This window comes from Argentina silus, assembly GCF_951799395.1.
Source record: "Argentina silus genome assembly, chromosome: 17".
In the NCBI taxonomy this organism is placed as follows: domain Eukaryota; kingdom Metazoa; phylum Chordata; class Actinopteri; order Argentiniformes; family Argentinidae; genus Argentina; species Argentina silus.
In genome coordinates, this window is record NC_139671.1 from 12,426,481 (window position 1) to 12,498,139 (window position 71,659).

Consider the following 71,659-nt stretch of genomic DNA (forward strand, 5'->3'; position numbering starts at 1 on the left):
GATCCAGAAAATTCGATACTGATTTGACATTACACAATATGGGCGTATATGAGGCATAGGCCTATGTGAAAGATTTACAAAATAATTTTCAAAGATTTCATAAACCTTAAATGCTTAAAAAAAATGGATTCCTCATTTGGAAAATGTATGACTTGGAAATATCATAGTTTTCATGTCAGAGGCTAGGCTAATCCGTTATTACAGAGAACATGAACTTTATTACATAAGAACATGCCCTTTCAAATAGGCCTATAGCCTACACTGAATGTTGAACTTTGGGTAGGGTTAGCCTATTATGAAAAATCCACTTGACCGAAACGAAATTGCATGGGAAACTATGGCCATAACATTGTTGCTGAGAGCATTTAGTCTATGGCCTATACACTCAAAATGGTGTAGAACCTAAATAATTCTGCTGGCACGTAATCACAACAATTGGGCTTAACATTTAATGTCAGTGTTATGATTATTATCTTGAGAAATATAATGTCAACTTTCAAAATAACACCATGCAACTATCATCATTATTAGGCTACTACAACAACTCATTTTAGAATGATGTAACAATATGAAGGGGGAATTGGCCTAACAATTTTATATCACATATAGGCTATTTTAACGTCGAATTTTACGTAGCAAGAGTGTACTGTAAGTCACTTTAGATGAGCAGGGGCCCGGAACCCATTCCTGCTAGATTCCATTCCAAAGCTTTCGGTTTTAATTAAGCGCCACGCGGCACTGGAGGACATATGGGTCCGGCAGACGTTCCATTAATCCTCTCATCGCATTTGTGGATGTTAAACAATAAAGGGCTTCGCCCTTGGAGTTTTAAAGCCATGCCCTGGCCCTGGTCACTGCGGACCAGTTCTCGAGGGCCGCTCGGCATATCGGGGCTTTCCCAAGCGACACCACTTCAACGGGCGCCCAGGGAATTCCAAGCATTGCCACGAGCGAAAAACAGATACGATGCAAGCAAAAGCGCCTCGGGCCTTTTTTGCAAAGCCCTTATACTGTAAGTGAGAAGCATTTTAGGCTACGAGGAAATGTCAATATAAATCCGCCACCATCAAAACTAGCTTGGCGTTTTGGATTTTATAACTTTGTTTTAATCAACAGTGATACACTAAATAAGCATACAATACATCAAATAGCTTATGGTAATTGAGGTGAGATGAAGTTTACCATAAAATCAAACAGAATATATTTCAAATAGATATGCGTGATGGTCTAATCCTTTTAAAATGAATCATTTTCCTGAAATGTGATGCCAGCAATTTAAAACCCTTTTAGCATGGAATGAAGCAATTTCCTGTAACCTCACCACACAGTAGCCCACTTAGTTAAGATGTGTTTTGATGGGAAGTAGGAATGGCATATAGGCTTACACATATAAAACCAAAAGGACTGTGTTCATGTGAAATTTGATTAAGCCATTCCTTGATAAAATGTTGTTCATTGTTCTGATAAAAAGGCCTCATCCAGCCCTTAACCACCTCTCTAATGGCATTTATGGGCCTAAATTGCTAAAAAAAAAAAAAAAGAGCCAACAAATACACATGAATATGTGACATCATTCTCAATATTTCAAATGTTGCAGTTACCAGCAGATGCAGATGTCTAAGCGGGAAACGGTGTTGTTTATTTTATAAAAGAATAGAACCTCTGAAATAAACTGACAATTTCTTTGTGAGAACAAAACTAAAGACTATTGTTATGGAGAAGCATATGTGTCCTACATTCCCAGGCATTTACAGCAGTGTCTACATACAGTATATCAACACAGCAACACATACATAATTCATCTACAATAACAAACATGGAATCTCATTTGACTTCATGAAACAATAGTGTTTCTGTGTTCTACAAGGGCCACAGAATCTGGCGGTTGGGAAATATGTTAAATGGTTACACAGAGCCACACACTGCAGCACTCATCACAACACTCATGCATGTCCAAAACATATAATGTTTAGAGTTCATCCCCATGGATTACATGATTTTATGAGATTAAATGCAATTCATTAAATGCACACTCTAAATGACCTTGTGTGGTTTTAATGGGACGTAATGGAATGTAGGGAAATTGAGAAGAAAAAAGCAATTGCATTAAGTGAAGGAATTGATGGTGAGGGTTGTTCCTCTTGTGAGGTGGATAGCAATCAAAAAGTAATCTTTTAATATTGTCTGCTGACATATAGTGTAAACAACCTTATTCTGGAATTACAGTATATATTTAATTGAACAAAGATCATATTCAGCCGTGGACCTGCACATGAGCCCTATTACATATGAACTGTTGGTCAGTACTACTTCACAGAGGAGACACAAACGCTCATCAGTCAAGCAGTCTTCAATGTCAACATTTCCTTTATAGTTTCATATTTTCTTTTATGGTGGCACATCAACTGCTTGATTGTAGCTGTTAAAAAGCACATACTGCAGTAAACCCAGTGTAGACTGATACCAAACAGGAACAGCCGTTTGGGTTGGGTGGATGCCCCAACAGGGGCTGCCCTTAGTCACGTTCTCTCACCCTATGAGGGTGATTTGGGACTGTTCCATTGTTTTGATGAATATTGCGGCTCGTCCTATAAAGGTTCCAAACTTCTAATGAGGACCTCCTCAGTGTTCCTCCAATAATAGCTGCCTTCACCTTCTGTTGAGGCTATTTTTACATGACAACCTCGGGACACCTCAGGGTTTTTCCAATGACGTGTGTCACCTGATGATATTCATATGTCATATCTATCCAGTGGAGGCTGGTGGAGGTAGAAATTGGAGGATGGGCTCATTGTAATGCATGGAATGGAATGAGGAATGGTAATCAAACGTGTGTTTGGTACGATTTCACATTCCATTCCATGCATTACAATGAGCCCGTCCTCTGATTTCAACCTCCACCAGCCTCCCCTGTGTCTATCATGTTGTGAGGAAACACTGAAGTACCTCGGAATCCTGCAAAACAATTATCTACACTACAATGTTTGTTTCCTATATACTACAGGAAGTAGAGGAAGCCTTTACAAGCATTACAGTAAGATAATGTCTCCAACCTCTGTCCACCAGACCTAGGTCAAATACATATAGTATATCAAGTACTTGAAAGTATTTGAGGGGCACTTGATTTAGCACTGTTGGCACAACTCAATTTTACATAATGCATTTCAGCCAGGTAGAACTTCCCAGACAGGGGAGGCTTATCGACAAGGCCCACAAGGTTTCTTAACCTGCTCTACACAGTGACCTTTATTTCTTCATTTTGTCTATCCTTTTTGTTGTGTTTGCAAATCAAAAACAATAAATTATTATTTGGTCTGTAAAGATACTGGTAGCACTTTTTACATGAGAATGGGAATGATCTAACACTGCTGTTGCATGCTTTGACATGGAGATGCAGAACATTCATATACTCTTAATTCTTAGAAACCTACTGTACATGGTTTATATCAGAATCTCTACATTACTCTCCCCAATGAGTTATGAGTTATGAGTTATATAGAGAATTATGAAAGTAAATTGTAATGACTTTTGGTGGTGTGAGGATTTGGTCTGAGTCTTTATCCATATGGACAGGGTTACAAATGTGAGCCAACATAAATATATCGCATTATTCTGCAGAGAAAAAAAAGACAGTAAAAACACAAAGCATAAAGCTGATTACAGGTTTTTCAAAATTCCAACGTATGTAAAAAATAAAATGCCATTTAAGTATCAGGGCTTTTTGTGAGGTTAATGCCCAGTTATTTTTTCAAAGCATCCATTTAGCTTGGAGGCCTTTCAACCCTGGATTACACAGCCAGTGGATGGACAGCCAGCAAAACACTCCACTCTTTACGTGAACAGACCATTAGTATGAAAAAACACACAAATCTCCTTAAGAGCAAAAATGGAGATGATTTAATAGCGGATTACATGCATCTAATGGCCAAATTTGCATGCATAAGCTTGTTGTGGGGCTAAAGGCATGGCTGATAGACTGACGTCAACACTTCATCAGACATACCTAGAAGGGTCGCCCAAATATCCCACTATGGTGTCATGGGACACATAGTGGAAAGTCATTGACCCACAGTTCACTACACACACATTTGAGACCTTACTAGATCAGTGGAACGGCAGGACCACAAAGAGACACAAAGGGACATCCGAAACCGGATAGTGATAGTTATCATCAGTTGTGGAGTGTGATCAAAACACACATCCCTTTGTATGGTGCTGTGTCAAAAAAACCTCAAGTAGGGCCCGCACACTCAAATGCTCCAACACATACCTTTATCAACAGAATACGACAGACAATGTTTAAAGGAATCTTTGTCAGGTCATTAAAATCATCATCTAACCATTTCTCTTGAACAGCTCCAGCTTTCCCCAACCAACCCACGACAGATGACTTGTCCTCACAAGACAATGCCATCTCTGAAGTGTCTGGCTTGAGAATCTGCGTTTTAGGGTTTCTCATCTCTCTGTATCTCACCATATCCCCCCCCCCCCTTTCTATCATATGACAGATGGGAGAGGTAGTAGAGGAGGATGCAGAGTTTGTTGACAGATGCCCCTTTTCCCCACCCCACCCTCTCCTAGCCCACCTGTTAAGGGCAGCAGATAGCTCCTGGAAGCATGCATGACTGTGTGGATCCACGCAAGGAGGGGGGGTGTGGGGGTGACTATCAATTCTGGCACGTGTGTCTGTGGAAGCGTATCTATGTGTGTGTGTGTGTGTGTGTGTGTGTGTGTGTGTGTGTGTGTGTGTGTGTGTGTGTGTGTGAATGCCTGTGCGTGTGTTGTTCATGGCCAGCCCTACTCTCAGGGCATAGGGAGTAGGCAGAGTGTGTTTGTGTATGTGGGTGTGTGTGTGTGTGTGTGTGTGTGTGTGTGTGTGTGTGTGTGTGTGTGTTTATAGGAGCAGGAGGAGTGTGCCCTCGCTGCACCCCCGCAGTCGCCACACGCCTGGCCACCTGCTCTGGGATTAGAGAGCACGCGGATTACACGCGTCACAATGGAGATACACTAACACAAATATGCCCCTCTCTCAACAAAGAACACACAAAGCACAGCCTTCAACTTGACCTCCCAAATAATAGCTTTTAGCATTTTTTTTGGTATTTTTTGATATTTAAAAACATAATGCATTTCATCAAATAAGATTCCTGAGTCAAAGTCAAAAAGCTTCTTTGTGTTGACACAATGTCATTGTAGTACATAGAGTTGTACATGTGGGTTGTGTGTGAAATGTGTGTGTTTGTGAGGGAGAGCATATGTACCGGTATGCATTATCAAGCCACCGCTGCCTCTTTTATTTTGATCTACGTCAGATAAATATGATGTTGTTCTTACTATGAGTGGTTTGAGTGGTCATATCTCGGGATAGATTTGTTTATGTATGTGTATCATATGTTTGTACTGGCTGTCTGCATGTATGTGTTGTTCTCCGATCATCTCGGGTGTTTTCTGCAAGTTGCTGTTTTGGAGTGTTTGTGCTACAGGGAGGAGTTTCTCCAGTCTGTGTTGCACTCTGACCCACAACAGCTCGTCTGGCCTACTTTCATAAACAAAAACATTGTGACGTCAGCATCGAGGAACCAACAGGCAGACCGGCCCAAGAAAGAGGGTCAGGAGGGTTTCAGGAGATCAAAAAAAAACAATAACACAACAACAACAACAGAAGCATAAACAACAATCGTCATTCACAACAACAACACGTGATGAAACCATGGCTACTTCTGTGTTCTGTGGTGGTCTGTGATGGTCCGTTTGGGGTGAGGGTTCAAGATAAAGTATTCTCTCAGATCTGGTCCTGGGTCATCTGTTGTGTACTCTCTTGTAATGTTGAAGGATAAGATTGGGGCTTTGAAAACTGATCATAGACCAGCACTTGCATGGAACAAGTGTGTGTGTGTGTGTGTGTGTGTGTGTGAGTGGGGGGGGGGTAGGGTGGGTGGAATGATGTGTGTATGTGGAGGGGTAGTGCAGGGATGGGGGTTGGAAGGGGGGGGTTACTCGACTGCCCTCGCCCCCTCCTTTTTTTTCTCTATGGGGGTAGCAGGTTTGTTTTGCTAATGACCCTGTCCTGATATGACCTCATTAAGTTTGAGTTAGAGGAGGGTCTGAGGTGCTCATGCATAAAGGAATCTCCATATGGACAATCTTACTGAAGATGATGATGATGGTGATGATGACAATGACGATGACGATGATGATCTTCCTCCTTTTATCTTTTCCCTACTGTAGAGTGACATGTCTCTGTGTAAAAAGCTGAGAAGGATAATACTACACTTGGAAATGTGGAGAAAATGATCTTTATCTCTGCCTAGCTACCTTCCTCCTTCATTGTCCTCTTTCTCAGCCCCCCCCCCCCCAACACCGTCCTTCCACTCTAGGCCTCTTAGAAAGGTGGGCCGAAGGAGAATGAAATAAATGCTCTGAATAGAGGGAAGCTATACCACTTAATGTGGCTGAAAATTACCACCCTTAGGTGTCTGTGTGTGTGTGTGTGTGCGTGTGTGTGTGTGTGCGTGTGTGTGATTGTGTGTGCGTCTGTGTTTGTGTGCGCGTGTGTGTGTGTGGGGAGGGGAGGGGTGTGTGTGTGTGTGTGTGTGTTTATGTGTGTGTAGGGAGGGGAGGGGTGTGTGTGTGTGTGTGTGTGTGTGTGTGTGTGTGTGTGTGTGTTTGTGTGTGCTCTAGTGTGGAGAGGCTGTGAACCCCTGTGAGAAGTGCCTGTGGCCGTCCATGGAGATGCCTAATGTGTCTGTTTACACTCCATTATTCAAATGAATCCAGGCCGTGTGTGTGCGTGTGTGTGTGTGTGTGTGTGTGTGTGTGTGTAGTACTGCATCTGTGGCATTACAGTGAGGAAATGTGCCGTCCATGACATCAGAGAGAAGTCACGCTGTGGATATCGCCTCCAGAGAAGTGTGTGTGTGTATGTGTGTGTGTATGTGCGCACACGTGTGTGTGTGTGTGTGTGAAGCACTGCATGTGTTGTGTGCATTGAAAAGCCTTTTTGACACATTCCATGGACACTCTTGTGAAGATGATGCACATACAATGTGAGATACGATCACAGAAATAAATCTATCAGACTGTGTTGTGTGTGTGTGTATTACGACTAAGACTAATACATTCACTTCCACGGCCATAACATATGAAATATACTGCTGCACCATCTATCTTTAAGGAGATTTGATGAAAAGACTAACCAAAGTAGAGATTGAGATGGTTCCCATAGTAGCAGAGGAGAAGCATGACGAAGAGGAGTAAAAGGAGGAGGTGCAGGGAGGAGGTGCAGGGAGGAGGTGCAGGGAGGAGGGACAGGTGACTTGCTCCGTGAGCATTCTCTCTCTGGGTTTGAGAGTCTTGCCCTTGAGGTGAGAGTGACACAACCTCTTGAAGGTAGAGGAGGGCTTAAGACTCCATAATAAGCTAGCAGTCATCCTGCTCAGGAGTGTTGCATGTTTAAGCTAAACAGATGTCACCGCTGGTGTTACAAATGTGTCATGCAGGTGAGCACTGCGGGAACCTAGGAAAGGTAAGAGGATGTTTAAAATTAAGTAAGTTCTTGCCCCCTTCTGCTGACATATGCCAGGCCATCAAGAATACACACACACACACGCACGCACGCACGCACGCACGCACGCACGCACGCACGCACACGCAAGCACACACACACACACACACACGCACGCACACACATTCTTCCTTTTTGCACTCAGCGGGTGGCAACTAAAGTCATCCTTGCAGGCCCCCCCCCCCCCCTCGCTCCCTCATCCCTCCCTGCCTCCCTCCCTCCCTTCCTCCCTCTATCACATCGGACAGGGTCTACTTATAGCATCACGCCAGAGAGGAGAGAATGGGTAAAGAATGGGTATTATGACAGTGGGGAGAGAAAGAGAGGGAGAGAGAGAAAAGAAAGGCAGACAGGGTATTATGAGAGAGAGGGATGAGAGCAGTGAAGGCATTTGGAGTCTTTATTCCTCTTCCTAAGCCGCGGGCTCTGCTCCCAATCCGATTGGTCGATACGGCCAGGCATGTAAATTAAATGCAAAGCAGAGAGAGGCTGACTTTCCTTTGCCAATTTGTCGTCTCCTTTTTTCTTTCTCTCTCTCTGTCTATCGCTTCCGCTCTCTCCGTCTATCTCTCTATCTGTTGCCCCTTCTATTTCACTTTTTCCGCCCTCTGTATTCCTCTCCAGCTTCAGCTCCCTCTCTCTATTCTGCCATATTCTGCCACTCTCTCTCTCTCTCTCTCTCTCTCTCTCTCTCTCTCTCTCTCTCTCTCTCCCCCCTTTTGGAAAGATAATCATTTGCCTTTTTCTGAGGGAGCTGAACTGTGCACTTCTCTAATGTTCTGCTCGGTGGGCTTTTGTATTTCCTAGGAGACTCCACTCTCCACTAGTGATTAAGCATATGCACCACTGAGGGATGTGCGTGTGTGTGTGTGTGTGTGTGTGTGTGTGTGTATGTGTGTGTGTGTGTGTGTGTGTGTGTGTGTGTGTATGTATGTGTGTGTGTGTGTGTTCGTTGTTTTGACATTATGTCCTTCCGTAGCTGCAGTGTCTATCTGTACCAGTATGGTCTTGTTGGTCAGCTGTTATTATAGGAGAGCCTTGAGGCCTTCAATAGTGTCTCTATAAATGCTTGTAGAAATGTATGCCAATGTGGCCAACAGTGTTTGTGTGTGTGTGTGTGTGTGTGTGTGTGGTTATCTCCAATCATAATCAGAGATAGAGGTACTGTCAGAGATGGCCTCTGGTTCTGGCCATCACATAAGAGGGTTCCTGAACTCTTCCCAGGGGGTAGAGTGGTTCTAATGGGGTCTTTGGCCACCCTAAAGCCTGGAGAGGAGATTTGGTTCCAGTTAAAACAAGCCTAATCAGCTCCGGCAGCGTTTAGTGTTTTTAACAGGATGGGACAGGGTGGTGCACACAGCACAGACAGGGAGGACGGAGACTGTTTTAAAGTGCAGACACACTGCTACAGTCTGTCCCAGATTAAATATGCCCACCACTATAATCCCTGTAGCCCTGCCAAATTGGGCTTTCCCTCTGCAATCTCAGCAGAGTGGGGGGGGGGGGGGGGGTGGGGGAGAGAGAGAGAGAGAGGGTGGGTTGTGGGGGGCGGGGGAGGGGGGAGGGAGAGAGAGAGAGAGAGAGGGGGGGTGATAGGGGAAGGGGAAGAGGGGGAGAAATTGAGGTAGAGAGCAACAGAGAAAGAGTGAGGGAGTGAGAGAATACAGGGTGAGAGAACAAATAAAGGGGTAGAAGGAAAGAAATAGATGGAGAAAGCAGTGAGAAAATGGGGAAAAAGAGGTATGGAGAGAAAGATTGAGGACAGAGAGAGAGAGAGAGAGAGCTGTCCTCAACTTCACCTTCCAGCACCAAATTAAAAAAATTCCAACTCCATCTTCATTCTCAACCATTATCCATGAATAAATTAAATCCTCACACATATTCATCTCCCTGAATCAGCACCACTGTGAGCATCATACAGAGAGAGACTGAGAGACATTGTCGGTTGTCATCGGTCAGTGTGGTCCTCTTGTGACTGTTCTCCATGCAAACACTGCCATCTACAGGCCACTGGTATTTGACAGTGTTGGTCCAAGATCAGAAAAGAAAAAAAACACTTGCTGAGATGCATCCTACTGTACACAATGATGAAGTACCTCTGTGACCAGGCTGGCCGGTTGACATGTGAGGGTTTAACGCAACTTCAATCATACCTCATAACCTCAACGAGCAGAGTGGAGACTCTGTACAAGAGAATAGTGTTTATGCATAGTGTGTGTGCATGTGTGTTGCGTGCAGTGCATCCATGAGCCTGTGCCTCTGTGCAGTGTGTGTGCCGTAGCACAGCTTTCCCTCTATTGTGTGGTGAAGCTTAGATGGTCCTCAGCAGACTATCAGCTCACTGACAGGCAGGGAGAGGCCTGCTCTATTCATACACGCTTGATACACACACACACACACACACACACACACACACACACGCACGCACACACACACACACACACACACACACACACACACACACACACAGGCACGCAAACACGCACACACACACACACACATACACATACACACACACACACACACACACGCACACACGCACACACACACACACACACACATGCCCGATACACTATGAGCCAAAAGAACCTTGCTGCCAGCTCTCTCCCGACCCCAAAATCCACCACCAACCCCCCTCTTCTCTATCTCTCTCTCTCTCTCTCTCTCTCTCTCTCACCCACACACACCCACACACACACACACACCCACACACACGCACACCTCTTTCCTCCCATCCTCGCCTCTCATTCTCTCCTCCCTTCAACCCCCATCCTCCCCTTCTCCTCTCCACCTCTCCCCCTTTCCTTCCCTGCTCTTCTCCTCTCCTCACCCCCCACAGTCCCGCCAAGCTGACAGTTCCAAGCTCCGTGGCAAATGAGTCTCGCTCGCATTACAATCGCGCGGGACAGATTCCATTAGCGCTATCTGAAATTGAGCACGAGGAGCAGCGAGCGGCAGGCAGCGGCGTGCGCTGTTATCAGAGAGAGAGAGAGAGCTCAAGTCGTAGCATCAACGACGTCATTAATCTGGCGGGTGGGATAGAACGCACACACACACACACACACACACACACACACACACACACACACACACACACACACACACACACACACACACTGCACTCTCACCACTGTCTTGCTTTTCCAACTCTACCACAAAAGACCAACATTCATATGGAGAAAAAGTGGAAACCAAGGAGCCAAGTAAAGGGAAGAAAATCTGTAGGAAAAAAGGTAAGCCTACTCTCTCTATCTCTCTCTCTCTCTGTCTCTCTCTCTCTGTCTCTCTCACACACACACACACACACACACACACACACACACACACACACACACACACACACACACACACACACACACACACACACACACACACACACTGCACTTGAACCTCCCAATATCCTCATCCACATAGTCATTAACCCTTGACACATAAATCCAAGAGTATGTGGTATGTGATATTAGGTATGGGGGTGGGGGGGGGTAATCTTTATGTAGGGGATTCTCTCACATAAGATCACTCAATTTAAATAGACCACTACACTTTGATGTCCCCCCCCCCTCTCTCTCTCACACACGCACACTCTCTCTCATTCATCTAATTTCCTTCTTGTAACCCCCCGCCCCCCTGCGTGTTGCCATGATAGGGTGTAATGGGAAATATTTTCAAATGGCTCATACCTGTCAAAGATGCAAATGAAGCTCGTCTATGATGCCATTGCCTCACTAGACCCCATAGGTGAAAAAAAAAAGAAAAAAAAAGCCTTCGGGTGCCAAAAAAACCCATGTCCTTGACCCATTCAAGGGCAACTCAACAAGGATAGTATAAGAAGACAGACAGAAAGAACCAAAAAAAAGAAAGACAGAAAGATGAAACATGCAACAGAATAGTGTACAAAATGGCCGTGAGCAAGAGAGTACAATAAGCGATGCAGTACGTACCACACCACCACCACCACACCCACCCCCCCACCCCCCACCCCCCCAACACACACTAACTAATGGAGAGAATAACATCTTCATTAGGCGTCATTTACTGTGAATTATGGCTCCGACTCCTGAGGGCTGTATTGGTCACGCTGTAGAGGAGAGAAGGGAGAGGAAGACCCAACTGGGTGAACATGCGGATGTCTGGAACATGCGGATGTCTGGAACATGCGGATGTCTGGCCCACCAACATCATATTTTTGTATTATGTTACATTGATGGCATTAGCTTGAGAGCAATCAGATACTTACTTACTTATTTACTAGCCATTAGAACTGTAAGGTATACTTGTAGTGAGAAGTCCACAATGGTCATGTGTACGTGCCCTTTGACCTTTCCATGGCTTGTCATAAGAGTTGTAGGCCTACGTCCTAGGGAAAACCACACACACACATTCTGAACACAAACACCATAATCAAACCCACTGTATTGTGCGCAGGCAGGGGTTGTGGTATACTGTAAGAGACCACTCAGTGAGATGTGAGACACTCAGGATTACCAATCCACGGCCACAACACAACCTCCCTAACAGGATAACACAGCATAATAAACTCCATTAAATAATCAAACTTATTAAAACTGTTAACCCCATTTAATACATTCTTATTCGGCTTACACGTACACACGCTCACTGTGAGTCTACCCACAAAAGAGGATAGTATTATAAGACTATAACATAGGACAGCTTGTGAAGCCTTAATATTGACTTTAATTGGATTTGTAAATTATGTGGCTAAATTAGCGCATTCTGTGGCTCTCTGACTTAGTAAAATAAGTGTACGGGGAAGAAAAAGAAGTAAAGTCTTAAAGTTAATTAATCGTCTCAGACCCTTGCTTAATTAAAGTTTCCTAATGTTTGGAGTTAATGAGTGAATTGATTGAACAATGCAGAGAATGCCCTCCGCTGCTCTGAGAGTTATGGAGAGGAGAGGGTGATTATAAACCCAGTGATTACTACTGAGACTGACACACACACACACACACACACACACACACACACACACACACACACACACGCACACACACGCACGCACGCACACACACACACACACACACACACACGCACACACACGCACGCACACACACACACACGCACACACACACACACACACTCACACACACGTTGAGAAACAGAGTCCCCTTCAAACTTTCCCGTCACAAATACGCAATACTCCCAACGAGGGCTTCACGTTAATTAGCCGGGATCAAAACCTGCAAATCCCTCTACTGAGAATTAAACTGTACTACTAAGCCCTGCCTCAATCATCTACCCCTGGTCCCCTGATACGTACACACATGCTTATGCTACCACTGTATGTGGTACACACACACACACACACACACACACACACAGTCTCTGATATAAGCACACACTGTACACTGGTGAAGGCATTACAGCCGTGAAATCTTAATAAAAACACTGCAAGGAAAAGTAGAACGTGCGACTTGAATTTGTTTTGACATACACATGAACATACACACACATACACACACACACACACACACACACACACACACACACACACAGGAGTTATATATACATATTGACTGATAATATCTACTTTTTATTTGCACAATGCATCAATAATGAAAAGACAAGAATACATAGTGCCAATAAAAGCCTCCAGTGTGCAGGTGAGGTGAGAAACCCAAGAGGGCTTCTGTAAAAAAACAAAACATCGACAATTATACATTTCAAATGAATGAAAAAACATTCCACGAAATGTCCCTACTATTAGTAGCAGCATACCTCAGCTCTGGCATCAGCTTTCCAATATACTATTCTACATTTCACTAACCTACAATACAACTAAGCCGTCCCTGTAGAGGAACACTGAAGGGTTTAATCTCTTTCCTCAGTTCGGTGAGGAATGCTGACCAACTCTAAGTGACAAGGGAAGAGTGCACTCTTCTGGAGAGCAGAGGGAATGTTATGGTGATTGGTGAACCAGTTTCTGTTGGACAACGTAAGCGTAACACACTACATGGTAACACTCCCTATGCCTGTGTAATCACGCCGCAATTACTCTGCAAACATAAGGTGAAAAGCTGTAATAACAAAATTGTATTTAAATGTTGTTATATAGTATTTTTTGGTGCATGATTGATTGCACGATCTACAGTTGACCAATCTATGTTATTACACACGGGGAATAAGGAACAGACTTTATTTTACTGTCATAATAACTGCTCATCTCCATTATCATGGAATTGCAATTGCAAATCAATGACTCTTTTCTATTTACTTGTATGTATTCTGTATAATATTGTATATCATGAGCCCAGTATGGGTAACAAAGTCTACATATCAGGAAATGCATTAGAAACAGAATAGCAGTTACGTCTCTGTAAAGGTCTGTGCTGTGCATATCAATGTGTCTCTGAAATGTCAAGTATTCACTGAGGTAAAGTTCAGTAGCCAAGAGTCACTCTGCATTTGTGAGTGAACAGCCTTGTGTCAAAGGGCCAGCAAGCTCAAGACTATGGATGAGATAAAAAAAAAAAATCTTAGGACTTTCTGAGTAAATAATCGCTGGGTAATCATATGTTACTGTGTATTCAAGTGTGTGTGTGTGTGTGTGTGTGTGTGTGTGTGTGTGCGTGTGTGTGTTTGCGTGCGTGTGAGCAGTGAATGTATTGCCGTACTCACAACTCTTTGGTTGGTTTCTTCCATTTTCTACAGGACTTCTACAAACTCTAAAAAGCAGCAGCTTCTTGGGTGTTTGCTCCCTCTCCCTCTCTTTCTCTCTCCCTCTCTCTCTCTTTCTGGAGGAAGAGATTAAATACTCTGTGTCACTAAGATACCCATGAAATGGGCTTCATAATCTTTAAAAGAAAAAAAACTGCCTCTCTTCTTCAGTTCAAGTGTGAAATAATTTCAGAACAAACTTTTAAATAACCCCACAGTCAGCAGGTTTCCAAGGAGTCTTTTGACATCCAGGGTACTTTGCAAAGGAACTGTTGACTCTAAACTCTATTCCAAACTCTTATCTTTATCTTTGGATTCTATTATTATGCAAACAGTAGCACCGTCTTATCGGGTTCATGTTGCGTTCTTTCAAGGCAACCAAAATTAGTCATTAAAATCTGTTAGATGAGTTGAGGAGGTGATGCAAGTAACAGCAACCCACCCCCCTGCAGAGGTGCTGGTCTCGGCCTGTGTTAGTAGAGGCTGCCCTCTGGTGGGCAAATTAAATGTGACTTCAGGTGCACCATTTGTGTTTGTATCAGACACACATAACCAAACCCCCCCCCCCTTAAAAATCAGTTAACATTTTCAGGTAGGATACCTATTTACTATTTAACTACCTCCTTATTTCACCTTCATCATATCACTGACATTTCTTTCATTATCATAAACGGCATTGTCGTAAGAGTAAAAACTGCATACTCTTACGACTAAAGAAAAATAACCTGGATCCTTTAGTACTAAATAACTTCAGGCCAATTTCAAACCTTTCCTTTTCAAGTAAAATTCTCGAGAAACTAATATTCAGACAGCTAAATGATTACCTTCATTTCAGCGGTACACTTGAGAAATTTCAATCTGATTTTCGTCCCTACCATAGTACTGAGACAGCACTAGTTAAGGTCGTAAAAGAATTAATATGGACGACAATAAACTCACAATATTAGTACTCTTAGATTTAAGCGCTGCATTTGATACAATTGATCATGACATCCTTACTAACAGATTACAAAATTGTGTTGGCCTCTCTGGCTCCGTTTTAGACTGGTTTAGGACTTTTAGACTGGTTTAGGACTTTTAGACTTTTAGACTGGTTTAGCACAAAACACCAAGCCCTTCGCAACCTTGATTTGAATTTTGAATCACACATCTGCAATATCACTAAAAACGCTTTTTATCACCTCAGAAATATTGCCAAAGTGAAATCATTTCTCTCCCAGGCAGATACTGAGAGACTTATGCATGCATTTATCACTAACAGGTTAGATTACTACAATGCTCTCTTCTCTGGTCTACCTAAAAACAACTATAAACAAGCTACAGATCATTCAGAATGCAGCAGCACGTATACTGACCAAGGCCAGACGAAGAACACACAACCCTCCTGTCTTACAGTCTCTTCATTGGCTGCCTGTCAGTTTTAGAATTTATTTCAAGATCCTTTTACTGGTATTCAAATCACTAAATGGTCTAGCGCCTGAATACCTGTCAGATATGCTTTCAGTTTACAGTCCATCGAGACCTCTCAGGTCCTCTGACACTGGTCTTTTAGTCATACCCGGGGCGCGGACAAAGGAATACGGGGAGGCAGCTTTTAGTGTCTATGGTCATGAGTTTAGGGTGTCACAATCCAATAAACACTTTTAAAAGAAACCTCAAGACACACCTTTTTAGCTTAGCTTTCTCTTAACCCATTTGCACTTCTATTTTTGTTTTCTTTTCATTTACCATTATTTACTCTTAATCCATTATTATGATTATGAAAGGCGCTATATAAATAAAGCTTGATTGATTGATATGATCCCGTCCCCTCTCTTCCATCCACAAAACTCAAGAGACAGACATAAATCTTTTTAAACAGGTTTATTAACATGTGTTATGATTGTCTGAGCACCCTAGGATTACAGAGAGGTGTGAGACAAAACACTCCAGCGTAAAGAGTTTTGGTTGCTCGAGAGGAATGTCATAACTGTGAGGTCGCGACCTTTATAGGTCAGAGTCTGGATTAAAGGTTCCGACGTTCTGTGGATTCAACAAAGTATGATGAAGTTGCCCATTAATGCTAAAGGAGTGAAGGAGTGAATGCTAAATCCTCCAAGGACAGTTTTGCATTTTTTCTCCAAAATGGTTATGGTTAGGTCTGAGAGAGGGTAAACTGACCTGTGTCTATGGGCATCTCCAGAGTGGGTTCGACCATGGAATAAATGAGGGATTAATGAGGGATTAAAAAACAACAAATAAAAGTAACAGACATTCCATATAAAAAAAACTAAAAACAATCTCGCCATTCCTTTCACCTGCTAACCATAAAACATCAGAGTGAGCATATTCAAAGCATGACAGATAATGGAGAAACTGGGTTGATTTTGGCGTATTTGAGGGGTAACTGAAATGTTCCAAACCCTGTATGTGAACCTGAAGTGTTCCACCACAACACCTGGGATGTGGTTAGGTCCCCTACTACTACCCGTATATGGAGCTCCATGAGACTGATTCGAGACCTGCTCTAAGCTTCTGTACCCAGCAACGAGAGGGCCACGGTGGACTACTGAAAGGTGCAGTATCTGGGGCTAAATCAAGGGCTTGCAACATACCAAGATGTTGAAGATAGAAATATAGTTTGAACGATCTCGAATCACATCATGTTCCGAACAAAATATACAGTATTTCCAGCTGAACAATCTGTAATGTTGCAACCACCCGAACAAGCTCCTGAAATGAATGGCAATCAGTAAGTTTCTACCACCCTGGGCAGTCAGCAATCTCTGGGTAATACTCAACCTGAGCTAGTTGACAATCGGTTTGGCGAAAACATTGGCATAGTAGATAGGTGGAGCAGGAAATTAAGTCTTATTTATAAATGGCACGGAACATTTAGCAGGTGTCTAGAGCTGCATTCTTGGTCAGGTCTTGACCAGGACTTACTGGTTCAAAAATAAAGGATAGATCAAGGTAATTCTGTTGTTTTAACACCTGGGCGTTTGGAAGACATCCTAACCTGGCTATTTGACATACTGGTAATCATACGCATCAGAGGATGATGGTATGTAGAGGTCTAGTATCTGTAAACCTGAAACATGTAATAAATGCGTCTGGGGTAATTCAACATTGCAGATAGAAAAGTAACTCAAAGAGACGATTCCCATTTACATGTTACATTTTCATTTTTGTTGGACTACCCCTTTAAAAAGCAGTACTTTTTAGTGTTAACACTCTGTAATTACCATGAATGTACAGTTTTGGCAATCCACTGTACAAGGTGTGTGAGTGCATGTGTCTGGGTGTACATGCAAGAAGGACAAGATTTAGTGTGGGTGTGTACTATAACGTGTTTGTCTTCCATAATTAAGGTTTGTGAGTCAATCTGAAATTGTCAAGCTAGATAATGTATGTATAAAAAATAGTAGCATAATATAGAGCAGTTCAATATGAGCACCTGGGAAGGCTTAGACGTATAGCCTGAGTATTTGGCTACATTCATTGTCTGGGCAATTGTTATGGTCATGTGGAATATGTGACACAGTGTTGGCAATATTCTCTCACATACAAGCTCTCCTAGATTCACCAAACACACATACTAATATTCATCAAACATATATAAATTGCTTACATTGAGAAATCATCACAGGTAACTAAAAACAATACAATTAGTTAGAAAAATAGTTGCATCTTAACACTGAACATCTAAATGAAGCCCCCCGACCCCCCCACCCCACCCACTCCCTCCCCAATTTTAATAAAATAGTTTCATCTTCAGTGAAAAAATGCTGTCTCATGAGGTTATGTAATGTCTCGCCCTCTGACATCCCCAACTTATTGTCACATGGACCCTGTCTAAATCAGTCACCAACCAGAGGTGTGTTCAAGATTAAAATGGTGGTGAACTTTCAGGAACAATTATCCAGTTGAAACATTGCAGATGCCTCAAGTAACTGAATTGAAATTAAAAAGGCAATTGGTTATGAAATTCAACTTGAACAATCTAAGACTGTCAAAATACCATTGCTTTTAAGAAATAATAAATCAGTTTACCATGAAAGTCCAGTGACTTAAACACACCTCTGGTTTAGCCCTTGAGCTGGAGACAATATTCAGCCATGTTTGACACAAGCTATAATTCAACACATGGCTGAATAGCAAAACTAGCTTATCTCAGAGTGTATTGCTTAGGAGGTGTACATATTGCTTTTGTGAATTCTGAAAGTGAATTGAGCCCAGTTGAAAAACATTCCTTTGTTCCTGCACCTTCTGTGTATGCAGATCTGAAGTGACAGGATAGGAGCAGGTAATACGGTGACCGCTCCACCTCACCTAAAGTTCAGCGGAGCCTCCGTCATATTGCTTACACCTATCCCTGATCCTCTTAATCTGCCAACACTGAACGGGCAAGGAGCTAGGGGAACAGGGCCAAGGGGTCTTCCAGCGTGGGTATAATGCTGCTCGGTTGTTGTATAGTAGTGGATGAATCCCCCTGGCCCTGGCTAGTCCACGGGGCCCTGGAAGATGAGGCGTGTCCAGCCCGGGGTGCTGAGGGCAGACGAGCAGAAGGGGCAGGTGGGGCGGAAGGCGTGGGTCCCATGGGGCAGCGGGGTCTCAGCCCAGTACTTGGCAGTCCTCTCTGAGCAGACGTGGCCACAGGGCACAAACCCGTGTGTGGGGGCGCCCGCATCCACGTACACCGCCGGCTCACAGCCCAGCCAGAGGGGCACATAGGGACCCACACTCCTGCACAGGGGGCACTCTCTACGGACTGTGGAGCCACCACCGTCCCCCTCCCTCTCCTCCCGCCGCTCGGGGCGCTGACCCCAGTCATGGCGTCCATGTACGTGGCCGCAGGTGAGGTAGACCCAGGGCTGGCGCTCTTCCAGGCTGTAATAACAATAACATATATCATGTATAAACCATTGTTCATACCAGAAAGAATCTCAAAGTGGGAAACAAACTGCTGTGTGTTTTTCTCAAATCCCAAATCTCCTTAGTATGGGGGTAAAATGACCAAATATCAACCATCCATCCTGTCAATCAAACGATCAAGAAATAAATCAACCAGCTTGTATTACATACCTGTGGCTGCGAGGCAGGCTGGGGAAGGCGAGGGTGCTGAGACCCACGGGGCACTGGGGCCGGGCAGCATTCAGCTCCTGGCGTAGCGCCTCCAGGTGGCGGAGGGTGGGAGCGCGGAGGAGGCCCTCGCCAGTACGCCACAGCAGAGTTGCACCACACAGGTCTACCAAAGATCCGTCACGCAGAGCACTGCTCTCTCCCTCAGCCTGTAGGGGACAATCACACACACACACACACAATCACACACACACACACACACACACACACACACACACACACACACACACACACACACACAGACAGACAGACAGACAGACAACTATTAATACTGATACACACATATAATAACACACACACACACACACACACACATTTCCATTATAACACTAACCAGTTTTCCCCGGCTGGGTCCTGAGCGTGTCTCTCTCAGAGCGTAGACGTCCCCACAGACAGAGATCTCCCTCCACAGGCCCTGTCTGGAGTCCTCAGGGAAGCCCTCTGGGTGCATCACCAACACTCCGTTAGTGGTCAGACCGTCCATATGGCCATCTGGGTTCTTCCACTTAGTGGCCTTCTCCTAATGAACACAGAGGCGACAGTCATGGTTATTATTGCATATAAGCTGATTATAGAAGATCTAAGCAAATATGTTGATTTGTAAATCCTGATATAGTCATGCTGATATGTATGTACTGTGTGCTACCAGAGAATGACCACTCCCTTGCATAGCGTATTGACATTTATTTTGATATCTACATTTTCTCCACCTCTGTAGCCTGTGCTAAAGTATCCACTCACCCCGAGGAAGATGTTTTTGGAGGAGTCGAAGCCGGCGGCGTATATGCGTGCCGTGTAGGGGGGGTTACGTTCACAGACCACCCTGCAGGCGAAGCGTGAGATGGTGCTGGGGGCCACAGAGGGGTCCTCACCCTCCTTGCCCCCTCCTGTGGTGTCAGTCACCACAAAGTCAATGGGACTCTCCGTGGACCGTCCGATCTGCAGAAGAAACAGGGGAGCAAGTCTTTTAATACTGAGGGAATCATCTTTTCAAGTAAGGTGCAATTTAGGTAGCAGTAACTCAGATCAACTAGTGATGATAACCCACTTTGACACAAATGTATCTTCAACTTCTAGAACATTCTTTGTGGTTTGAATGTATCTGGGTGCCTCTACCAAACTGGCCACCTCAAATCTATTTTTGGGGTGATTGAATATTCATGCTCCCCTTCTGTGTTGTGGGAGACTGATCTTAGTCATGCAGTGGATGTCTTTAATGTGTGTATGTGTGTGTGTGTGTGATGTTGTTCCCTAGCCACCCCCTTATTAGATCAGGTCAAATTCGGTCTACTATGTTTTACCTGGAACATGTCTGTGTCATTGTCATGGCAGTACTCCACAACCACGGTCTGGTTCCGGGACAGAGTGAAGGAGATGCTGTGCTGCCCCCTGCTGTGGACAGCCTGAAACAACAACAAGAGAGAACTGAGTTTGAGTACAAAGATGGCAAATTATAGTCAACATATTAGCATATATGACACAGATATGAGACACAGACACAGACACACACAGACACACACAGACACAGACCTTGCTGTCCTGTGGTGTGTTGAGGATGTGCACTGTGCTGGGTTTGACACCATTGGCCTTGGTTCTCCGGTACAGAGCAAAGCGGCTCTTTCTGCGCCCGCGATCACCACTAGGGAGAGAACCATTATACCTACAAAACATAAACAAACACAAGTCACATAAGTCATGACGGCAAAAACAGCATGCGCCAACATCATGTGATCACTTCGGACACCACTGTCCTCCCAAAGACAAAGTATGCCTAAACCATGAAATTAAATACTGTGATGCTGCCAATCAGAAACAATATCCTCAGAAAACATGAACTGAAGACAAGAATATGTTCAGTGCATCTCTAGAGAATGAGCAATGTATTTGAAAGCATACACACACCACACCACCCCCCCCCCCGCCACACTTATCCTACTCCTCACTGATGATTCATGATTCATGTATAACTCTTGAACGTCATCCACTAACAAATACCCCTTAACCCAATTCACTCATATAGCACTTGAAACCTCATTCAATTGCACCGAAACACCACTTCAACTTGATTCAGTAATACACACGATGCTGAACCCTCTGTTACAATGGCCAAGTGAAACACCAAACACTAGACAGTTCCACTTCACTCTGAGAAGTCGCATCATGACCTAATTTTGTGTGTGTGTGTGTGTGTGTGTGTGTGTGCTGGTGTGTGAGTGAGTCGTCTTCTCTTTTGACATCTCAAACTGACATAAAGGGTGGGTACTCTTAATGTTTCATCTTCAGTTTCCCTGAGAGCCAAGAGTGGAATTGCTTCGTCATGCTCAGAGTTCACATGAGGGCCGTATGCTGGTTTTAGCTTTTAGCTAATCAGCAGTGCATGGTACCTATTAAAGACTATTCAGAGGATGCCCAGTGGGCAAGGAGCCTTTGTGAGGGACATTAACTATGTTGCTTTCAAATGAAATCACTTTACTGGGTGGATGGTGACTGGCCTGCATCTGCTTAGCTGAAGCAGGTCTTCCAGCGATATCAGGATCTTTCTCCATTCGTTTCTGTTAGACTAGACCAGACAAGACGGGCCAAGATGTTCCCATAGTATCACAGGAGACCTGACCAGACAGGCCTGTGCATGAAAGCTGAGGAGAGGAGATCTGAAGGGAGCACACTGTTATGTTACATCACCACAGAGCAGGCCAGGAGGGCAGGGAGAAAAGGCAGAGAGATGGACTGGGAGGGCAGAGGGACAGAGAGACAGGGCAGAGGGAGAGATGGCAAAGGGCAGGAGAGAGCAGGAAGACAGGGCAGGACAGGGAGACAAGGCAGAGAGACAGACAGGGAGACAGGGCAGAGGGAGAGAGACAGGGCAGGGTAGGGAGACAAACGAGGCAGAGAATGGGATGGCAAGAGTTAGCAGGCAGACAGCACAGCCAGATAGGGGAGAGAGAGAGAGAGAGAGAGAGAGAGAGAGAGAGAGAGAGAGAGAGAGAGAGAGAGAGAGAGAGAAGACAGCCCGGGTAGAGAGAAAGGGCAGAGGGCAGGGAAAGGGAGAGAGGATAAAGCAATAACAGAGCCCATGGCGGAGCGACTCGCCTGGGCAGTTCTGGCCTGCTTCACGCATCTGCGCACACCCTAGTGCGCAGTATGAAATATTCACTCCCTCTGCCCCCCCGACACAGGGTTTATTTTCGTTGAGGGCAAGCCACTGAGGAGCACATCTCTCAGAGAGTCAGAAAACAGCACAGCACTGGGAGGGTGAGAGTCAAAGAGAGAGGGACAGATAAAGTGTCTGAGAGAGAGAGAGAGAGGGGGGGGGGGGGGGGGGGCGGGGGTAACTCTCTCCTACTGGGCAGGGGTGACCTGAGCTGGGTTGGGGTGACCTGAGCTGGGTTGGGCTGAGCTGGGCTGAGCTCTACACAGAGTCGAGGCTAACTAAGGTAATGAGCGGTAACAGGCAGTGATGCAGAGCATCACATGCACTGCCCTGAGATAGTCAGTGACTGCACAGCATGTGATCGTTAAAAATGGACCAGAGAGAGGCCCCCATAGCAAAACACAGGCCAGACATCAATGATGGCTCATACAGCAGTGGAGCAATGGAGAACATTTTCTGAAGGTGTCTGTCTGTGCACAACATCATCTAAAAGTGAACAAAAACAGTCAGCTTTTCACGGAACACGTCTGGAATGTTTGAAGACGTAGCAGCTAAATTGTGGCATATTTTCCCGTTGCTTGCTGCTTCCTCCTATCTGGTTCCTTCAGATCTGCATTGAAGGATCGCTTCATAGCAAAGGGAAATATGTAGGTGGATCTACAGGAGGAAAAAGGCAGCTCCACAGCTGATCAACATTCAGGTGCTGTCTGCAGCCTCACTCTTTGACCATGTTCAGCAATATGTGAGGGGAGAGTGGAAGCGAGAGGAAGCAAAAGGGGGCAAAGGGTCACGTATCTGGGGCCTGCACAGGAAGCTGTGCCAAGCAGGATGGAGCATAAGAGAATGGACGAAAGACAAGAGTGTTTAACCCTGTGAACCCGAGGACTCGACACTGGAACAGCAAAGACAGCGGGAAATGCTGAATCTGGGTAGATTCATACGCACATCCTGTCTAGCATGTGTGGGAAAGGATAATAAATGCAGGGCACAATTTTGAAAAAAAAGATTCATAATCTGTTTAGCAATTAAAAACACAAATAGGCTGATACGTCAATGGAGGCATATGCTTTGTTACAGCCATGTTTGGTTTTTTTACATAGAGATAGATAGTTATTTATTTATTTTATCTCGTGTCCCACTTTCTGGGATCATCATAGTTCCAGAACAGTATGACATCATAGGGATTTTCAGCCTTAGTAATCGAGTGCTGATTTTACACCCACTCAGACGTCCATTGAAGAAAAAAGGCTACATAGTAATTTTAGAGTGGGCACATCATACGAGACAGATTGTTACTTAACATACGCAGATCAATACAATCAGATGATCGGACTGTTATAAAGTAACAATATTTTGGTCCTGATGTCGCCAGTGTATCAGTTCCTCCGTGTAACAAAGTTACTATCGCCTTTATACCTCAAGCAAAGCAGTCTCCGCTTTTCCAACTTACTCCCCAAAGAAATATACGATAATTATGATACTGTATCATAATATATTAAGGCAAATACAGATATCTAAACATTTTTTGGGGGCAAATAAAAGCTAAGGTTCGTCTAAAATCAAAGCATAAGCCTGGGATAAAATCAACTGAACTCCATCGACTCACACGTCATCCTTTATATTTTTGTTGTAATGTAGTAATAAGTGTCTTTACTACTTAGACGCTCAGGTTCGACATAGTGTTTTCTACTCACCCCAATATGACCAGCTCGCCGTATTTTACCGGGTCTTTAACGGGCACATCATCTTCGTCCTGGTTCGGCGAATTCATCGGCGAGCTTCTCTTCAAAAATGCGTTCAAGAACAGTAGTAGACTAGTGTGATAAAAATAATGAATACAATCTTCAAACTACGAGGAAGTTATTTGAATATTAGACTATTCCGGTTTGGATATAGGCGAGAGTTTCTTAAGAGTTCTTGTTCTTCGTTTTATTGTTTTGATTCCGTGGAGAAGCATTCTGTAGAAATTGTTGCAAGGCTATCGATTGAAGGCCCGCGCGACACAAATCAGTTCTGTAGCAGAGGGTACAAAAACAGCTAGCGGCAGGGAGTCGGTTATACCATCTTTCAGAGGGGACAACAAATGTATGAAACCCAAGTCATAGCGTAACACAACAGTTATACGACCCCTCTTATACAACTCAGTTTTTATTTTATATGAAATATTGTGTGAGCGATATAGTTTTAAAACAAATCGATTTTGTGGTTATATGAAAAGATCATGAGACAATCGACCTCCCTACAACAATTCAGAGTAACGAGGTCTTCATGCGAAGCTTGCTTCTGACTATTATGTAAAATAAAAAGCGATTTGAAATGATGGAGGAAATTACTCCACTTTGTAGTTCTCATATCACCTCTTCAGTCCACTCAACATTCTTTTTTTACTGATTTTTAAAGATGTTTAGGTGAACGAGAAGAATTCATTCATGTCTGTCTGGTCTCACCGGTCATTATAGAATCTGACGTAATGAAACAGCTTCTCATCGGTAATTTTTTTTTTTAGGTTGTAGTAGGCTATTTGGATGTGGGTCACTGATAGGCTTATAAGTGTCTGTGTGAGTGTGACAGAAATAATGTGTCAGTGACGGTGGGGAAATAAAAGGACCTATGGAATGTATGAATAATAGTAGTAAATGTGATGTGGTGATGGTAGTAGTAGTAGTAGTATTAATAGTGTAGTAGTATGTGTGTGTGTGTGTGTGTGTGTGTGTGTGTCTCACTCTCTCTCTCTCTCTCTCTCTCTCTCTCTCTCTCTCACTCTCTCTCTCTCACTCTCTCTGTGTGTGTGTGAGTTTTAATATTGTACCTTACTGCAGGTTAGGGTTCACTTAGAGGGCCCATTAAAACATATTTACTGGTCACCTCTTCAATTTGGGGGCTTTTCCTTCCAGAAGAACAAGGTCTGCCTGTGACCACAGGAGGGCAGTACATTTCAGAGCTCAAACTTTTCAAATACCAGGAAGGAAATAAATAAGGTTGCTATTTTCACCATAATTGGCGGTGTCAAATTGTCAGTCATTCTCCACCTCACTTCCTTCCAGAGCCAATAATGCTGTCCACTGGGGAGGAAAGTCCAACTCAACTCTCCATCATAAGTTTCAATGTGGTGGTTCATTAAGCAACATTCACATAATGAATAATCTTGCCTTACCAAAAGCTCAAGTTTTCTGGTTTTGAGTCATACAGAAATCCTGGATTTGACTCTTGGTTTGCTACATGTTGGGGAGGGTTTAATCACTGCAACAAGCTGTGACTCTATGAGCATGCAGAAAGTGAGCCCTGAGCTGCAGGTTTTGGACTGGACCCAGCGCTGGTGTGCCTGTAAGGGAATCTGTTTACCCTCTACGAGGTCAGGGACTGCCTCTGAGGCATCACCTGAGGCTAATTCAGAGTGAAACATAAAGCTTTAAAGCTTTGCAGGTAGAAATGTAATATAGTCCATACAAGAGTCTATATCATAAAGATGTCTATTCTGGTTAAAGGAGCTGGGCATAAGTCTGTTGGAAATCTGCCACCTCTGGCCACTGCGCCGAAATTCATTTCTAAGTTCCACACAACAACATCCTCCCGAATAATAACATAACCCCCCCAAAATGGACTTGCAGTGTCTGACATCAGCTGTTGTGTTTCTGCATGCGCGCACAATTCGAAGAGGCAGCCACCAGAGACAGAAAGGCGATCATCAGTAAGTCCACTCCCCTAGAACACACCTAGCCAGTAACAACATGTTTGTATACAAACCTAGTGTCGGGTAGGACACTTAATTTAAGAAAACAGCATTCATAAATGAAATATTTCTGATTGCTACTGATTAAACATAGTCATAACAAATGTTAGGAAGCTTCTAGAAAGCTTGAATGTTACATATTGCACCTTTAAGTGATCTAATTTTCAGGATAGTGTAACTGAGGTATTTCTATTTTACACATCTGCCATCCTGAATGTAATCTGGTTGCTCTTTAGGGTTGGCCTGAGCAAGGTGCTGCACAAATCAGATTTATCTGACCTATAAATCAGCTCAACATCTAAGCAAGTGGCCGTTTGCAGGACCTCATATACATGGAACGATTAGCAAATCGTATTATATTAGCAACACTCAACCACAGCCACACTTTAACACCTACAGTGACACCACTTGACAGCAGCAGAACACCACATGAATGGAACGCTTGAGCCACTTCACAGGGAGAGGCCACTTCACAGGGAGAGGCACAGGGAGAGGTTTCTTAGTGGATGGAAAGTTTCTATTAACCAGTGTATCTCCAACATGCAACGTGCACAAAGGGCAAACTGGATGAACCAGATGTGTGCGCTGGCGTGATATTGTTGCTTTATCGAACATACACACACACACATAATTTTTTCACCTGTTCTAATGTGTGTGTGTGTGTGTGTGTGTTTTCAGTACTATAGAGTTTCAGTGCACAGTGCCAGCCTGTGTGTTCTGTCTGCCATCGTGGAGAGTGAAACCTCTCTGCTCTTCTCACTTTCCTGGGGTCATGACCTCAACACCCAATCAGCCTCCTGCACTCTTGATGTTGTTCTGAGCAGTCTCCTCCCCCACCCACCCAATCCTGATCAAGTATTCAGATAGGCTGACATTGGATTCTATCTATTATATCTACCATATCATTACAATGTATTATAATGCCCTTATGTAGGCCTCATGACAGATGATTTCTGTAAAGTTTTACCAATTATCTAATCATCTAATGTTCCCTATGTTATAGTAGGGAACACACTGGGACTGCCTAGGGCCCATATTTGGTCAGCTAATCAGAGATCTCTGTGCCTTATTGTGATAATGTGGAATGCATTACTCCTACGATCACTATGCAGCAGTTGGATGCAGAATTATTTCAGCGTAATAGTACAGTGTGACCATAGTTTGTTTTTGGAAACACACACTCACGCACACACACACACACAAATTATGTCATGGCTCTTTTCCATCACTTCTCATGCATAGCATAAGCCCACATATTTCCACACACACACACATACACACACACACACACACACACACACACACACACACACACACACTAATTATGTCATGGCTGTGGACCGAGGCTGAAGTATTTTGGCTCTGCATCACGCTCCACATGCACCATCAAGATGTTTCCTGGTTACAGTTCCGTCCATGATGAATGTGGCTTCTTCTGGCATGCCATGGGAGGAGTGGCAGGGGACAGTTATCTCCCCCATTACAGTACACAGAGTACCTATCAGACATTTCCTTTTTTTCTTTTTGTTTCTTTCTTTTATTATTATTTTGAAATGCACAGTACAAACAACACACCCAAACATGGTACACACACAACACACAATAATCAATGTGCACAACATCCTCATACACAAGACCCTGGGGGCATGTACAGTACAGTAAGAACAGGAGCATCCTCGCCTCATGTCCTCACCTTGATCTGCAACCAATCTGGAATAACTGGTAAAAAAAAGGAACCTGGTTGGCATCCATCTATTGTGAGGAGATTAGGGAAAAATGCCACTCTTAGCCATCCTCTGCTGTGCCTGTGTCAGCCGGTCACCACGGAGACAAGTGCAAACAAAGCCAAGGTATTTAGCAGTTGAGTGACCCCACCTCTCCTGTTAGGATTTCGGGCCTGGGATGAATGTAGCTAGTGAGGGCTGACTGCTAACAGTCTAGCATGGATAGGTTCTGAGGAGCTAGAGAGGGCTTTTGGGTACCCTCACAATACAATATAACACAACACAATCATTTATTCCAACTTTGATCATAATACAACTTAATTCCTTTATTCATTATGTAAGGCATCATCAAAGGTGTGTGTGTGTGTGTGTGTGTCCTCCTCCACTTGAGTAGTCAGTCTCCCACATGGGACAACCATGATGTAGCAGATGGCTCAGCATATTCCCATTCTCTGTGGGCCCTCTCAAACAACAGGCTCGTCTAGAGACAACAGATGCCCTACAGGGAAAACCTAATTGTTTACACAGACAGGTTTGTCATTCAACAACCACTACACACATTATTTTTAAATACTAAAGCACACGTGCGCACATAGGACACATGCACGTGCACATGCACAAACACACACACACACACACACACACACACACACACACACACACACACACACACACACACACACACACACACACACACACAAACACACACACATATTATTCAAACAAATAATGAACATAGACAAAAATATTCTAGTGAGAGAGAGAGATGGATAACGGATAAGGTGTTGAGTATGAGGGGGAGGACGGGGGGGAACAGGAAACACCTTGGCAACTGTTCTGAAGATGAACAGTTTCACTCCAGTGTTGGGTGGAGTCACAGAAACAACCTTTGACCCAGCCCCATAACAGACAGGAACCTGACGACATTGTCTCACATGACTACAATCATCTCTGAGAATCTCTGTGATCACTCATGCAAATGTTTCTCTTTTGTCAGGAAGGCATGCCAGTAAAGACAAGTATTCAATAAACGTCATTGATAAGGTACACATATTTGTGCTGATTCAAATTCATTTGCACAATGTAATCTAATCAAAATGCAGTGAACTGCAATGGTTCTAGATGTGGCCACATACTGACAGGTAAGGGCTGCCAAGTTAATGCTGTTACCCAACAACACTTCACTAAATGTTTCCAGAACACAGAAAAGTTGATCACATACCAATAACAACATGTTACAACATGTTTTCTTTACTCAACTTCTGTGTGTTTTGCGTATCCAAGTGATTAAACATTTAATCTACCTCTCAGCTAACATTACATCACTGTTGCAGTATGTCTCCAGGAAAACAAGCAGATTGTCCCATCCTGGAATCTGAAGCCGCCCTCCTCTGAGTCATCATCATCCCTGCCTGTGTGACAACTCCAGCTCAGCTCCGTTGAGTCAGCTGGGAGGATCTAACTGCTCCCAGTGCAGGGAATACAAAATACTCACTAGGGAGCTAACATAGAGCTCTGAGGAGCACCTGTCGGCTGTTCACCACATGCACGCACGCCCACACACACACACACACACACACACACACACGCACACACGCACGCTCACACAGGGATCTGCTGACTGCCCTTTACAAAGAGCAGATTCTTCCTCAGGGATGTCATTAATAAAAATCAATGGAAGGTGTGTGTGTGTGTGTGTGTGTGTGTGTGTGTAGCAGGTGTACATAACCGGTGCGTGTCTATTTTGGTTCTTAGGAAGAATTTTAAGGATGCAGTGTGATGAAGTGTGTTGCAAGAGGTTTAAGGGATGAGTCTGTGAAAATGTGTGTGTGTGTTATAGAGAGACAAACAGAGGGAGAAATAACGAGAGCGAGAAAGAGATATGGGAAGGGAAGTGTGCATGTGCGTGTGTGTGTGTGTTGGTTTCTAAAAACAAATGATGGTCACTCTGTGTGAGAGGATGCCAACAGACCACTGGGAATGAGGCATTTAGTGTAATTGGTTTCCTGTTCAGTCCCTCAGAGTTCCACAGTATTAATAATTACACTGGAATGAGAGCCTCCACCTCATCTCTTTCACATGTTTATCACATAACCATTTATAATGGTCCCACAGGGCCTCTCAACACTCTTTTATAGTTAACCTTCTTTTTATAGCAGAGAGGCTCCTTGTTAGGGGAAGTTGTGGCATCAGCTTAGACACCGAGAAAGCATAGTGTATTTAAGTCTTAAGTCTTGAAGGGTCTGTGTTTGGAGAACAGATAACCTATTTTTCAGTTGGTGAATTACTGCTGATATGAATAACAAGAAGATAAGTTTATTAACTGATATCTGGGAACAAATTGAAGCAAGTGATGCTATTATATTATGAACTGTCTCTGAGTACAAGCCCTCCTATCCTGGTCTCACCCATTATCCCCCTCCCCTGCTAAACCCATGGTCAGCACTGGGTCAGTGTGTGAGGGGAGGATTTGAGTCGCACCATTCCACACTCTTGCTTACATGGCAAAATTCCTCAATCCGGATAATTGTAGTTGCTCTGCTAATTAATGACCACACAAATGGCAAACCCTCAAGTAATCCCTTAATGTGTTTGTGTAATGTGATTGTTTTATTTCGGTTCCAAACATAGACAAGTAGCTTAGAGACAGTCTGCCACTGTAAGTGAGGTGTTAATATCACAATACGCCCATCTGTCTCAGAAACTGACCATGTGTCCCAACAGGAAAAGCACTGCAGATGTCACTTCCTGTCACACCATGGAACAGCCAACCCACCATTCCTTTCTGATTAAGGCTCTGTTCTAATAGTTTGAAAATGTATCTTTCCTTCCTTCCTTCCTTGAAGTAATCACTGATCTAGGCTTTTGTGCCAAGCCTCGAAGCTGTTGTTGCATACTGTACATGGCCAGTGAATGGTACAACCTCTCATTACAATTGGATAGGTGTAAGGTATTGCAATACGACATAGCTTGCCCAGTTACTGTATGTCAGATCTGGGATAGCTGAGAGGAGGAAAGGAGAGAAGGATATATGTTTAAAGTATTAAACTGATGGGATTAGGATAAGATGGGCCATTCATCAGGTTTAGCAATTTATATAATTCCCTGCTGTACAGGGCCACAACATCGGCCACAGCATCACTCTCACAGTCACAGTCTCAGTCTCAGTCTCTCACTCTCTCACTCTCTCACACACTCACACACACACACACACACACACACACACACACACACACACACACACACACACACACACACACACACACACTCACTACACTATATGCCCTGCAGCTCTCTCCCTCCTAATTGTTAACATATGGACTAAAGTGGAGGGAAAAGCTCTGTGTGACTGTGAGTTTCTAAATAGCTTGTTACAGCCTTGAGGCTGAATGACACTACAGGGTGGTTTTACAAAGCTGTTTAGACTGCGTCTAGAACTGACCAGACAGAGGACCTCAGAGGAGTAGCTTACCTCTGCCTGACAAGGCTTAAGATGCTGTCTGATGTCTGGACGTTGCTGGATGTCAGGGGGGAACGGAGGAGGCAGATAGTCAGATCAATGAGTTAGTATCTGATGGTGAAATCTGTCAGTGTGTCTGAATGTGTGCAAGTCACCATTGTGTAGGCCTGACCACAGTTTCTAACAAGGTCTTTCCGTTTGACACTTTAAACATCTGACAGTGGAAAACCCCGGGGCGGGGGGGGGGGGGGTTGACTACATTTCAATGATGCAACACCATAGTAATGAAATGTTGTCACAAGTATTATTTCACCGCCATAAAGTGTGAAATCTGAAGCATTTCTTATTTCACAGACATCCCCACCTGTTATCTGATGTGTGTTTATAGCACGGTATCTAGAGACTGAGAAAAGTAGTTTGTCCAGCTCTCCCTCTCGGCTCAGTGTTGGTGGTCCACATAAGTGTGTTTTGCAGAACACTGCCGAGACTCCACATTCAGTGTACGTTACACCCAGTAGACGCCATACTGTACATATTTACACGATACACAAACCCAAACAGATGTGTGTGCTGACACGTCTTTATACAAACAAACACATTCATTTCATATAATCTAGTTCTGCTGTTTAAGACTATGAAATCCATCAAGATTATATTCAGCGAGTGCTGCTTCTCAATAAACCACAGACCCAAAAAGACTGTTCTCCTTTCCTTGAATTTTGAGTTAAGCATTCCAGTTCCTTATTCCACATCGCTATAGAAACCAACTGGAGCTCTAGAGAAACAAGGCCACCCCCCAATGGGTTTGAAAAAGGCGATCATTCATTAAAAAAAAGTGTGAAAATAACTGAACATATTGAATATAACTGTGCGCATGTGTGTTTCGACGAAGCAGTGTTAATGTGGAGGAAATGGAGTTATAACCCTGGCATTAGCATTGATGGGTGTGTGTGTGTGTGTGTGTGTGTGTGTGTGTGTAGCTGTAGACTCCAGACCACTCCTCAAATACAGTGCTGTGTTCTTAGCAGGATCAGTTTGGAAATTCTATTAATGCGCAACTTTAACACATTAGCTTGCCATCCAGTAAAAACCGCACATGCTCCTGTTAATTGAATTAATCACTTTTCACAATTCTGTATTTGTTTACTTATTGATGCAAGCCTGTTCACTGTGGCAAATCTTATGTCAATCATGTTTCCAACAGTCTGTTAAATGTCAAGTATTCAGACTACATAAATAATTATTAATGATCCTAGTAGCATTGCATGTGTGTGCTGTGTCAGCGGTTCTGTTTTTGTTGAACCACTGTACAATTGTAGTGAGATTAAAGTCAAGGAGGAACGCCTAACTAAACAAATGAGAGGGAACTGGTAACTTGCTCCATTAAAGAGTATTGTTTGAATCCACCCCCTCCAAGTGAACACAATAGATTGGTCCACCCCCATCCTGCAGTACACAATGGACTGACTTGAAGCTAAATCCACCCTGCAGGTGGAATGAAACAGGTCTACCCAGCTCCTCATGCAATCAGACCAACTGTGGCTTCCCAGTAACTTTCACCAGGAAATTACTACGGAAATGAGAATAGCCTTATATTCACATGAAAGTACAAAGACTTAAATACTGATTAAATGTGTTCACTTGGCTGATACTCTATAGGCCTAAATACTGAAACCCATTTACTACCTTTTCGAAGAGAACCTAAAGGCTGTGAAAATACTCATGACTGAACAACCATGAGTGTAACACGTAGCCACCGGTGAGACTGACAGCAACTGACGCAGGCCGTTGTGTCTACTAGGCTGCATCTGTTGAGTGCAGTGACAGCTGTGAAAGGGCCTCTGACACATGTGTGATTCTGAGCCTCTTCCTCTTCACTGGTGAAACACTAGGGCTGTGTCTCAATGCAAAACAATTGCCCCCTCTCCTCGTCACATTTCTTCCTTTATCTCCTCTGATAGCTAAACGGACCTGATCAATTTCAAGTTGTTGCTTAAACTTTTCATCTTAACCCATATCAGTTGACGTGGAGGGCAGGAAACAAGGTTGGCGAGCTGACTATTGAGATACAGCCCTAAAGCTCTGTACAGTTTGCATGCCAGTCAAATAGTCACAGCCTATTCAAACATTTACTATAGAGTGAGGGCAGGATGAGGGCAAGGGTTTTGAGTTTCAAGCAAAAATGGACAGACAGTTGATCAGGCGGCAGTGGTGAAACCAGGTTGATTTGGAGGAGATAGACGTTTAATTTCCAGAACTGAGGTTTAACTGCCTGTCCTTCTAGTACTTCAGGGAGTCACATGAATCTCCTTTCAACATACCGACAGGTCAAACTCCAGATCAACAGCTACAGAACAAACACTACATTGGCAAACAGTCTCCATTTCATCAGCAGAGTGGGGGTTCACACTTAGATGGAAGTCTTTGCACTCTCTGGGACGAGGAGCCACACCTCAAACAATTACAGTGACGTGCATTTCTCCTTCAAGCATTTTGTGACTTCAGTAGCTGTCACTTCAAACCCATAAAGTTATGGGTAAATTACGGTCTCTGTCTGAGCTGGCAGGCATAGAATGAAGTTGCCACTAACATCTGATCTAAGGTCAGTTGCATTTCCTTCTCTAATGGTTTGTGGGAGGGTAAGCTGATCTGTGATCTGTGCCTACGGGCAACTTCTAACCAGGGCGAGCTGCCAGGCCAGTCTGGGCCTTTTGTGAGCCTGACACCCTATCCCTACTGGTCACATGAGCACGAAGGATGACATCACTCCCTCATCCAGAGCCAAGCTAGTTCTCATTTCTGCAAACCCAAATGTAACCCACTTGCTTATAGATTTGTCATTACTATATATCCTACTTAAGCGTGCATGTGTTAGTAAAGTACAATAATTGCATACCAATAAATAGTCATTTAAGAATAACTTGAAGATATTGTGATGAAGAATATGTATTTGACTGAGGCCATTCCTTGCATTATGTGGACTAGTACACAGTCGTAAAGGTCAATTTACATACACTTTGGACAGAGGGGTTGTTTGTTCTTGAGGATAGAGCCTTGTTTGAGTGGCCCGTGTCAGCCGGGGCATTTACACTGACAGGTATCAGTCAGTTCCATCCAGTTAATGTCTGATAATGTTTTTCAATTGTTTCTAATTTATGGCCATCAAAGACAAATCATCAGTATAGTTGGGTTCAAATGACAAACAGTCTCACTACTTGAAACCAACACCAGCTTCGAGATTTACTTTGCCAAACTCAACGTTTTTTAACTGATAAGGAAATTGAGTTTGTTATATCAGGACTTTTACAAATTCTCAAAAGGTCAATTATTTGCTTACATATCCCTCAAAAAGCACTTTGTTCTCAATGCCCTGGAGAATTGTACATTGTTCTAATGGATTAAGCAATGTGTAGTTTATCTTGGGGTAAATAGGCCTACCTAACAATCACTACTCCGAAACCAGAGAGCTCATCACTTATTCACATCCAGTGACTCACACATGCAAGAGCAGAACGGAAACAGGGCAAAACGAACTTCATAGTTCACACTACACCTTTTTGTTCCAGCACACCCAAATCTCACTTCCTCTTTTACAAATGTTCATACTCCTTTAGACAGGCATGCATGTTACCTTTTGACATGAGTGAAGTATTGGAGGCAAAACAAGTGTATTGAGACAGCTCCACCTCCACGTTGATCTGGATATATCTTTTTCTTTTTTTTTATTATTTCAGCATAGCAAATAGAACAAAAAAATAAATCAAAGCATTTTATCTATAACTTATGAATAGAAAGTAGGCTTGTCTGACTGCATGACATGAGTGGTACAGCTGATGTTGATGTTCTCAAAGAGATGGAGGCCTCAGTCACTCAAGCACCATGAAAGAGGTGGGGGGTTTATAGTAAACACTTGCTGAGGTCCAAAAGTCAGTCAGAAAGAGTCAAGTGTGCACTTTAGTCAAGGGGCCCTAGTATTGTATGTTTCCCCACCCCCTTGTGGGGTGGTCCCCCTAACCCATAGTGCAGACTCAGCTGTTAAGGTACTTTCTGCCATGCTGTCTGTCTGTTGGGCACCTGCAACTTGGGCTCCTCAGAAGGCTGCCAAAACTACAAATACTCAACTGTAATGGAAGCTCTTGGAAGTAAGAAGAGGCAAGATCAGTGGTAACAGATTCTGACCCTAAAACAAAAAAAAAAGATCCACATCACAGTGTCCATATATCCAGCATCCATATAGTGTCTTTCAAAACGACCTCCCTAGTAGATATCATGGATGGAATCACTGTAAAGGGATTAAGTACTTACTAACACATTTCCTCAATCATCTCAATTTTGTACAATCAACAGTGAAAACAGTTCACCATGAGGTCCTAACAGCATGTCCGTAATACACATTCTTGAAAACCATGGTGGCAGTTTGAACCATGAAAACTCATATGCTGCTGTCCTTGGTTTCCTGTACAGAAATGAATGGGTAATGTCCTCAAAGGGCATTGGCCTTTCCCATCCTTTAGGTGGAAGTTGGGTCATGAGAATACTGTACGAAATATGGGCTGTATCTATAACAGGGAAACGAGAAAAAAAAAAGCACACCCTAACCCACAGTCCCACCATCCTCCCACAGAACTTATATAAAAGGAGAACAAAAATAGAATTTGCATCTTCAGAGTTTCTGAAAATAATATTTTATGAAGTATTGAGACAGTACTGATTAGATAGATTGTGAGTGAAATACTACAGAGCCATAAGCAAACTAAAAAAGAAAGCCAGCCAAAACAATTGTCTTTTTGTTTAAAGAAAAGTTGGGTTATAGGGAAGTCATCATTATCAAAAGAAAATGGGGGATATAATCAAACCTCTCCTTGATATATACTCATTTGAGAAGTCATGTTATTCGATAATTGACTCAGCTTGTAATTTTTTTTCCTTGTTCTCAATTTTTTTCATTTGCATGATGTAGGACTAGCCTACTGAACAGTCCAGGCTGACCATGAAGTAACATTAAGATTTGTAATTTGAGGTGAGCCAGGTCAGGCCCTCGTATAGTCCATCGCCTGTGGTAGCGCATGAGGGCTGGACGTACCAATTCCTATCTCTGATCCGTGTCAGACCCAACTTCTCCTGGATCTCGTGTGGCTTCATGGCGTCGGGGAGGTCTTGTTTGTTGGCAAAGATCAGGATGATGGCATCCCTCATCTCTCGGTCGTTAATGATTCGGTGGAGCTCCTGTCGAGCCTCGTCTATCCGGTCCCTGTCGGCGCAGTCCACCACGAAGATGAGGCCTTGGGTGCCTGTGTAGTAGTGCCTCCAAAGGGGCCGGATCTTGTCCTGTCCCCCCACGTCCCACACGTTGAACTTCACATTCTTGTAAGTTACCGTCTCAACGTTGAATCCAACGGTGGGGATGGTGGTCACTGACTGTCCAAGCTTGAGCTTGTACAGGATGGTTGTCTTGCCAGCAGCATCAAGTCCAAGCATCAATATTCTCATCTCCTTGTTGCCAAAGATCTTCGAGAGCATTTTCCCCATCTTGTTGGCTTTGCATAAATATCCAGTTCCTTAGAGAAAAAAAAAAGACTTCCCTAGTTTCAATAGGACAAAATAGTTGTTTCAATAATGACCTGTAACAGGTTATTGTGTTTTATGCTGATATAGACAAGTCTGACACCTGACATCCACGTGACAGTGCAAGTGTAGGCCTATCAATTTTTTAAGACGGTGACAGTTACAAAAGTTTTTTCCAGACGCAATTATGTCTAGAATACGACAAAGAAAACGATCCGCTAAAAGATATAATGCAATATTCCGTTACATTAACTGTCATTAACCAAAACTGGAAGCGATATGACAGGGATTCAAAGGTGAATATACTTGATAATTAAACGTTTAGATGTATTGGAGAGGGGTGTGGAAATATTTTCAAAATCCACAGCACTCCGACCAATTCATAATTGTCTATTAGATTTTAAAAAGATTTGCGCACCGATGTCCTCCAAATCCACATTGGTCTCGATGCTTACCCAGGTGTTTTCTATATTGTACAGTGGATTCCAAAAATGATAATAGTTGCGCTTAAGAAATTAGGCCCTTTCAAAAGCCCGTGGTAGTTCCGACTTCCTCCTTGTCTGCCTGCCGGGTGTCCACTTGCCCTTATTCCAATCGGCGTATTCAAAGGCACGGCTCTTTTCGAGATTTCATTGTTACAGCGACAAATTAGATCATCCCACTCGTATCTGCTCCGGGACAGCCAGGACTAGAATGCTCAAAAGGTCATTGATTCATCCGACTTTCCGTTCTTCCTCTCTCTTCTCTCCCTGTAACACAAGAGCGGTTCAGAAAAGGGAGGGGTGTCAGATAGAGCACAACTTTCATCGGCTACCCTTCTGTTCGTTGCACACAGTTTTGGGGAAAAAATTACGCGCATGAACATTCAAACCTTCTACAAAACACGTCACATCGTAAAATGTGATAGGTACCTGCAACTGCGGCAACCCCCCGGTCCCCAGGTTGATTCTCCCCACTCTTGCCCCTCTCTCTCGCTCAGTCGTTCAGTCACAGCCGTGCTGTGTTACCGGAAAGGTGCGGACCCAGATCACCCGCCACTTCCTCTCGATTGCTCATGCACTACGCCATTTGGCATGCGCACGCCGAGAGACTCAACAGCAAACCGATCGTATGATAGTTGAAATGGACGCCATTTAGGCTCTCAATGTGGCTCTGCGTTTGATCTGTCTCGTAACTAACTAAAGTAAACCCGCGTATTGTTGGATTTGCGCTATTCTCTGCGTAATGGTGATCTATTACAATAGAGCACGGCTAATCTCCCCTGTGTCCTGTCTGTGTTTTACAAATCTACAAAACCGATCTGCATACGTCATTTTCTGTGATAAAGCGGCTCATTATGACGTCGTGATTGTTCACTGGATGCTGTGTGTGAATTCAAATAATGCCGCAAGTAATGTAGCAATAATGCACAATGGCCGTCCCTATAGAATTGTCCCATGTTCAATTTAATAGATGCATTTTTTTTTTAGAAAAGGCATAATTAACCAGGCAAACATTATACATAAATTCAATAACATATTATTTTCACCACTAATGATGAGTAGAGAAGAGACTCCTTTTAATGCTAATGATTTATAATGCCTATAATGCTTATAACAATAAGGCTCTCCTCCTTCAAACGATCGCACAAAACCCATCTTTTTAAACTTGCTTTTAATCTTTAACTTTATTATTGTTGTTTTTACTGACTGTCATTTTGTTTTAGATTAGATTAGATAGATTAGATTCAACTTTATTGTCATTGCACAGAGTACAGAGTACAAGTTTACTTTATATGTATCTATCTATTCTTGTTCTCTCCATGGAATGTAGTGTCTTTGAGTACTGAGAAAAGCGCTATAGAAAACAAATGCATTATTATTATTCATTATTATAATGGCCTACTATAATTTGGTAATTTGAAGAGTGTTGAAAGGTTGCCTCTTGAAGCCTACTTTTTGTTGTTGTTGATCTGTCTAAATAATACAATGTTTATTATTGTGCCCCCGAACACTACTACTACTTAGAACAAAAAGGGTTCTTCGGAATCAGCTGTCCCTGTAGGAGAACGTGTAGAACCCTTTGGTTTGTAAAGGGATTCACATGAAATCAAAAATGGTTCTTCAAAGGGACAGCCAAAGAACCTGTTTTAAGCCAAGAGTTGTTTCTTCAAGAGTAGAACCTAATACATTCATAGAAAAAGTAGGCTAAACATGACATGAAAAACATCACAAAGCCTTGAATCCATTCAAAGTTTGCTTGATTATAATAATAGGCCTAACAGCATCTTCTTCTTCTGTGGAGTTGTATGTGGGTTGACATAATTTCACTTATAATATAGCCCACTAGGCCAATGGAAGTAGGCGTATTGTAGATCATTATGTGCATGATAAAGTAGCCTTATCTTTAACCCACCTTGTGTTGTGACAGTAGCAATTCACCTGCACCAAAAATTACAAGGTTGCCTGTGGGCTCTGCAGTAGAAGTTGTCCAGTAAGTGAACACTGGTTTTGTTTATTTAGCTATCTCTTTAGACTCCGTTGAATCCTCAGTCTTGTAGATTTGTGGCCACCAGATCTGGATTCCCATCATGTATAATTGACAAAATTGTTTGTGAATTATAAAAAGTATGGCTTCAACACAGCAGTATAGGGAGCACTTTATGGGCCGGTTTCACAGACTTAAGCCTAGTCCTAGAATTTGCCATTGAAAGTGTGAATTAGGCCAGGACTAGGCTTAAGCCTTGTCTGTGAAACCCCATTATCTCATAAAAATGTGCTATTACACCTTCATCTTTTGACTTGATCTGAAAGGCAATGGAGCTAAAGAGATGGTGAAATGCAGCTTTCTCATAATCAGTGAATGAAGCCCCTGTCACTGTAATAAATTGTCTACATTGTTGCACAATACCACGTTTCTAGTTGGTAATAGTGCAAGCTTTCTTGGTTACGTTGTAGCAGTGGACCCGCCCCCCCCTCCCAGAATTGTACCACGCGTGCGCATTTACTGTTTGTCTGCCCTTCCAAAGCCTCGAAGTTACCGTGGAGAATGAGAATAGGAACGCATCTACATGTTGTTGGTTAGATAACTTGAAAGTAGTTAAGATACACATCAGTCTAATCTAAATTTCATGGAAGATACTGGTAAGATTTTGCAACAACTTTCTTTCTTCGAAAATTGTGTTCATATTATGAACTTTCTCTTCCACTGGCTTGCTATTACCGGGAAAATAGACGTGTGTGCGGTGTGGAGTTGAGCAGTTAGCATGCTGCTAGGCTAACTGGACTAGGCCCAAATCAAGCAAGGTTGAAGCCACTAGCTTGCGTACGTTACTATGCTGTGGTGACATTGCCGTGGAAAGTCTGTCAGCTACCGATTAATTAAGGATACAAATTTTCACTCAACTTATTTCTAATGACTTAAATATTTTAACGGACGATTAGCTTTTTAGCTAATGTTAATTTATAGCTAGACCAACCAGTCAACCCCCCGCTCAACGGTAGCTAGCTAGCTAGGCAGCGTGAGCTAACTTCTTCACACTTGTGTACGTTCGCAATCACTTTCCTTATGTTTGTTTTCGCTGTAGCTAATGAATGACATTGCAACAACACTTCAGTTCATGGCATATTAAACGACAGCTTGGTTAACTTGGTTAGCTCTACTCTAGCACGTTTGCTACTAAACTAATACGAAGACCGCATTACACAGACTGCGTGGCAAACCAGAGTTATATTGAATGAAGCGATGTTGCTAATAGAGGAAGTAGCTATTTATGTTTGCTTTTCACCCACACAGCAGCTGCAGCTTGATATTGAACTCATGTTTCATAACTATTTGAATTATTTGTCTTTAGTTTGGAACAGCTGAGGAGGACTTTTAAATGGTTGTTAGGGTAGGGAGAAATAGTGTTATCTTTCCCCACAACTACTAGTTGATGGATCCAGTTGGATTGGTCTTACATATTTGATAAATTAATCCGATGATGATATGTTGGTAAATAAGTATGTGTTCACTCAATACAAATATGAACCGTGCCATGGCATGCCAAAGCACTGCAATTGTGGTTATCAATAGTGTTTCCCATAAACCTGGCTAATGATTAGCCTACCCCCTTTCCTGTAATCTCTCGGAGAAGTGCTCTGATCAATTAAATCAGGAACATTATTGTCTTTCACCCCCTGATTTTACATTTTTGTCATTGTCACATGCAATCTGAATATGCAAAGTTCAATGTTATTAGTGTTGACAGTTTGATTGTCATAAAGGTACAAACCGCTTCAATATAATCTCTCTTCCAACGCAGACCTACACCTCTCAGACGAGCCCATGACGGGAATGCTGGACTCAGACTCTGCCGAGAGTGGGGGCTCCCCAGCTGTGGAGGGTGCTGGTGAAGGTTTCCTCCCTGACCTCCCAGTCCTGACTAACGCTGCCGACTGGGCCATGGACCAGGTGCCCCCAGAAGCCCTGACCACTGTCCTGCCAGAAGACTCAGATCAGTCTCAGGAGGGGTTGGAGCAGCACCAGCCACACCAGCAGCTGGATCCCACGGACCTGGGATCAGTGGAAAAGGCAGTGGAGCAGTTCCAGCTAGCCAGTGCTCAACTCTTTCAAGAGGAGCAGCAGGAGCCCACAGAACACGTGGAGCAGATTCCAATGGAGCCATCAGAAGGGGAACTTAGTGGACAGGAAGCAGCGGAGGCCACTGAGTCTTTGAAGTGGAGCCAGGAGAAGGCGTCAGAGCAAGGTGGAGGACAAGGTGAAGTCCATCCTGAGCCAACGCAGGTAGCTGAGGACGGAAGCCCTTCTAACATGGAGCTGGAGGATGGATCCAAAGAGACAGCAGAACAGGGGGAACCAACTGTCCCTGCTGAGCCACCGTTCCCTGCTGAGTTTGAGAAGCTCATTAAAGGGTGTGAGGAGAACCCTGAAGACTTCAATGGTTGGGTCTACCTGCTGCAGTATGTGGAGCAAGAGGTGAGCTAAGAAGCTGTCAAAAAGGCTTGAGAATGTAGCCTCATTAAAGGGATGGTTCAGCCTATTTTCATGTTTAGTTGAAATATCATCTTACCCTGAGTTGCCCTCATACGCTAGGAGTAGGAGATTTTGGCATGTCATTTAAACGATGCTAACTTAAGATCTGCTGGAATCCTGTCTATAAGAGAGGGCACTGCTGACTGTTAGCCGATGCTGCGTTAGATAAGTGGAAAACAGAGAACCAGAGAAGGCCTATGAGGACAACTCGCAGTAATATAATATTTTTACCTAAACATGAAAATAGGCTGAACCATCCCTTTAATGCACATTGAATAGGGGATTGTGTCAAAAAGCAGGTTCTAAATGTTTTCTGTTGTTTCCTCAGAATCACCTTCCTGCTGTAAGGAAGGCGTTTGATGCGTTTTTCCTGCGCTACCCCTACTGCTACGGCTACTGGAAGAAATACGCAGACACAGAGAAGAAGCATGGCAATGCACATATAGCTGACGAGGTAAGTGTGTGTGTAAACAGAACCATGACATCTCATAATATAGTGCCTTCATAATATATAATCATGATAATCCCATCTCTCTGTCCTTCCAGAATTTAGCTATTCTGTGATAACATAACATGTTACCAAAAGCAACCATTTCTTGCAGATTTTGCAATGGGTTGCATTTTTTTCATCATCAATGCACTTTTACCACATGAAAGGAGGAAGTAGTACTTTTACCACATTGTTTAAATTTTATGTGACCGTTATCCAGTCCAATCAAACCACAACAAATGTATTTTGTCCCCTGTCAGTGTGTTCCTGGATGGACTGATTCATGTTCCTATCTGTCTGTAAATACCTGGAACAAAACCTGGCACACTCTAGGATCAGAGTTGACCACCCATGTGTAGTGGCTATAGCTTTTTTCCCCCTTATTTTTCCTGTGTGGCTCCATGTTGTGGCAGCCATTAACAGTGGTGTTTGTTTTCTGTCCTCAGGTGTACAGGCGAGGCGTGCAGGCCATTCCCCTCAGCGTTGACCTGTGGCTACACTATATGGCCTTCATCAAGGAGAACGCAGACACCACCGACCCAGAGACAGAGGGACGCATACGAGCGTGAGTGAAAGCTCCCTTAATCCTGCCAGTCATCTCTCACGTAGAGGCTCAGTAGAGTCCTCTCCTGACCTAGCCTCATCTCTGCACTGATGTGTAAACAATGTGATTGATTGGATGCCTTCCTACCAGGTATTTGCATTCACCAGTCAAATGTTTCACACAGTGCAGGTGATGGAAAGGAGACAAGGAGAGGGAGGTTGATGTCTAAAAACATAATGTTTAGACCCTTTGAGTTGAGTGCAGCTTCCACGAGGAAGGCACTATGGTGGTGAATGTTCTCTCATTCAGTATGTGTTCTCTCTCACAGTGCATATGAACATGCTGTGGTTGCGGCGGGCACAGATTTCCGTTCGGACCGGCTATGGGAGGCCTACGTTAACTGGGAGACGGAACTGGAGAAACTGGCCAACGTCACAGCCATCTACGACCGCGTCCTGGGCATCCCCACCCAGCTCTACTCCCAGCACTTCCAGAGGTAAAAGAGATTGGACCAAGAACTTGACCATGAATGTGAAGCCCGGGCTGTCCCCATGCTCAGTCCAGATTATGTGGTCTCTTATCAATCATGTCTTTACTGTTGTTAACATAAAAACACCCATGACCTCTATTGGTGGCACATTTCCCTGTAGTAATGATTTGACTTGATTGTGGGACAAGTCCTGTTCACAGAACTGGCAGATTACATGTACCAATATTTGGCCTGCTTCTGTGTGTCAGGAAGGTATTGACTGTTCCTCATCTCCATAGGTTCAAAGACCATGTGCAGAACAACAACCCCAAACACTTCCTGGCTGAGGAGGAGTTTGTCCAGCTGAGGGTGGAGCTTGCCAAAGCGAACATACCCATTAAAGAGGTGGATGGAGAGACGGACGGAGAGTTGCCTGACGAAATGCCCACCGAGATACCCGAGGAGGAGCTCCCACCAGGCACAGAGGACCTACCAGATCCTGCTAAGGTATGACTCAACCTCTTCCCCTCAAGGGTGGGCTACAAACATGCCAGGGTCTACTTTAGGAAGCCCTCGCGTTTTCTTCCATGGAGAGAAAGAGACAAATCTGTGCAGGTTTGAAGAGGTGTCTTTCCGTCAGCAGCCAAGCCAATGAATGCCTGGGGGATTCAAGTTGGTATCCAGTCAGGGACTCGGCTATAACTGGGTCAGGATCAACCGTGGCTGAGTGACCCCAGCACCAGCGCCAGGGCTGGCCACAGGCTGATATGCAGGGTGCATACATGCGTGCACCTCCCTCCACAGGCTTCTTGTCACTGGCAAGCTTATGGTGATGTAAATCCTTGGCAGCTGGACATGCAGTATGCACATAAAGTCGAGAATGTGATACGAGTTTGCCTTCATGGTACATGAGGGGGTTAATGTTGGCTGTGTCTTGTGTTCTGTGTAGAGAATGACGGAGATTGAGAACATGCGCCACAAGGTGATCGAGGCTCGGCAGGAAGTGTTCAACCACAATGAGCATGAAGTCAGCAAGCGCTGGGCCTTTGAAGAAGGGGTGAGTGCGCACACATGATCTCTAGAATCTACAGAATCTCATTAAATCAATTGGACTCTATTCTGCATAGACAGACAGACATACTGGTGTACAGACCAAGGATTGTGTTTAAAAAAAGAAAGAGTAATTGTTGAAATTGTAATTTGTGTCTACCCTGTTTGAACATTGTACTGTTTTCCCACAGATAAAGCGTCCGTACTTCCATGTCAAAGCTCTGGAGAAGACTCAGCTGAGCAACTGGAAGGAGTACCTGGAATTCGAGATGGAGAACGGGACTCCTGAACGTGTGGTCGTTTTGTTCGAGCGATGCCTGATTGCCTGTGCCCTCTACGAGGAGTTCTGGACCAAGGTAACCTGACATTTAACCGTGACCTTTCACCCCCCACCAATGAACCCCCGCACCTCCCCATCAACGATGATATCACATCCTCACAGTAAATCGCCCTGCACTCTCTCTTTGCGTGTAACGTTGATATGTGACTGTATTTGTTGTATTAGGGGATGGCCAGCTTGCCACACAAGATTTGACTCCAGCATTTGCCAACTACTACGTTGCATCTTCTCCGTCTCCCACTACCTTACAGAAACTTATCTTATTGGTTCCATGAAGGTGCTGATGGGTTTACAACGAACATTTCTAAAAACGATCTTGTCAATGAAGAAATTCACTGGTTGCGCAATCCGCGAATGGGTGTTTTAAAATGGTTGTCTTTCCTTCGTCTCTCTTTCTCTCCATCCTGCTCTCTACCCCCCCCCTCCCCCCCCCCCCCCCTCTTCCGATCCCCTTTCTCTCTTTTCATTCTCAAGTATGCGAAATATCTAGAGAGCTACAGCATCGATGGTGTGAGGCACGTTTACAAGAAGGCGTGTATGATCCACCTTTCCAAGAAGCCTACCATTCACCTGCTGTGGGCAGCTTTCGAGGAGCAGCAGGGTGAGTCAAACTCTTTTCCCGAGCAACTTGCATATAAATACATTCAAATAAAGGAGCTAAACAAAAGCATGAAAGGGCTAGGTCTATTCATTTGCAGCAATGTCTGTACTAGAACGAACAAGATCAGAAGGGTTCTTCGTACTCCTTACAGACCAGCTCAGTCAAAGTATATTCACCAATTGAAGTGGAACTGACTATATCTTGATATGAATTTCCCTCAGGGAACGTAGAGGAGGCGCGAGGCATCCTGAAGGGGCTGGAGGAGGCAGTCCCTGCTCTGGCCATGGTGCGGCTGCGACGGGTCAGCCTGGAGCGTCGGCACGGTAACCTGGAGGAGGCGGAGACCCTGCTGAGGGACGCCATGGAGGGAGGGAAGAACGCCAGCGAGACGTCGTTCTATGCTGTGAAGCTGGCCAGACAGCTTCTGAAGGTGCAGAGGAGCCTCAGCAAGGCCAGGAAGGTGCTGCTGGATGCCATCGAGAAAGACCAGGTGAGAACAACGGTCACATCACTAAATGGCGGAGAGTGGAGTCTTCAGGAACTATATATTGAGATCAGAAAATTGTGAATTTGAAAGCAAGGTTTTGTTGTGGCAGTCTGGGGTAGAGTATTGCATTGTAGAATTTTAAGAGTTAAGTTTAGGCACTGTGTTGTGGAAGATTTGGGTGTACTCAAGGAACTTTTTCCTCATACATCTAAAACCATTTGGGTTAATTGTTATTGTATGTGTAAGTGTGGTGGTAATGTGTGTGTGTGTCTCTACAGACGAGTCCGAAGCTGTATCTGAATCTGCTGGAGCTGGAGTACAGTGGGGATGTGCAGCAGAACGAGGCGGACATCTTGGCCTGCTTTGACCGAGCCCTGAGCAGCCAGTTGCCCCTTGATTCTCGCCTCACCTTCTCTCAACGCAAGGTTGAGTTCCTTGAGGACTTTGGCAGTGACATCAACGCGTAAGTTCACCTGCAGCTTTGAGAAACCATACCAGAATCTCTGTAGAAGTCAATGAATGAACACCATATGGCCTGCATTCCCTAGTTATCCCCATTGTGCCACATCTTTACTTATATATCCTTTTGTTTTTCACAGGCTAGTGACTGCATATGATGAACACCAGAAGCTCCAGAAAGAACATGAGTCGACAAAGAGGAAAGCAGAGAATGGGTAAGCCTGGAGTTGCATGTCATCTATAGATCTGGAGGGTCAGCAACAGAAGATTTAAGATGTTTAGTGTTTGCAATGTTCAGTACAACACAGCACATTGGTAATTTGGATGCCCTTGATTGACAAACCTTTTGTATGCCTTCCTGCAGCACCCAGGAACCAGAGTCAAAGAGACAGCGTACAGATGACAACTCCTCAGGCGCAGGGCACATGATGCCAGACATGCAGGGCAACAACTCGGCCTACAACTACAACTGGTACCAGGTTAGTGTTGCTGGCTCTAGACACTGGAACTGGACCAGGGGTGCATCTCAGTAGACCTAACGTGGCTTTGTCTCCTTTGACCTCTGCATCCACTCTGACCTAGAAAACACATTATGGCGGGTGGATACTTACCAGGGATCTGCTTTCACCTGTCAAGTTCAGTACGCCAGTGCAGATAAAGGGAAAGGAGATGGGGAGAGGAAACCACTTTAGACCCTTGTGATGCACCTCTTCTTTCTTTAATGTTCAAAAGAATGTCAATTATTGTTGTCTGTTTACTAAAACTATCCTCTTTTTTCCAGCAACAATACAACAACTGGGGGCAGAACTCCTGGGGGCAGTATAACCAGTATGCCCAGCAGTATAACCAATACTACCCACCTCCCCCCACATGATGAGTCTTCACTTGAAAAAAGGGATTCACAGAGGAAGCATCCTTTCTACCCAGCCCAACTGCTCTAGACCCTCCTCTTATTTGATTGATGTCAGTTTTTAGGCCATTCATCCAAGCCTCATTCATCTCCACCACCATTGACTGGCTGCTTTTTGTGTTCTTTACGCATGTGTGTTATTTCAGATGAGTTTATGTTCCCTCTGTGAAAAAGGCGCAAAAATAAGTTTTGAATTTTAGATTGAATTACTTAGTTTTGGTCTCTCTCTGGTGGGAAACTTATGTTTGATACAGATTTAGATTTGTATGGAGGCAGTGATATAGCTGTACTCCCAGCCCCTGTCTCTGCTTTCTTAAATGTGAGCTTTTTAAGATTTCAAGGTTGTTTTGTTTCCTAGGACACAAACCGAAATGAAAATTTTCTTTTTTTATTTTGACTTAATTTCATAATAAAGAGATTGATATCCTAAATTGTGTTTGTCTTTTATCAAAACCTGAATAAACTGTTATTATTCAAATAACTCGTTACAGGTAGTCTCACTCCATATTTACCACATCAGTGAAGTGTAGCAAGATTAAAGTTGGGGTTGTCAGACATTTTACTTTACCTGCTGCACCTCAATAATGCAGTTCTCTCTATGCCTGCACCTAGCCATTGATGATCTCATTGATACAACTAGGTCCATTTTGGCAGAATTTACTTGAAGTTAAATGGTTTATATCTGTAAAATGTGTTTATCATGCTCTATAGCAGTCAGGCAGATTTCATGATTCAGTGTTCTTTGGGATGGGTTAGAGCAAAAATATCTACACTACTGCATGACCAGAATTTCGAGACCAGCCCTGAAACATTTGGATACTTTGTCATTATGTATGGTCCTAAGGTCCTGAATTTGTGCCGTGCCTCATGAAAAGCAAATAATATACCCTTGCATAGATAAATTACAACCGTTTTCAAAGAGGGAGTAGAGAAAGAGAAATTAATAAAGTTCAAAACTCTGGGAGGAAGTGCCCAAAGCTGCTGCGTAGTTCTTCCTGTCTTAAGAGCGCACATGCGCACTTTCAACGTTAAGATAGTCCTTTTTTGCCTAGTGTTGAACGACTAGCATCAAACGAGGTATGGCCTGTGTAAATTAAACTACAATGCCACATAATATATATTTTACTGGGACTTTATCAGTTCGGAATATTTGTACTAAGTAATTGACTATTGGTAATGAACAATTGTTGGCAGGGTATCCAAATATTGAGTGCATTTATTCATCTTTACGAACCGCGTGTCCCATGTGCCTAGCTAGCTAGCTAGCTGCTATCCAACGCTAACTCCCGATCGCTAGTTAACCTTATGCATCTGGACAGTTTTGTTTGGGCATTGACAATATTTATATCTTAAAATATGGCGGGGATATTATGAAACAATGAATCAATATCTTAGTATTGTTGTCTGTTACCTATCCCGAATGGGATAGGTAAATAACACGCTAGCTAACTAAACTACGCAACTCACAATATTGGACTTCACTCTCCATCCACCGAAGTATTACAAGTGTTCTGCATTCCTGTGTTGGTCACTAGATTGCATATTTCTGTTGAATCATTGAACTCTTACCAATATGTTAGGCAAAGTATTACGACTAATTGAAATCCTAGTTTCATTAAGTCCTCTTATAGGGAGGATTCAACATCTATGTGGATTCGTATTACAAATGAAACCCCATTGCTGTGAAATGTGTAGTAACATCATCTCCTGTTTTATAGCATCAAGATGCAGCTCTTCTTGCGTGCCCAGAACACACACACCCTTGAGGTGACCGGACAGGAGACTGTCCTAGACATCAAGGTAAATACAATCACAATGTCTAATGAGGGTGTATGTCAGTTTAATTGGAAACCAAATCCTCAGCAGGACAACCATTTCTGTGGTGTCCAAAATAAATAACATGCTCAAGTAGTTGAAGTACCTAGGTTAGTATTGTACATTTTGACATGAGGATACTGACAATATTGCATCACTTTCCATGAAGCAAACCAATGAGGTGTGTTTCTGCTGTCGTGTGTTTTAGGCCCATGTCCAGACTCTGGAGGGTCTCCTAGTTGAGGACCAGGTGCTGTTGCTGGCCGGCTCCCCCCTGGAGGATGCTTCCTTCCTGGTGGACTGTGGCATCTCCGAGCACTGCACCTTGGAGGTGGCTGGCAGGCTTCTGGGAGGTCAGTATACACAGTGGTTTTAGATGGACGTCCAATTGATAAAAGCCAAGTCAATTGCCCAAGCATGGGACAATAGCAACTGTATAAAAGACATTGCACATACATGTTATACAGCTCTGGCTTAGTGCCATTGCAGCTTGTTGACCACCTATTGACCTCTTTCCCTCCTCTCAACCAGGTAAGGTCCACGGCTCCCTGGCCCGTGCCGGAAAAGTGAGGGGACAGACACCCAAGGTCAGTAGAGATTATTGATTCCATTTCCAAGTTTGACACTGACACCATTACACCAGTGGTACATTTGTTTGACAATTTATTGTGTGTGTGCACCCACACACATACTAGGAGTGAATTTGATATTGTTCAGTGGTCATGATTTTGGTGCTGTGGAGGGGTCAAACAATGCCTGTGATTGCCTCCTCATTAGTAAATACTAGGATGCGAGTGAGTGTCTGCTAAACTCCATGCAAACCACAATGAAATGACACAGAGCAAAGAAATGATTGTAGGTCTTTCTATGTTCCCCTCTCTCCAGGTCGACAAGCAGGAGAAGAAGAAGAAGAAGACCGGCCGTGCAAAGCGTCGCATCCAGTACAACAGACGCTTTGTGAACGTGGTGCCCACCTTCGGAAAGAAGAAGGGCCCCAACGCTAACTCCTAAGAACCCTGTCGATCCTCAGGAGAATTCATGCCATCACATCCCTTTAGTTTTTACCAAGTTAAAGGTTGTCCTCCTGTACAAAATAATAAAAATAAAAAAAATTGGCTTGGACCAAACGAAAAGATCCTTGTGTTTGTCTGGTTTATATGAATACTGAATGTTTCGGGTTTGAGTCAGGGTCGTGTGAACACGATGTTAATTTGTAAAATTCTAGTTTTGTAATGGAGATGAGTTGCATATTAATTGATGGGAATTGCAATCACCCAAACTGGTATTTCTGTTTAAAAAACTGCGAAGAAAATTATGCTACTGGTGATGTGGTATATGAAGAGTTATAATGTAGGTAGACTGAAATGATTGGAACATTATTTCACTCAACATAGAATGACAATTTTCTGCTTACATTGACTAGGTTTTATCAGTGTTTAGGTACTGTTCCCTGTTATAGTAGTAGCCATAGTATATTACAGTACTGCCATAGGACCCCATTCATACAGAAAACAAGACACTCCAATTCATAATATAGGTACTTTCTAAATGCAACGCATCCTTGAGGGGAGGATTCTGATGTGAGTTGAATTGGTGTCTCTCTTACTATGTTTTAGACTTTTCAGAATTAATGGGGCCCTAGGAAAATACTGTACAAATACGTTATATTACTGAATATCTAACTGAGCGGAATATGTACTTAGATACTATCTGGGTGAACCAACTAAGTAGAAAGTCATATTGTCAGAATGTGTTTTGAGAGGAATATTCCTGTGTTCTCCTTTGACATGTTTCATACCCGCACCAGTAGTCATCAGCTTGATCATACATTAAATATATGATAATATATCATTAAATATTTGCCATTCAGTGTCCTACACCTTTACCTGTAGATGTCAGTGTCACTACATGAAAAATTAACACAAGTCAATAAATAAATTCTCAATCCCACATTTCAATTTAGTCTCCAAAATTGGTTTATTCATCTTTACAATATACATGCAAAAGAACAAAACAAAATACAGGAATAAAACATCCTGAAAGAGGCATTGCTCTGCGGTGCTAGTAACTGTTGTCAGGGCGCCCCGTCTGTACAGTGTTGCCATACTGTCGCTATCTGGCCATGCTGGAAAGGACAGAAAGACAGCACTTTGTCCTAGCCTGGTTTGTCAGTCTGTTTCTGGTTTAGCCAACAAGCCAAAAATTACAAGACAATGACAAAGGTGTTGGCTAAAGCAGAAACAGACTGGCAACCAGACAACCAATAACACTAAATTAAGACCAAATACTGTGGCTAATGTACTTGCTCACAAGCTTTAATGACACAGCCACTTAAGTGTCTTTTCAAGCATGGCCATCTTGTGACTTCTGTGTTTTCCCATCCTCTGGGATTAGTGCATGCTGGGAAGTTGTCTGCCATTAATCAACGGCCACCAGCTCAACCTCAAAGAACAGCTTCGCATTCGGTGGGATTCTGGAAGTGGGTTGGTTAAGGGAAGAACAGAGAGGAAATTGTATGAACAACTGTTAGTCTTTTCCATGACAAACACATACTGAGGCAACATTCACAGTTCTCCTGAGTTCAATAAAGGATACTTGGAGTCAGGAAGCCCCTTCCTTCCATAAGCCCATTCTGGTTCGATCTCCAGTCTTGCGGTCTCGCCTTTGCTCATCGTTAGGATGCCCTCATCCCACTGTGAAAACACACATGCTTAATGAAGCTGTGGACACAAACACACACTTTTCCAAGTGACAGGTGAAATCCATCAATCCAGGGTGCTGTAAAGCATAGCACACAGGTATATGAATGTGACGCAGCAGCACAACTATGGTAATCAGCTTCCACTACGTAGGAAAAGGCAGACAGGAAGTAGTGAGGCAGAGAGAACACTCACCCCTCTGATGACTCGGCCCAGGCCAACCTTGAAGCTCAGGGGTTTGGTCTGCTTCTTCTTCCTGGCCGCTGAACCGGAGAAGACAGAGGAAATGGGTTGTTTTGATTTAATGAGGATGACAGTCATTACACATTATCTTTCTCTGAATACACATTGATGCAAAAGCACTAGTGTGGTGTTTTCTATAAACCTTTGACTAAAATCCCTTGATATGATTGAATTAGTCTCCCAGTTTCAGCTAACTGATACGTGTACGTGAGAGAGATAAACAGGAAGGAAGACATACTTAAGGGAATGTTGGTGTCGAACACAGTGCCATCTGCCAGTGATCCAGTGTACCAACAGCTCACATTGTCGCCCTTTTTTGGGAAGTTAACCTTGTCCCCTTTCTTCAGCACAGCCTTGAAGAATTTGGGAGGACCCTGGAAATTGTATGATGCCATAAGTGTCATTTTTCAGGATCATTCAAATTACACTGGATGTAGCAGTAGATTATGCAAATTCAACATTTTGTAGCCCTGTCCCATTGAAGTAACATCTGCAATGACATGAATCCCATTTCTGTGTGCAGCTGACAAAAGTTAAGATTGTACCTCATCCACGATTTCCACAATTTCTTTGGGCTTGTCGTCGATCTTCACAGTTTTAATCTGCTCTGTTACTTCTTCAATGGGTTCTGTGCCTTTAAACCTCTGTACATCACACAAAGATACACTTCATTATCTTAGGAAAAAAACAGACATTCAATTATAATCAGTCATGTCATAGAATTAGCATTGTTCAAAGCAGTCCATAACCTTGCTCTCAAACAGGTCGTTGTAGGCGATTATCAATTGTTCTTTCTTTACTGTTTTTGCAACATTCTTGATATTTCCCATCAGCTTGTGCTCTGCAAGAAACTGGAAGAGAGAAGGGCCAGACGTCAGAGATGGGATATATCACGATGACATCATTTATTACAGCACCTATGCGTTAGTTAGTGCGCTGCACATCACAGTAGAACATTATTAATAAATAAGTGATCATATAGTGCACATGTTTCCAAAATCTGGCAACCAAAAGCCCATCTGGTTTACAACAATTAATATCTTGAAACAATGCATCTCATAGTCTTTCAAGACTGACTAATAATATGAAAGGACAATCGGCTTTATCATAGGCATAGTGATGCACTCTGCATTGGATGAAGAGACGCGCTGACTGCTGAACTGATATATCCTAGCTAGCTAGCTAGCTAAATTGGCAATGCTCCGGCAATGCGGTGTAAATTGATACCATGCGTGCAGTATGTAACTAAGTGTGCAATGTTGGCGTTTCAGTGAGCGTTGGCACGCCAATGCATGCATGGATCAAGAATTAAACATACCGAATGGGCTCCATTGTCCTGAATGAACTTAATAACGTCTTTTTTGGGTAGATCATCACTTTTGAGCTGTTCATCGCTCCACTCTCTGGTTGGTTCAGCCGCCATTTTACCAGACGTTCTGCTGAACTTTCACCTTTGTGTTACCAGAGAGGCAGAGGTTTTCCCGGGGAGCAGCAACATTCTTCAGACACTGAATTATTTTAAATGAACATAATAAAATAAAGACACTGTTACTGTATTACAGGATAACAAGGAAGGATAATGTGTTTACTAGAGATAAATTCGTTCAAATCTAAATTCGGGAACAAGGCAGTAAACCAATGACGTAGGCCTATGTCTAAACCTGTTTATGTGTCTATTTAAATTACAATTTGTAGCCTAATGGTTTGGTTGTTTACATTGTTTGCATATTGTGTACCACAATCTGACGCAGAATAGCCAAATAATCAAATCTCTCTGCTTCTGCTACCATCTTGTGGTCGAATATAGAGAGAAACTATGAATGTATATATTATCAATGGGCCTACCACACACACACATCTTAACCACTGATTTCAACTGCATTGGACTAGTAGGGCTTCATAGTTAGCTATAATTTTTAATTGATGACTTATAAACTTGTTCTTATGTCAGTCACTGAATGAAATAATAGCAGACAAAACATTTAACAGAGCACAAGAGATGAGCTTTACAAACACTTCGGTTTAGCGCAAACCGATGAATATAAAATCCAATGAAAACAGGAGTGAAAACAAACAGACTTTACTATCTGTAGTATACACTGAATGGAGATGGCACAAAGCAGTCATTATGTCAGTTCATGTGGCTGTATTTAAATGCTCTCAGACATAAAGGCCTATAGTTTCCCAGATGGAGATTTAGCCTCCTGGACTAAACACCATGTTCAACCACCATTTTGTGAAAAACACTAAAAGAAATAGAAAAAAGAGAAAGAAATAGAGGTATTATTTTCTGTGTGTTTTGACAGGATATGTTTCTGAAGCCTCAGTAAGGAAAGCTAATCTCCTCTTGCAAGAGGATTCTGTTGTGAAAATGCAGAAAAGTGCTTGGTTAAAAACACGACCTACACAAACAACAGGTTTTGAACTACAATAAAATGTGTTAAACCCATACTCAACCCTGTTGGGTTCTAAAATCCAGCCTATACTGTTCTCCAGTGACAACACCACAAGCTGAGTTCTACTGAGTGAATTTACAAAAAACCCAGGAAATTCTAGAACATTTCTAATCACATTACTGTCAAGAGTTCCAAAAGCGAAAATCATGCATTTAGGTAATAATAACCTAGATACATGTGCATACATTACATATATTTCATACTGTTAAATAATATATATTTAATATAATTTCTCCACAAACACAAAAGGGCACAAGTGAATATGACTCACGCAATAGATGATTGTGACCCTTGACATTATCCCTCAAAAACATTGACTGACTGTGTGCTGCCCTACTTTCTTCCACATAGAAATACCACATTCCTGTATCTGATATGGATACCTACACCTCATATGGCACTTAGATGTATACTTTTGCCCCCATTATTGTAATGATGACACATGTATGTAATTCACTCTATTGTTATGAATAAAGTGAATTTATTTCTAGCATGGGCACATGACTTTCTGAATTCAACAATGCTACATGGTTGCCTTGCAAAAAAAGTTGGCTGAGCCTGAAGCAGAAACAGACTGGCAACCAGACCTCTAAGTACTCATTATCAACACTGCTTGATTACTTGAGCTAAGACACAGAACTCTTTTGACATAAAACAAAAAAAAGTTTTGGAGGTGTTTGAGCTGAGAACATGGCCCTGATCAAATATCATGGAATACTGCTGCATGTATTTGGTGTTTAAAATGTTGGTTTGCTTTGATTGATGAGATTCTTAAAAGCACCAGTATGTGTGTAGGTGTGTGTGTGTGTGTGTGTGTGTGTGTGTGTGTGTGTGTGTGTGTGTGTGTGTGTGTGTGTGTGTGTGTAGTTGTGTTGTAGTGATACAGCGATAACAGAATATTTCACACATATTCATTAATGGAACCAGATCTTGTTGTGCCTGTGGGCGATAACAGGGCTGGTGTATCCTGCTATGATGAAGGAGTTGCCCACAAACAGGTCTGGAGATACACTGCCACAATGAGGAAATGCATAGGGCAGATCAGTGGATAAGTGAGGGAGCTCCCAGTGAGGGAGCTCCCAGGGAGCACAGAGAGAGAGATAGAAACCTTTTCTCAATAGTTAGGAACACAACTCCTCGCGTCCTCTCCTTCGTCCTCCACACGCTTCATCCTCAAAAAGCATTGGAGGAAAATATGTAAGGAGAGGAACTAGATCTTGTCCTCCAATGCGTTTTCAGTAGGACATGAGTGGAGGAGGGTGGAGAGTATGTGAGAAGCTTACTACCTAATGATTAAGATATCAGTATCAGTATCTCTAACATCAATATGCACCTTTCATCAGATACATAATGAACACTGCCTGTTGAAATCTGTGTGACTTGATTAGGTTGTCATCTTTGAGAGGGACAGAAGGAGGAGAGAGAGAGAGAGAGAGAGAGAGAGAGAGAGAGAGAGAGAGAGAGAGATGAAGTGCAATGCTTGCAATACTCTTGACTGATGATTGTCCCTGGCCAACTCTAAAACTCAAAATCAGTGGCTGCCTATTTACGTGCTTTTAATGGATGATGGGAGACAGGGAGCACAGAGGGAGAAAGCCTACCTTCTCTTTGCGGGTAACAAGGGTAAAGGGGACTTCCTCTCAGTCAGGTGTGCTCTCAATGTGTGTTGTGAGCTGTTTGATGGGCTGGGCGATGTCTGTAGAGAGGACAGATGGTTTAGAAAATGTTTGTTGGTTTACCAGCTCCCGTGGCTAACCTAGAATTGTGATCATGTTCTGTCCCACAAAGGATTTGTCATGATTCCCTACTTTTTCAGGGATGTAATAAATAACTAAGTTCAGGGATGAAATAAACCTTCTTGACAATGTGAGTGTTTCTCTTTTCCAGAGGTTTCTCCCTCACCCTCTCTCTCTCTCTCTCTCTCTCTCTCTCTCTCTCTCTCTCTCTCTCTCAAACACACACACACGCACGCACGCACGCACACACACACACACACACACACACACACACACACACACACACACACACACACACACACACACACACACACACACACACACACACACACATACATACAACTGTGTTATTCCTTGCATTAATTAAGGATGAGCAATGATGATTTACTGTTGCCAATATGTTGCTTATGAAATCGACCAATACAAAGGGGCTTATTGACATTGGCCAAGGTCTGTAAATATAGACCTCTCTTATGGCGGCTTTCCACCATCAACAAGGGCAGTTTCCATCTCCAGTGAGTGCTGCGAATGTGCCAATCAATCTCAATCAGCATTCCACAATGAACTTCTTACCTTGGGGCACATTAACATCCTGCCAACATCCTGCCAATAATTCAAGAGTTGGTCTTGTTGCTCTTCCTCCATAGCATAGTTTTGCCTCTGTGGTATGTTTACTACATGGTACAGTTACATTGAGGGACAGAGACAATTGTGGGTGTGTCCAAAGCTCCCAGAAGTCCTCTGATAGTGATATGTGTCTTTAAAAGCAGTTGCGTAAAAAATGTGTACACCGTCACGACACTGTCACGCCATAAAAATATTTTAAAATCTAAACAGCTATGCACATTGAAAACAATAAACAACAAATAGCAAGAGGTGCTGTAGTGATAGGCATAAATGATGATAAATGATTTAGAAAATGTCAGTGGAAAATATCACTCCCCTGTCTAAATCCAAATATCGCCTTCATATTTGGGTTGCAGGAGTATGTTTACCCATAGCAAGATTATGATTGAGTTGGATTATGATGATCCATTTCACCTTATTCATGAATGTATTTGCATGTATTGAGGGCCTTGAGGGCCTCCTTGACTCCATAAAAAAAACTCTTAAGCAGGGCTGCAACTTCAACAGGTATAAAAACATGAAATGTGGAGATGGCTCCTGGAAGAGGTTGCCCATATGTCCATGTCAAAGGTCAGTTCACCTTCCTCACATCCTGATTAACCATAAGATTAGGGGAGAAACACTAAGCTTCATAGATCAGCACCTACAGGCAATTTGGTGGAAGGGATGAGGTGTCCTGACAAGATGTCAACCTAACTAATGCATTTGGTTAGTTATATCTTATTAGCCTGAGTAGACATTTCAGAGGTTCATTAAAACTGGATCACATCTACTACAACTCATCTCGAAGGAGCAGTGCACGTGCCCCTTATGCATTTAGGCTAAATCCTAACTTGAGGTACCTGGAGCTAGAGTAACTAACACCATGGCACCATCTGCCATTGATATCGACCAACAACAGTTCAAGTTGCCGGAGTTTCAGTTTTGGATTCAGACCCCAATTGTGAAGAGCAATGTGAAGAGCTGTCTCCCACTGGGAGAGTGTTGTCTATCCATTCCAATGATCAGGACCCCCCCACCTCTACCATCATTCACAGTTGAACCATAGGGGATATAGCCTACCATTATGTATGTGTCCTCCACCCACACTATTGACCCTCTTCTGATATCACTACTTAACAATATGGTTGGCAACAGCAGAAATAGATCTGGTAACCAGGCTATGGAGCCTTGCACCTGTGCCTCAACTGTTGGGCCACTCTTGTTCTGGCAATGAGGAAATAACCATGATCAACACATAGTGACTACTTCACAGTGTAAAATGGGTCAGGAGAATTCACTGTTACAACGCTTGGTTGCCAGGCAACCAGGATGGCACTTGGTGAGAGGCTCCCAGGGGAGAAGAGAGGTCTAATTACCTCTTTAGTATAAATCTCCAAGGTCTCATAAGATTTCTTATTCAGCTCTGGAGGGGTAAAGGGACACACAATGTACCAGAGCCTGGGCACCAGACTGGTTACCTAACCCCAAGTAAGGCAACTGTATAGGTTTGGCATCATCAGAGGGCATCATCATTGAATGCACAAGAACAATACAAAAACACAGCACAGAGAGAGAGAGAGACAGCGAGAGAGAGAAAGAGAGAGAAAGAGAGAGAAAGAGAGAGAAAGAGTGAGAGAGAGCAGGTTGTTTTGTTGTTATGCAATGTTTCTCTCAAGAACTGTTATGTAAACATGTGGAGCTTGATGTGGACCAAACGGCTGTGGCCTAGATGCTCATGTACAAGTCAGGGAGGAACAGAGGCAGGTTGTCCCAGGATAATCCAACCCCATGACTGAGACTCAGAGAGGCTTCATAATTAAATCAATACCATCAGATGAAAATATGTTATCTTTTTGTATCCTTAATAAACAGCCCTTTTGTACTCAGTTTGGCTCTTGACGTTAAACTGTCATGTGGGTAATGCGGTCAAGATACTTTTTCTTAGGGAACAGAGATTTCATTGAGTTTAAGAACCAAAGATAACTTGGCCCTAGGGAGTTTACAGATTGAGGCATAATTTATTGACTTCTCTCCATCTGGAATGGGCATAGTGAGCATAGTTTTTACAGAACCTCTCAACAGTTACATGAAGTCCGCCTTATATAAACATCTGTTCACATTAGGGCTGGAGTGAGGGGATGAAGCTATGGTTAGTGCTCAGCTGTAGAAAAAAGCCTGGTCACACCATGGCTCTCCAGGACCAAGGGTGAGGAACACTTCCTCTGAGCCTTAAGTGAAAAGCACACTCTCATGCCCTCCACAACCTCTCCAGAGGAATCAGGCTCTCAGTTACACACAGTGCACAGCCTGAGTGGGAGAGAGGTAGTACAGAGGCTTTTACTTTGCAGTGTGTGAGGGGTAATGAACCATAGCAGTTCCTACAGCACTGGGAGTCCCCCCCAGAGACACAGGGAACAAGACTGCTCGTAGGCCTTCAGCCATATAGGAGGAAACAGCAGGGGCTGTGGCCCCTAGTCACTAACCATCCTGGAGAGATACAGGGGTTATAAACAATTTAGACTATTGGCATGCACCTCATACTCGACCACTGAGGTGTATTTAAAATGCTAAATTAATGTTGTGTTTGTCAACTGAGTGAATGGAAAACTACTTCAAAATGCATCAACTTAATCCTAAATTATTCATTTGAAACACAGTCTTACAAAATAGTTTCAAATACATTCAGTTTCTTTCCTAACCCTAACCCTAACCCTAACCCAGTATTTCTAAACACATATCAACTACACACATTGTGAAATGAAAATCTTTTAGTGAGACTTGAAAGTAATTGAAATACTTGAAATACTATTATTATTACTATTTCGACCAAGGTCTGGTTAGTGGTCACCAACCATGCTCCTGACCTGGAGACATACAGGGGTTATTTTAGCAGTGGTCACCAACCATGGTCCTGGGAAGCAACAGGGTCTAAATGGAACAGGGTTAGATTTGCCATGAATTGTCTTCAATATATACAGTATATATAATTGATAATCATTGAACCATACATTCACACTGTTCTCCATTATTCCATCCCCGTTCAGTAATGATCTGTCAGAAAGATGCAGTTACTAAATACAACCACATGAGGGCAATATGCACACATGGCTGATCAGGGCTCGGCTTCATGTTCCTGTGAAGGTATAATAAATCACACTGCAGATGGATATTCTCACTAAACGAGGTTGACTGAGGTACTTCAGTGGTGCTCGGCCAAAATGACCATATTTACCTTTGAGAAGACAAATGATATCATAAAGTTCCCTGGTCCACTGGATCTTGAGAGGGTGGGCTGTACAGTACATTACTATTACTATACATTAATGATGGTATATGAGAATCTGAGGTTAAGGCACATTCTCAGGGTTAGAATGCTGAAATTGTGTACAAGCCTTGATGATCAGTGGATATACTTAATAATTCAATCTCTCTTTTGAGTGATCTGATGTTAGACATTCTTTCAAAGCCAGATGATCGTATATAGGCAGTTCCAGAACAAGTCATGCTTTCACAGGTGTACAGGCAATGATATCAATTAGATACGTGTGTGTTGCTCCATAATCAGTTCACAATGCTCACTTTCTTTCAATCTCATTCAAGTGTAGGTGCTCCAAGGACTAATAATCCTTTCATCAGTGTACATTCAATGATATCAAGATTCTGGTGTATTACTTGATACAGCAATTAGGAATCAGTTCATGGGCTAATTATGTGTCGATATATATAGTATAGTCATATTATCAACATTTTATTGCTCCATATTGGCCGACTCCAATTTCTAGTAATACTTCTATTCAACCTAGCACTTCTGTCTAAGGGCCTTGAAGTCTCAGAAGAAGAGTAACCTCTAAAAATGTAACATTTCTTAGAAAGGCACTCTATTCAGATTCTCATTAAGCCGTTTTCAAAACCTGCTACAGTTCATTCAGGTCTAGCATACGATCATGAGCAAGAGCATGCCTCTGCCTGCCTATATCAGTATTAGATTTTTTGTGTGTCAGGTAACTGAATTCTATTTCAACCAACTGTGTAATTATCAAGGCACATTCAACCTCTTTCCTCATCAAATGTGCACACAATGACTGTCGGGTTTCGTTGTGGTAATACAAGTCTCTTATCACCTGGCTCACTTGTATTTGAAGTTTTAAAGGGGCAATCTGGGATTGGTACATCCATTTTTGGACTTTTAAATTAATGATTTATAGCCAATGATTCCTGAAGAATATCACTTAGAAATGTCTCATGAGCTTAGTTCAACTGTCTTACCTTCCACATCAGAGTGGAAAATATAAGCTTGTTTCCTCCATTGTTTGTAAACAATGTAATTGTAAACAAACACTGTATAGCTTCATTCATTAATTTTTATATTTTTTTGTTTTGTTATTGTTTAAATCCCAGATTGCCCCTTTAAATGGTTTCATCATTAGATCGCCAAATGTCTGAGGAAACTATCTGATGAAATAAATTTGTAGAGAAAGATTTAAGATTGGTAGAGAAAGTTTTATTCCTTCCCTCCTTTTAAGTAGGCTAATCGTGCTGGTCTAATGGTCGGCTCACTCTCCTCAGGAGTCATAGTGAAGTCAAAGCCTCATGTTGCCTTGCTTTCTTAACTGTAACTGTGCCTCGAATGAGTCATGTGACTTGATAATAACCTTTACGATTCATGGATCTCAGCAAGAACTAACAGTAGTAGTGTACATGCTGACGTACAGTTCATATTTCTCCCTACTGCTAATGTTGCTAAAATTACGGTCATCCATACCGTGAACGAGCCTCTAGTGGCTTTGGCCCTCTGGATAATGCCTATGCGACACTGAGCCTAATAGGCAGCCTTAAGCCACGAGTTTCGCCTGCCCAGGACCTCAATATGGTAGCACCTCTTATGCCTCACACAGAATATGACTCATATACTGAATCCCAAATCGACCCCCAACATGCACCCTCCAGGCGCTTCTGTTCATCTGACAGGATTGGATCGGTGTTATACCCAAAATGGTAAAAAATGTCCACTCAGCCTATCAGAGTGCAATATGGAGCTATTATATTTCGTATACCTACAGTATCTGATCCTTTCCGACCCAAATAAAGTGTCTTGGGGTACGGCAGGGGGTGGGGCTGGGGGGTAGAGGTCGATTTGTAATTCTGCATTACTCACATGAGCCCCACTCCAATGCTTTCATGCAACCAGAGGCCCTCTCGATACCATATTTTGAAACATTTCCAAGCCAGAGCAAAGCCCCAGGAGCTGCTGTCTCAGTGCTAGCCCACGCCTACCCTGTCAGATCTAATCTCTCGGCTGAGCACCGTGAAATAGGGCTTATTAAGAGTTTAACTGAGATCAGCCAAACCCCGGATCCAAGGCATGCAGCATCGGAGGAAACCCTTCACCTAAATATTCTAGAAATTTCAAGAACCAGGTGGCAAAAGGATTGGTATCACTCACCAGAGGCCTTGTTGTTCCTCTCCTTCTCTCTGTCTCTGTGCTGCATCGGCTGTTAAGCACTAATTAGAAACCAAACAGTAAAGATGGATGTGAAGTTTCAGCTGGAGTGCATCCCAGGGCGATATCACAACAAGCCAAGCATACAGCAGCCTTCTCAAAGGCTCATGTTTCCAAAGACTCCTCTGGAATCCTAGGTGGAATCCTAACTCAAGATCTGTGCGTAAATCAAATCATCCCACGCATTTCGGAGATACTGGTCTGGATCTTGAGTTGGGATTGGCCCAGAACTGGACTAACAACTGCAACTAACATTCTCACCACAATATCAACTCACAGAGAGGGCAATAATTGTATATATACAGTGCATTCAGAAAGTATTCAGACCCCTTATTCGAAAATGGATTAAATTCTTTTTTTCCCCTCATCAATCTACACACAATACCCCATAAGGACAAAGCCAAAACAGGTTTTTAGAAATGTTTGCTAATTTATAAAAACCCCCCTGAAATATCACATTTACATAAGTATTCAGACCCTTTACTCAGTACTTTGTTGAAGCACCTTGGACAGCGATTACAGCCTCAAGTCTTCTTAGGTATGACGCTACAAGCTTGGCACACCTGTATTTGGGGAGTTTCTCCCATTTTTCTTTGCAGTCCTCTCAAGCTCTGTCAGGTTGGATGGGGAGCGTCGGTGCACAGCTATTTTCAGGTCTATCCAGAGATGTTTGATCGGGTTCAAGTCCGGGCTCTGGCTGGGCCACTCAAGGACATTCATAGACTCCTGCGTTGTCTTGGCTGTGTGCTTCACGTCGTTGTCCTGTTAGAAAGTGAACCTTTGCACCAGGTCCTGAGCGCTCTGGAGCAGGTTTTCATCAAGGATCTCTTTGTACTTTGCTCTAGGTCTTAGACTTCTTAGTCTCCCAGTCCCTGCCGCTGAAAAACATCCCCACAGCATGATGCTGCCACCACCTTGCTTCACCATAGGGATGGTATTGGCCAGATGATGAGCGGTGCCTGGTTTCCTCCAGATGTGACGAAGAGATCAGTCTTGGTTTCATAAGACCAGAGAATCTTTCTGTGGAGCATGTTACAACATGGAACTCATTTACACTGAGCCACACACACGCGCGCACGCACGCACGCACGCACACTCACACACACACACACACACACACACACACACACACACACACACACACACACACACACACACACACACACACACACACATACACACACACACACACACACACACACACACACACACACACACACAGACAGACACACGCCACACACACACACACACACACATCCCCCCAAGTGGCCGTCGCTGCATGTCAAACTTTCCACCACAGAAAGCCTTCCTGGCGAAACACTACGAGATCAAGGCCACGTTTCACCCAGACACAGCCGACAGAGCATCCAATCTCTCTGGCCTCCAGGGATCTATCGCCAAAATGGAGCTTTGATTTGTGTTTATCAAGGCTGGGATGAGATACACTCACATGTCCCCTGGGGCGTGTGGGCATTGGACAGCTTGTGTTCGTGTTGTGTATGCTGTAAGCCTTGTGAAATTCTTAGAGGAAAGGCGTCCGTGTGTGATGCAGCTGGACGGTGACATTGAAGAGGCAGGGTTTGGATGTCTTTTGGTCTGTAGCAGCCTTGAATGACATATGGCATATGTCAGCCCTTGGTTAGTTGGATTATACACCGTCTGAAAGTTGATGTGTATTCAGTGTAACTAGATTTACATATTACATGATGTGCGCAATGATAGAGAGTATTGTGGTATCTGACATTCAAGAGAAAACAAAGGACATGCAGCCCACATTCATCTTCAAGGCTGGCGAGATTTATTTCTCACAGATTGATTGTTCATCATTTGAAGGTGTGAAAGAAGACTGTAAAGATAGCTAAGCAACATCAATAGATATAAAAAGCATTTCCTTTTGTTTTCAACATAGCCCTTGACAGAGCTGTGATGGAGACAGCAATAAAAGCTGCACTTAAATCTACCAGTCCTGATTTTATTGACTCAATCACTACAATGGCTTCAATTTAATCTAGTTCTGCAAGATTTTCTAGGCTATTTGTGTGGTACCAACGTGTCTCCTCTTTGAATCAACCCTCAATTGTGACATTTGGGTCTAAAGATGATTTTTTTTTCAATTACAAATTGGGAGCATTCATTGTCTCTACAGATTGTCTGAGAGCAAAAAGTAACAATTACTTTTACTCTACTTACAGTAAAGCAAATTTGTTTTGAACCTGGGAAGTACTTTTCCCATTTGTCGAAAGACTGGACAGGAATTTGTGACACACACTGGAATTGCATTTCAGAGCGATCTCTCTCTCACACACGGGGAGGATTTGTATGCGCTGTAATTGAAAATGGGTTTGTGTTCAGTGGATGGAATCCCATCTCATACCTTTCAGTTCCATCACAGTGCCAAGACAGGGCTAAAATATGTCCTCATGTAAAACATATTGTAACTGGTTGAGTGTGTAGAGATCATTGATGAACTTCACAGCATGATGTATGTAATAAAATCAAATTAAACCAGACTTTATTTATATAGTGCCTTTCATGCAAAATTGCAATACAAGGTGCTTATCAATATGATGAAAATACAACAACACAGTTAAAATAAACGTTAATATAAGGAAATACAAGAATACAGTGAAAATAAACGGTAATATAAGGAAATGATAGTATAGGAAATACGAGACATGGTAGAACAGAGAGACCAGTGCAGCACAGTAGAAGAGGGTAGATTAAAATAAGATGGATTAAGCTAAAAAGGTATGTCTTAAGATTTCTTTTAAAGGTGTTTACACCCTCAGCTCCTCTGGCAGGCTGTTCCAGAGGCAAGGACCATAAACACTAAATGCCACCTCCCCGTAGTTCTTTGTCCTCACCCAAGGAACAACTAAAAGACCAGTGCCAGAGGACCTGAGTGATCGAGAGGGAGCATATACTGTATTAAAAGCATGTCTGACAAGTATTCAGGCTCTAGTCCATTGAGTGATTTGAACACCAATAAAAGGATTTTAAAATCTTTTCTAAAACTGACAGGCAACCAATGAAGGGACTTTAGGACAGGTGAGATGTGTGCTCTCCTTCAGGTCTTGGTCAGTACAAGTGCTGCTGCATTCTGAATGATCTATAAATAAGCTTATTTATAGCTTTCTTAGGTAGACCAGAAAGGAGAGCATTGCAGTAATCAAGCCTGCTAGTGATAAAAGCATGTTCAAAAGGCATCAGTCTCTCAGTATCTGCCTGGGAGAGAAACGGTTGCACTTTAGCAATATTTCTCAGGTGATAAAAGGGTTAGTTCAATATTTAAATTCAAATCAGGGTCTACCTGAACTCAGCGGCTTTAGAGTCGGCCGCATTATATTAATATAGATATGAGTTCATTAATAACAAAAGTCTTATTGCTTAGTGATCGAACATTAAGAAGTGCCATATCCATTTTTCCCATTCGGTCTTTCTTTCTGCTGGACGTGGAACATTTAATGGGATGGAGATCAGATTACTTGCAGTTACACCACGAGTAGTACAGTTAAACTGATGTTTAGTGGATCTCACAGACTAGTTTAGGGAGTATTTGTTTAGTAGTCCAGTTCCCTTGTAGTGACCATGACAGACTGTAGTAACCACACAAGGTAACTTGATAACTTGAAGGCTGGTTTATTTGACTTATATTAACTTCTATTGGCATGGGTGGTGTGATTACCTTGTGGGTGCATGGACTTTGTCAGTCAACTATAACAATATGTAGGATGGCAAAGTCCATGTTTGCAGAGAGAAAGTGTGCACCAGTGCAGTTGGGATGGGGTCCATCTCTCTTATAGTATTCACTACGGTTCCAGAAGAGGTCGAAATTGTCAATGAAGTGGATTCCAAGGTTTGTGCACTCTGCCTTGAGGCAGTTGTGGAGCGAGAGAAGCCTTGTGAAGCGGCCGTAGCCACGTCCAAGAGTTGGAATTGGACCAGAAATCAGGATCCTCTTACCTGTGGACAGGAGTGTAGCCAGGAGATGTCTGAAATCCTCCTTTAACATCTCAGACTGCTGTTTCTTGGTGTCATTCGACCCAACATGCACAATGAGCCTGGGGCACTCTGGGTGGTGTTGTAGTGCTATGGGTAGCTGTTCCAGGATGTCTGACACACAGGCTCCAGGAAAACAGTAGGTGTGGCCCGCCCTCACTCTAATATCCCTCACAATGGAGCTCCCGAGGACAATGGTAGGGGGAGGGTGGTCTGATTGAGATGAACCAGGTGGAATGGGAGATCTGTAGGATCTGCTGGACTAAGGATGCCGGGATCGGGTTGTGTATGGGCTGGATGTAGATGCAGCTGGAGCAACAGACACAGGGACAGTAGACACCGGGGCAGGAGCAGGGATGACAGTAGTGGGGCTGGGCACTGGAGGGGCAGCTGAGTCATCAGGAAAACCAGCAGGAGGTGCAGGCTGGGTGGGCTGGGATGTATGTAACCGCTCCAGAGCATGGAACCTATTGCTGAGATGAAGGACTTCTACAGGAGCAAGAGGCGGTGACTGTCTGCCTTTCCACTGAGTGCGTGAGAGAGAAAGAGAAAGAGTCCACATGTCGGTATGTATTTAGCCTCCACATTTCAAGGGCACAGTTCCAGGCAGAGTTGCCATGACAAAGTTGACCTGAAACTGCTCTGGATCTATTGAAGCCTGCCTGCTCTCTCCTCTGTATGTCAGTCCATCAAAGAGAAACAGAGAGAAACAGAGAGCCATGTGGCTACCATGAAAGACCTCATACACACACACATACACACACACACACACACACACACACACACACACACACACACACACACACACACACACACACACACACACACACACTCCTCCTCTATGTACAGGCTTTACTAATAAAACGAAACACAACACACTCCAGACACCCGCTGCTGTTGGTACAACCCTCTCTCCCATCCAAATTATGTGTGTGTGTGTGTGTGTGGGGGGGGTGTAAGTGAGAGAGAAGCACTACTATCTATCCCACTGTGTTTGTGGGCCTTTTTGAAGATGCTATTTTGATGCTCAATCAATGTTTTATGGATGAAGTAGAGGAAGAGCGCAATCTGGTCCCAGCGTCTGTTTTCTTCTGGGTGTGTTTCTGCAGGCAGGTTTTGAAGCAGTGACCTCAGGTGTGGCATCAGTGGGAACCACTGGAGGAGGAGGGACAGTTTCAACTTTATCTTCAAGAGAACAGCTGTGACTGAGACTGAGAGAGAAAGAGACTTTGACTTTTTCGATGCATCAGCAAATGGACACCATCACATGAAAAATAACACTTTTTTTTATCTATACTCTCAACACTCAACAATCACCGTCACCACCCAGAAATAAATGTACCAAAAGAAAATATTTTTCCCAACTTGAAACAAAGTATCAGAGAGAGAGAGAGAGTGTGAGTGAGAGAGGTAGATAGATAGAGAGAGAGAGAGAGAGAGAGAGAGAGAGAGAGAGAGAGAGAGAGATAGATAGAGAGAGAGAGAGAGAGAGAGAGAGAGAGAGAGAGAAAGAGCGGTAGTGGGGGAATAATAGAGGAAAAAGAGACAGAGAGAAAAGGGAGATGATAGCAGTGCTTCTCAGCAGGAGATATTTCCAGAAGGACAGACATGGTTCTAACAACAGGCCCATTATCAGGGCCTCTGTGAGCCGGTCCATTGGGGCTCATCATTGTAAAGGACAAATGAAGGGAAGGTTTAGATGGCAGATAGCAAGCTAGAGATGTCCTGGAATGGCAGACTTTAATACCCTTCAGCCTGCGCGTAGAATTTCCCCATATAGATCAAGGATAGGTAGTCCTAGCCTCAGGTGTGTTATTGGTTGTTTGGAACAAAAACCTGGACACACACACACTCACACGCACACGCACACGCACACGCACACGCACACTCACACGCACACTCACACACACACACACACACACACACACACACACACACACACACACACACACACACACACACACACACTTATCCCTGCCTTGGACAAGAAAAACTTTTTTTACACTCCTACCTGTTCTTCAACCCACACTATTTCCATCGATAGTGCAGTATGCAGCGTGTACCATACTCCAACAGGGTTCATGTCTCTGGCAAGGTCTCTCATCTCCACTGCAGTGTTTGGCTGGGTAGTGGTCTGGTTCAGTCTGTGTGGATGTTGCCTTGAATGGTTATAAGAGAAGGAGAGATAGGAGCTCTGCTTCTAAAGCTGACCCTGTGCTCCCGTGTGATGTTGCCTTCTAGCCAGACTACCTTATAGCTCATCCTTAATTATATCTAACTGATGGGCCAATCCATCATGAGCGTCAGCGAACGGGAGAGAGAGAGAGAGAGGAGAGAGGCAGAGCCCTGAAGACTTTACTTACTGTCTGTGTTGAACTTGCCTGAACCTCCCTCCTAAGCCCTGAGGAGCTGCTCTCTCTCCTTCGCTCTCTCTCTCTCTCTCTCTCTCTGAAGAGACCCACCTCCTTCTGGAACCAAAACCTGGGCTGACATTGGCATTTTTCCACAGTTATAGGAGATACAGGTAAATGCTATAGCATGTGTGTATTAGGTGACATTCACAGCCTATTCAAAGTCAATATCACAGCAATTTCCAGTCTTATTGATGGACACAAAACTAGTAAACAGTTCAGTCCTCTTCCTAACATGAGGGAACCATGACAAACGAGGGAATTCTATCTAGATCCAGACATTCAATTCAGAAATATAAGCTGATATCCATCCTTATCAAACCCCCTTACACCATCACAGACTCAGTGCACTCATTCTCTCTCTCTCTCTCTCTCTGTGGAGCTAGACCGAGAGACACTCAGAGAAAGAGAGAGAGAGAGAGAGAGAGAGAGAGAGGAGAATGATGTCCTCAGTCACAGCGGAGCGACTCAGTAATATTCACCAGCTCGCCATTAGCTGACGTCTCCTGATAACAAAGGCAAGGATTAATCAGTATTCAGTGCGTAGCTTTAGGCAGCTCTAGTCCTTTATCACAGCAGCACTGTGGCCTTCCTCTAAAGGTAAGGTTAAAATGGAGATTACGCTTTGTTCCCACGCACCTCCTCTAATGAACCGTATCTTCCCCTCTACTCATCTCTTTATTCTCTCTCACCCACCCTCTCTCCCTCCCTATCTCTCTCTCTCTCTCTCTCTCTCTCGCTCACACACACACACACACACACACACACACACACACACACACACACACACACACACACACACACACACACACACACACACACACACACACCACACTCACACATACACATACACACATACACATACACATACACACACACACTCTTTCTCTCTCTCTCTCTCTCGTATCCCCAATAACTGATTGATGTTCTGGGGAAAGGCCTGAACTAATTCCACTGTGGAATTGCTGCAAACATACAACAGCGCATTGAAAACCCCAAACTTGCTTTACCGATGCATTATAAATACACTGTACATGGTGGGTCTTTGTCATACACATATAGCAAAATACTCAATGTACTGTAAATATTCTCCACATCCAAGTCTATCCTAACACACCAGGCTGCATGCTTCACTCTGAAACACTGTGACATACTTATACCCCGTTTTCTCCAACACAGATCCAAAGCTGCCATGATAAATCTGTATCGCAGTACACAGACCCCAAAACACCACCCATACCCCACCCCCCATTCTCTTCATTCCTGCACTCCCATTTCCCATCCTTCCATCTCTCCCATCCCAGACTCATTTGATTCCCCGTCTAATCGCGGGCGCAGATCTGCGGCGGGGTGTGGAGAGGAGCGATTACTGTGCCCTACTGAGTGCTGGGGATGAGATAGAGGAGAACAGTGCCCAGGAGACTCTGTGTAGATACTGTTGCTGCACTGGGCTCCTGCTAACCCCACTCAGCTGTGCCAATGGCAAGCCAAGCTTGATTTTGTCAGCTACAAGAATCTCTCTCTCCTCTATGTGTGTGTGTCTTACTCTCAATCTCTCTGTTTCTCTATCCCTCGCTCTTTTTCTCCCTCTCGCTTTCCTTCACTCAGCGGCTCAAATGGCAAGCCAGGTTTTGCCTCACCAGCAACAAAACTATCTTCTAGCCTCTGTATCTCTTTCCCTCATTCTTCCTATTTCTCAGCTCTCTCACTCTCACTCTTTCTCTCACACACACTGTCTCTCTTTCAGCAGCTCAAATGGCCTGCTAATGTTGGCTTTGCCAGCTACCTGACTCCTCTCTCTCTCTCTCTCTCTCTCTTTCTCTCCCCCCCTCTCCCCCCCCTCTCTCTCCCCCCCTCTCTCCCCCCTCTATCTCTTTCTCTCTCTCCCCCCTCTCTCTCTTTGTCTCTCCCCCCCTCTCCCTCTCTCTCTCTCTCTCTCTCCCCCCTTCTCTTCCCCCTCTCTCTCTCTTTCTCTCTCTCCTCGCTCTCTCTCTCTCTCCCTCTCTCTCTCTCTCTCTATCTATCTATCTCTTGTTTTTCTACCCTCTCTCTCCCCCTCTCACCACCACCACCATGCATTTTCAATTTGACGTCGGCTTAGTTCCTGCAGATTTACCCTCGCTGAGGCCCGTGATGCCAATTATCACGTTGGGTGCCTTTCACATTTTCAATTTCACATTTTCCCGGACAGAAGCGTAAACCCAAATATGTGTGGATGTACATTACAAAGATGATGGAATCTCGCTGTCGAGTCGTCGGTGTGAGGGATCCGAATGTTACGCCTATCAGAAGAGAAGTTAACCTCCTTCACCAAACACAAGCGATAACTTCACGATGGAAATGTTGGGACTTGTAATTCATTTTCAGGTGAATCATTTCCACATCAGGACAAACCCTGCATTCTAGCTCGGGGAGCTCCAAAATCATCAACACACCTAATAAAGTTGAACAAATTGGATGATGGATAAACCACAATGGATGGTTTCAAAACAGTTGCCTCGATACAAACAACAAACTAAGCTCAGTGCTGCACAGGCTCAGCCGTTCTATAGGGCATAGGGTAATCAAAAATAAAGCGGCTGAAAATGAGATGGCTGCCTTCCCTTTTGAATGCACTGAACACTGTACACGGTGCAGCCTAATTAAGTTCCTAAAATCACACAATTATGCTACACAGCTAACTGGCAGAAAACATCAACCACCTGTGGTTCCATGCCTATGTATGAATCACTATATTATACAGTAGCCTGTAATTCCAGCCAATGCATATAGGAAAGCCTCTAAGGAAAGGAAATAGAGGACAATATTCCATACCATCCTCCAGGGAGCCAAGACCTA

The 71,659-nt window shown here is 43.5% G+C and overlaps 5 protein-coding genes across 6 annotated transcripts; 2 read left to right on the forward strand and 3 right to left on the reverse strand.

The window, feature by feature from the left end:
• Positions 1 to 18,011: 18,011 nt before the first annotated feature.
• Positions 18,012 to 24,443, reverse strand: LOC310817728 (E3 ubiquitin-protein ligase pellino homolog 2). Its single transcript, XM_083688424.1, has 7 exons — positions 24,206 to 24,443; positions 20,891 to 21,020; positions 20,662 to 20,763; positions 20,102 to 20,299; positions 19,695 to 19,880; positions 19,304 to 19,509; positions 18,012 to 19,108 (listed from the first exon to the last, which is right to left on the reverse strand). Exons 1-7 carry the CDS (start codon positions 24,280 to 24,282, stop codon positions 18,721 to 18,723), a joined length of 1,287 nt encoding a protein of 428 aa, XP_083544550.1. The 5' UTR covers positions 24,283 to 24,443; the 3' UTR covers positions 18,012 to 18,720.
• A 10,679-nt stretch (positions 24,444 to 35,122) lies between these two features.
• arf6a (ADP-ribosylation factor 6a) lies at positions 35,123 to 38,237 on the reverse strand. Of its 2 annotated transcripts, XM_083688973.1 has the most exons (3): positions 37,902 to 38,234; positions 37,446 to 37,739; positions 35,123 to 36,983 (listed from the first exon to the last, which is right to left on the reverse strand). In XM_083688973.1, the coding sequence occupies exon 3, from the start codon at positions 36,952 to 36,954 to the stop codon at positions 36,427 to 36,429; it is 528 nt and encodes a 175-aa protein (XP_083545099.1). In that variant the 5' UTR covers positions 36,955 to 36,983; positions 37,446 to 37,739; positions 37,902 to 38,234; the 3' UTR covers positions 35,123 to 36,426. The 2 variants fall into 2 exon arrangements, with proteins under 2 accessions (XP_083545099.1, XP_083545100.1); XM_083688974.1 differs by having other exon boundaries at positions 35,123 to 37,739; positions 37,902 to 38,237.
• A 1,756-nt stretch (positions 38,238 to 39,993) lies between these two features.
• prpf39 (PRP39 pre-mRNA processing factor 39 homolog (yeast)) lies at positions 39,994 to 47,784 on the forward strand. The gene is made up of 14 exons (XM_083689431.1): positions 39,994 to 40,112; positions 41,273 to 41,946; positions 42,332 to 42,457; positions 42,940 to 43,058; positions 43,366 to 43,533; positions 43,806 to 44,013; positions 44,456 to 44,563; positions 44,748 to 44,912; positions 45,371 to 45,497; positions 45,719 to 45,987; positions 46,263 to 46,447; positions 46,584 to 46,658; positions 46,808 to 46,922; positions 47,225 to 47,784. Exons 1-14 carry the CDS (start codon positions 40,100 to 40,102, stop codon positions 47,315 to 47,317), a joined length of 2,445 nt encoding a protein of 814 aa, XP_083545557.1. The 5' UTR covers positions 39,994 to 40,099; the 3' UTR covers positions 47,318 to 47,784.
• Positions 47,785 to 48,344: 560 nt separating this feature from the next.
• On the forward strand, positions 48,345 to 50,303 carry faua (FAU ubiquitin like and ribosomal protein S30 fusion a). The gene is made up of 5 exons (XM_083689334.1): positions 48,345 to 48,430; positions 49,072 to 49,153; positions 49,377 to 49,521; positions 49,700 to 49,755; positions 50,054 to 50,303. The coding sequence occupies exons 2-5, from the start codon at positions 49,079 to 49,081 to the stop codon at positions 50,177 to 50,179; spliced, it is 402 nt and encodes a 133-aa protein (XP_083545460.1). The 5' UTR covers positions 48,345 to 48,430; positions 49,072 to 49,078; the 3' UTR covers positions 50,180 to 50,303.
• An 823-nt stretch (positions 50,304 to 51,126) lies between these two features.
• Positions 51,127 to 53,567, reverse strand: fkbp3 (FKBP prolyl isomerase 3). The gene is made up of 7 exons (XM_083688556.1): positions 53,429 to 53,567; positions 52,860 to 52,961; positions 52,656 to 52,754; positions 52,349 to 52,484; positions 52,063 to 52,130; positions 51,764 to 51,861; positions 51,127 to 51,641 (listed from the first exon to the last, which is right to left on the reverse strand). Exons 1-7 carry the CDS (start codon positions 53,531 to 53,533, stop codon positions 51,587 to 51,589), a joined length of 663 nt encoding a protein of 220 aa, XP_083544682.1. The 5' UTR covers positions 53,534 to 53,567; the 3' UTR covers positions 51,127 to 51,586.
• Between the last annotated feature and the right edge of the window lie 18,092 nt (positions 53,568 to 71,659).

Coding starts and splice junctions, on each gene's coding strand:
- LOC310817728 (XM_083688424.1), bottom strand. CDS start 24,282: ATGAATTCGCCGAACCAGGACGAAGATGATGTGCCCGTTAAAGACCCG. Junction 21,021..24,205: donor GGCGAGCTGGTCATATTGGG/GTGAGTAGAAAA, acceptor TATGTTTTGTAG/GTATAATGGTTCTCTCCCTA. Junction 20,300..20,661: donor ATGACACAGACATGTTCCAG/GTAAAACATAGT, acceptor TTTCTTCTGCAG/ATCGGACGGTCCACGGAGAG.
- arf6a (XM_083688974.1), bottom strand. CDS start 36,954: ATGGGGAAAATGCTCTCGAAGATCTTTGGCAACAAGGAGATGAGAATA.
- prpf39 (XM_083689431.1), top strand. Junction 45,498..45,718: donor AGCTTTCGAGGAGCAGCAGG/GTGAGTCAAACT, acceptor AATTTCCCTCAG/GGAACGTAGAGGAGGCGCGA. Junction 46,448..46,583: donor TTTGGCAGTGACATCAACGC/GTAAGTTCACCT, acceptor TGTTTTTCACAG/GCTAGTGACTGCATATGATG.
- faua (XM_083689334.1), top strand. CDS start 49,079: ATGCAGCTCTTCTTGCGTGCCCAGAACACACACACCCTTGAGGTGACC. Junction 49,522..49,699: donor GGCTGGCAGGCTTCTGGGAG/GTCAGTATACAC, acceptor CCTCTCAACCAG/GTAAGGTCCACGGCTCCCTG. Junction 49,756..50,053: donor TGAGGGGACAGACACCCAAG/GTCAGTAGAGAT, acceptor CCCTCTCTCCAG/GTCGACAAGCAGGAGAAGAA.
- fkbp3 (XM_083688556.1), bottom strand. CDS start 53,533: ATGGCGGCTGAACCAACCAGAGAGTGGAGCGATGAACAGCTCAAAAGT. Junction 51,862..52,062: donor TGGGCCGAGTCATCAGAGGG/GTGAGTGTTCTC, acceptor GTGTTTTCACAG/TGGGATGAGGGCATCCTAAC. Junction 51,642..51,763: donor AAGGGGCTTCCTGACTCCAA/GTATCCTTTATT, acceptor ACCCACTTCCAG/AATCCCACCGAATGCGAAGC.